The 70473-nt window shown below is 33.6% G+C and overlaps 3 protein-coding genes across 6 annotated transcripts; 1 reads left to right on the top strand and 2 right to left on the bottom strand.

Annotated features, from left to right (window-relative positions):
* Nucleotides 1-34782: 34782 nt before the first annotated feature.
* Nucleotides 34783-43458, top strand: LOC105778412 (uncharacterized). 2 transcript variants are annotated; one of them, XM_052621733.1, is made up of 6 exons: nt 34783-35818; nt 35927-35989; nt 36078-36166; nt 36311-36355; nt 43010-43197; nt 43276-43458. In XM_052621733.1, the coding sequence occupies exons 1-6, from the start codon at nt 35161-35163 to the stop codon at nt 43322-43324; spliced, it is 1092 nt and encodes a 363-aa protein (XP_052477693.1). In that variant the 5' UTR covers nt 34783-35160; the 3' UTR covers nt 43325-43458. The 2 variants fall into 2 exon arrangements, with proteins under 2 accessions (XP_052477693.1, XP_052477692.1); XM_052621732.1 differs by having other exon boundaries at nt 34784-35818; nt 36311-36400.
* A 9362-nt stretch (nt 43459-52820) lies between these two features.
* Nucleotides 52821-63700, bottom strand: LOC105778660 (disease resistance protein At4g27190-like). Of its 3 annotated transcripts, none has more exons than XM_052622863.1 (6): nt 63688-63700; nt 54645-56275; nt 54392-54480; nt 53668-54294; nt 53484-53540; nt 52821-53408 (listed from the first exon to the last, which is right to left on the bottom strand). In XM_052622863.1, the coding sequence occupies exons 2-5, from the start codon at nt 56200-56202 to the stop codon at nt 53523-53525; spliced, it is 2292 nt and encodes a 763-aa protein (XP_052478823.1). In that variant the 5' UTR covers nt 56203-56275; nt 63688-63700; the 3' UTR covers nt 52821-53408; nt 53484-53522. The 3 variants fall into 3 exon arrangements, with proteins under 3 accessions (XP_052478823.1, XP_052478822.1, XP_052478824.1); XM_052622862.1 differs by lacking the exon at nt 63688-63700 and adding an exon at nt 58287-58425; XM_052622864.1 differs by lacking the exon at nt 63688-63700 and adding an exon at nt 58287-58425 and having other exon boundaries at nt 53668-54288.
* Nucleotides 53025-53450, bottom strand: LOC105775594 (nuclear transcription factor Y subunit A-3-like). Its single transcript, XM_012598097.1, has one exon. It carries the CDS (start codon nt 53448-53450, stop codon nt 53025-53027), a length of 426 nt encoding a protein of 141 aa, XP_012453551.1.
* Nucleotides 63701-70473: the final 6773 nt, after the last annotated feature.

The raw sequence follows: 70473 nt of genomic DNA, 5'->3' as shown, positions 1-70473 counted from the left end.
TTTGGTTAATTCATCTAATCATGATTGTAAGTATTGGCATAGGGATCATATTTCTGTTGTGGCCAACTGGGAAATCCTTTAATTTCATTGACATGCTCATAGGAAAATTCTTGGAACATAGGAGATACATCATTGTAGTGACCGTAATCAACATAAGTCCTATTCTCACAGGCTTGCACTTGTTCAGAATTTCTTACAGCTAATTGTTGAACAAAAGAGGTTAGTCTATCAATTCGATTCTCAATGGAATACAAATTTACCTCATTTGATCTGCATGGGTTAATATGCAACCATGATTGAAGATTAAGGATAATAAAAAAGAAATAAAAAAAGAGAAAGAAATGAAATTATTAACACTAGTCCCTGACAACAGCTAGGGGTGAGCAAAACTCGATTCGACTCGAAAAAATAAAAAAAAATTTGAATTTCGAGTTAAACGAATCGAGTTATTCAAGTTAATCGAGTTATTCGAATCAACTCGAATTTTTTTTTCAAATTTCGAGTTCGAATTGAGTTGAGTTTTCGAATTTGAATAACTCGAATAATTCGAATAATTCAAACATCAAACTATAATATTTTACATTTTTACCCCAAACTCCCAAACCTTTTTGCTTTTCCGTCAAAACTTTTACTCCTTCCCACTTTCCCCCCAAAACTTTTACTCCCCTCCCCTCCCAATCCCCCAATCTACCCAAAATCCATTTCCCACCAAAATTTTACTCTCCCGTTTACTTTTTTCTCAAAATTTTACTCCCAAAAACCCTTAAAACCTTTTATTTTCTCCCAAAATTTTTACTCCCTCCCACTTTTCCCTTAAAAATTTTATTCCCTTCCCATCCCACCTCTCATCTACCCCAAACCCTCCCTCCTCCAATTTTTTTTAATATTTTCCCTCCAAAATTTTACTCCCCCTATTTACTTTCCCTCAAACTTTTATTCCCCAAAACTTTTTATTTTCCCCCTAAACTTTTACTTCTCACCCTTTACTCTCAAATAAAAAATCAAAATTATCCAAAAATTTACTAAACATAAATAGTAATAATTTTATTTATATCTACTATTTACATTATTAAATTAAATTTCACATTTTATATTATTTATATTATTGAATTGTTTAGTCATATTGAATATTTATATTAAAATTGAATTATTAATTATGCCATAAAATATTCGTATTAAAATTTTATATTGGTATCAATTTCACATTTTATTTTTAAAATAACTTTTATTAAAAAATCATATTTTTACATTTAATATATTTTTAATTCCAAAACACATAGTGACAAGAATCAAGATAATTGAAACAACTAAGCAAGCAAAGAAGCTAACCAGTATATAAAAAATTAATAAATAAATTATGAGGTGATGAAAGTTAATAAAAAATTTGATTAAGGTGGACAAATTTTATTACGATGGGTGACAGTGGTTACAAGGGCCTAAAATTAATTTTTAAAATTTAACTCGAACAAATATATTCGATTCGATTCGATTCGAATTTCATCTCACTCAACTCGATTCGAGAAAACTTCAAATAAAGTTAGGATGATAAAATGAGATTCGAAAACTCGATTAACTCGAAAATTTTTGATTCGATTCGATTCGATCGAATGCTCACCCCTAATAACAACACTAAATTTGTATGGTTGTTGAAACAGCTAAAAATAAAACCTACTTGAAAATATAAATTAGTAGAAAGCAGCAAGTATAGTCGAATCCATAAAGACTGATGATAATTTTATTTCTTTAATAAACAAGTAAAATAAAAATAACATAAGGTGGTTTAAAATTAAAACAAAGTAAAAAGAAATAGTAAAATAAAATATAAGAAAACCAATGTGATGAAACCAGAGCCGAAGGTAAAATCTCTATTTGATTCAAGGGTTTGACCATTGGTGCAAAGATAAATTTCAATGTTTCTTATTAAATTGGTTATAGTTACTAATGATTGCCAAGTAACCTAATCTCTTCTTACCTTCTCGATAATTAAGACAATCATCATTAATTACTTCCCTTATTGATAAATAACCCATAACGTTTGCATGCATACACCATGCATGGATTTAAAACATATAGATTTAAAAGTGGTTTTAACTACAAGTGTGACATGTTAGTTGTAATATTTGTGTGTTACAAGGGAACACAGAAAATTCCGAAGATCGAACCCAAGAGAGATCGAGTGATAAGGTGAATGGACAATGGTCAAGCATGCAATTAGGAAGTCTAGCTAACTAATGGCTAAGTGCTATATTATGACAATTCATAATTCAAGGTTGATTAAACTAAATTATACCTAAAAGGACTAAGTTGAACAAAGGTCAAAATTAAAAAAGTATTAATTCGATGAAATAGAGTGTTCAATTGATACCAATGTTGCTAATTCATTCTTGGGTTAAGGATCTAAATTGCTTAAACTCCTAATTAGTCCAATTTTACCTCTCACTTATTATTTTACCCAATTAGACGATTTAGTCCGATTTATCTCTCGACCTCACTATACTAAATCGGGAAAATCAAATTTGTTCAAATAGAATATCCTCTTGGTCTCACTTATCTAAATGTTCCCCTAAAGTCGTCAATTTTAGGTTTTGAAGTTTATTTGACTTAATCCAATTTTTATGACTTAGTCCCTAACCTTAAAATTAATCATGCAATATTTCAATCAATTAGCCACTAAAAAGCTCAGTTCCTACTCATCCTCAAAACACAAAGCCCAACCAATTTCATGCTCAAATGAATCATCAAATAACCAAAAAAGAGGTGAGGGTTGAGAAATGCTTAGTGAATCTTGAATAGGTCCTTGATGAAACTGATGGCAAGTAAGAAAATTTACAAATCCACAACCCAAATTAATACTATACACAATTGATAACTAACAACATGCAGGTCTATTGAGTACTTTGAAGGAAAAATCAAAATAACAATATAGGTCATCCTATCTTTTTGGAATAAAGATGAAAGTGTAGTAAAATAAAGAACAAAGCAGCAAAAATAAAGACTAAGCTAGAAAAGGAAAAACATAGGAATCTTAAATGATTGAAAGAATAAAAGATGATGATAAAAGGATGTCTAGCTTTTTGTATCATAAAGATGCCTTAAATACATTAAATTTCTTAAAAAACGCTATTAAAAATTTGATGATTTGAGCTGAGTTTGACACAAAATTGCCCTATAATTTTTCACCTATAAAGCTTCAGTATTGCGACACACAGGCTTGGGTGTCACAACATGCAAAGTATTTTGCACAGAAGGGGGGCGTGAGAGCACTCGGTGTCATGACACACCCTTGTTGGTGTCACGACCTGGTTAACAGACCACCTAATTCCCTTCACTTCAACATTTGGCTTAGAGTTGTAACCTCGAAGACTTGGAGCCGCGATCTTGGGGCTTAGTGTTGTGACACCCAATGCTTGGTGTCTCAACCTCAACAACATGCCACCTTCAAAGTGTATTTTGGTGAAATTCAACTTCCTAAAGGTGATGGGGAGTCAGTGTCATGACACACAAGCATTAATGTCATGACACACACGTTAATTGAATGTCTCATTGACATTTGGCCTTAATCATCTCCCTAAACAAGCTTAAATCAAATATTAGACTCCCAATGTCATAATTTTTCCAATTTCATAATTTTTCCAATTTAGATCTCAATAGTGATAAAAGCTAGCATTGAAACTAACAACTAATAATTGATAAAAAGTATTAAAAGGATATTAAACTAGTTGAGAACAAGCTCCTTAAGCATACGAGAGAGGCTAATTTGACATATCCAATTACGACAGATCGATAGCTTAATAATTTAATTTATCAATAGCCTTAATAACGAAAGAGACCCAATTTTAACCAACAAACACACAATTAAAGTTTATTTAAGTTTGACTGCATCCCCATACTACAAAAATAATCATGCAATCGTCACAAATATTAGAAATCAATTGATCGACTAATTATCTAATCGACAAAGCAATTATTCTAAGCTACCAAATACCAACCAAATATTTAACAAAATTGAACAAATGTAATTAAATGAGGAGACATGCAAATATTAAAGAGAAAATAAAGATTGGAAGCAATTCGATCTCACAAACTTATAGAACCAAACTTCGAATATTATTTCAACTAGAAAAGAGGGTTTAGGAACCCCATAAAGAAAATAAAACACAAAACCAAAATAAAACTAAGAATAGTCATCCCCATCCCCCCTAATAATGTCTATTTATAGGGCAAAAATAATATAATGGAGAAAATACAGAAGTCCCATTAAATAAAGTAGATTTTTTTCTAGATTTTTTGGTAATTTTTGCATCAAAATTTTAGGCCATTTTTGGGCTTGAGTCGTAAAATAACTTTAGTTAGGTCTTTCAATTCACTTTGAATATCAAAATAGAGGTACATAACTTAAGTTATGGACAAAATACTAAAACTACACCGTGTTAAAAGTCCAAACGGCAAAGACTTGCAAAAAAGAAAAAACTTTGAAATATAAATATATATAATTCAGTGGTTAAGGGCTTTGGATGTTTGCTTGAGGTCCTATGTTTGATTTCCTTAGAAATTTCTTTATTAATTTTGATACTATATCTGATTTGGTTTGTAAGGGTTATCTTTAATTTTTGTAAGTTTATTATCAAGAATGAGTTTGTTGGTTTAGTGGTAAGGTCTTAGCTTACTCTTAGGTCTCAAGTTTGAAACCTATTGTTTCCTCACTTTCACATTTTCTCTTATTCTATTTTACGTTGTATCTTTTTGTTTCCTGAAAATTTTCTTTGTCAATTTCCTTATGCTATTATTTTTTTCTTCTCTCAATTTTCATCCTTATTTAAACAATCATATTTTTTCTTTCTTTCTCTGCTGTTGTTGCTATCTGCTGTCCTATTGTCATTTGGACCCCTTCTTACTGTGCTAGTTTTCTTCTGGACTTGTTATTGGTCGATCGTGTGGTAAGTGAATTGTAGTTTTCAATCGTGTTTTCCTTTTATTATTATTGTAAGTAAGGTTCGTTCGTTGAAAAATGAGATGTTGTCGAGTTTCACTGAATGTGTTATTGTTGTGGATGTTGATAGTTCTTCTGTGTGGTTCTTGTAGGTGAGCAGTGTTAGGCGTACATTTTTCAGGCGAGTTAAGTGCATTGGGTATTTCTATTTCTGAGGGTAAGTGTCGGACGCCCAATTTTGGAGGGCTGGTTAGTGTTAATTTGGGGTTGTGTGGTAGAATGCCTCCTTGTAATAGCCGAATATTTTAGGAAGCATGGGTCGAATCTTTGTAAGTGGTTAGTATTATTCAAATTATAGATGTTTTTGCCAGATTTGATTGTTGCTGTGGTGAGCATTTCAAAAAAAAAAACAGTTAGTTGTGTGACCCTAACTCGTAAACTCAAAAAACTATACAAAAATCGAAACTGTCAACGCCACACGAGTGTGTGCTCAGCCGTGCGCCAGACTGTGCGGGCCACATGGGCTATGCCAGGTAAGGCGTGTGGGCCTATTTTGAGTAAGTTTAGTTAGGGTCGTATTTTGATTGCGTGTTCAAGGTCAATGATTTCGTAAGCTCTAATGAATGATATGCATGTAGTCTGAAAAATAAAATCTGATGTTTCTGTTGTGTGTGCATATTTTTTTGAAAGCATGTTAGCCGTATAAATTGTATATCTGGTCTATGAATTTGAAAGTGCCATTAGCATGTTTTTTTATCTGAAATGCTTAAAATGTGCACGTTTAATCTGAATGTGATGATATATGTATTATGACGTTGCATTTGCATTGGGGTGGAATATGATAATGTGATGGAGAAAGTTCTAGCAAACTACGATCTGCATTTTTGGCGGTAAAATCGCAATATCTGTACCTGGCAGTTACATCTGCAATATTTGATTATAGTGGACTTTTGTATAACATTTGGCAGCATGACTACATATATTTGTATAGTGACATATGATCACTATTTGGTGTGTGGGGTTGGATGAGTATCATTTACCCTATTTGGTGTGTTAGGAGGGTTGGAAATGGTGTATAGTGGATGGAGGTAAGATCTGATCTGTTTGTTGATTTTACATCGATATGCATGACAGGCTTCTGTAAATGTTTTGTTCTGCTGAAATCAGTGATTAAATTGTGTAATTTGTTATGTATGTGGGCCAAGTCGCACACTGGGCTTTCTAGCTCACTCAATTTATTAATCTTTTTAGGTAACCCTCAGACTTAGGATCGGGCGACATTTGGGGCTCGGATTGGTCATCCTTGCATTTAACGGTTTAAATTGATTTCATGATTATTTTTTAACTTTTTCGACTATTGGATAATTTTTGGACATTATTTTTGGTTTTGGACTAGCTGTCAAACTTTAATAATTTGTTTTCTCTAAACTACAACTTTTGCATTTTCACATGCTAAAATAACTATTTTAAAAAATTGACAACTCTGGAGTTTTCCGCTGCAAATCCAAATAATCAAAAATGAGTTTTTTGGATAATAAATAAGCTAAGAATGTGGTTTTAAACCTATTCAAGTGAAAGTAAACGAACGATTCTAGAAACACACATGTATTATGGTTTAAATGAATTAATCTTGAATTTTAAAACGTATAGATGATGTAACCCACAAGATTTGGTCATAATGTCTAGGTCGAGTTTGGGTGTTACACTTTCCAATGAATCAAACTTTGACTAGGTAAATTTAGCAAAATCATCAACCTTCCTTCCTCCACTCAAGGGGCCAGCCATGCATGAGAGAAAAATGGAGGGTTGACATGCTACTTTTAGTAAACTCAAGGGGCTCCTCACAAGTATAAATACCCCTAACCATTCACTCATTTCGTTCATCCCTCATCCTTCATTCATCATCTCTTCTCTCTTTTTTCTCTTCTTTCACTCTCCATATTTTCTCATTCTTTAAAGAGTTTTGCAAGGCTTTGAGAGCAGTCTCATTCGACCATATTAGGAGCACTCAAGCTTGATAGTCACAACAAGAAGGAAAGTAAAAAGGAGGAGCGAAGTGAGCTATGGTTCGGAGAACCACCGAAAATGACTTTGCATTCTTTACCCTTTATTCTTTTATTTTTGTTCAATTCAAGAAACATGATTGCAACTGAGTTTTTTTGCTTTTAATATAATCATGGTTGCTTAATTTTGTCAGTGTTAGAATGATTTAAATTCCATAGCTTAGATTATTTAATTTTGTTAATGATGTTATGTGCCTTGCTTGCTTATTCATCCAAATAAAATAATGAACATGTTATTTTGCATTATAAATGTAGGGATGCAATTGAATTAATTATTAAATCGAACCAAATTTTAATTAATTGACACAATATCTGAATGGTGCATGTTTGATCTTTTGTTATGAAATTAGGTCGATTAGTAATAATATCGAAAGAATTTTATTACCTTGCATAACTGTAGGATTAATATGGTTAAACTATTTCAAGATAGAAATATTTTAATGTCACCTCACATAATTTGTTTTTTGCTTATTGAAAATACTAAGTTGTTTGACATGCATATGCTAGAATTAATAATTTAATAAGTATGATTTCTTAGATGATACTTGAAAGGTAACCTTGAAGTAGGAATGAACATAGAAATATGCAGAGTAAAAGGTTGTGCTTAAGGCTTCAAGAGGAGCCAAGCACTCATAAAAACGGGATTAATAAATAAGCGAGTTGTCATGGATTTTTCTGTAACATTATTAGTATTATTTAAATATTTCTAAGTTAGGAAAGAAAATTATTCTAATGCATGCAATTGTGATTACTCTTAAAACTTGCACACTTATTTCTTTCTTTGTTTAATTTAATTTTAAATATAATTAGGTTAGTTTAATATAATTAGAAATTCATCACATTTTAATTTATTTTCATCACCAAACAATTTGTTGAGTAATTAATTTCGCAATACTTGATTTGCATAAACAATTCCAGTGGAGATGACAACTCTCACTTACTACTTTATTACTTATTAACGGTTGTGTATACTTGCACATCAATCGGTTAATTTCGAGACACTTCCTCGTTCACAAGGGAGGGAGAAAAAAAAGGGGGGGGGGGAGAACTCAAATTTACATGCCAAGGCAAGAGGTTAAATAAGAAACAATAACCTTTTAGGCACCATTGCTAGCAGCCTAGCACCTTAGGGCCAAGGCTTTATGCTCCTTTAATGGTGGAACCATGATCGATTAACTTCAGAGATTTTTGAGCATCAAGTCCTTTCCAATTAACAATGTAAAACACTGTGGAGTAGAGGCTGAAGAACCGAGCTAAAGTGAGTTTTGACTAGAATCAAACAAAGAGTATTGTATGCTATGCAGCAGAAATTGCGGTATAGCCTTTCTCCTCAAGAACTTTAGCTAACGAACTATCTCCTGTCTTCCTGAAAACATCAAATTATAACATGTTCTTATAAGAATGAAGACATATTTCTTATGATAGGATAGTTTATAAAATAAATAAAAAAACTAGAAATGGTCAGTGAATAGAAAAAGACCAAACGACATTGCAGAAATCTGGTTAAGACAAAAAGCAAGGAACTCTGTTAAGCTAAGCAGAACAAGGTCTTACTACATCCAATAGTTTTTCCAAACTACCCACAAAGATTAATGGTACATAATGTAAGAATCAAGATAATAATGTAAGAATCAAGATAACATAGTCTCATCCATTAGGGCATCGTTTTACTACTCGGGAAAAAAAACAAATCATGAATGTGGGCCAACGTCCACATGGTTTACAGTTCAGACTAGATCTCTACTGCCTACTTTTATGTTTGTTACTGACTTAAGGCAGATGTTGACATCTTTCTAAAACTTTAAAGGATGAAAAAAAGGACCAACCATGCATGTTACAGGGAAAAAGAGCTTTGTAATCAAGGTGAAAAGGAAATCAACATGCATGGAAGACCAACATGATCATGTTTTATAACAAAGCAGTAAAACAATGTTTTACTGATTTACAATGTTTCCTCACCCTCTACAACCAGCAACTTAAGAGCTCATAGATGTGGCTGTACTCTAAGAATAAAACAATCGATATTTGTGTTTTTTTTTATTAGCAAAATAAAGGAAATGCACATAACTATTGCCGTTTCTGTTAAGGAAGTCAGTCTTCATGTTCACAAGATCGAGTTTAGGATATATGTAAGCATAGAACTGCATGAATAAAATGATGTAAGCACTGTAATCAATAACAAACAAGCATGATTATTGTGTGTTCCTTAACTATGAGCTTCTAAATTACAAGATACAACCACAGAGAAGTAGCCTAGCCATGACAGAGTTTGACCTTTTCAGAAAAATATCGATATTGATTACAACAGGGAGAGCAAGAAGAATATGTTGACAACAGCAAGTTCTTATATTAGATAAAGGTACAAAGGCCAAAGGGTAGTTCATGATCTATACCTCAAGTGGACCGAGCTCCGGCTCACCAAGTTTTTTTCTTCGAGCATTTCGCACCATGTGCAAAAAGTCAATATTGTTCACACCCGGAATCTCAAGAGGGGACTAGAAACTCATAAATCCAGCAAGAGACCTTTCCTCTGGCTCCATGTCAAGCAAATTCTCTCCTTTAAACTCATAATAGTTTTTGTCCTTTAACCTGAGATATGTACTTTGAGTGCAGTGAAACTCCACCATTCAGAAGCAAAAACACACGGAAGAGACATTGGGTATTGGATTCTTGAAAGGAATATTCAGTTTTTTGGTTACAAAAGAGAGCTAAACAAAGAAATTACATCTTAAGGAGGCGGTCCCAGCTAAATCCTGCTGCAAAATGGTCGGAACAGCTAAATCCTCCGCAGCATTTGCTTCACGATACACATGGCACAGTCGCACCTCCCAGCTTCGATTCAGCGGCTCGTTGATTCTTCTAGCAAACGCCACATTTGATCTTTGCAATTCCGACTCCTTGATGACTTACAAGGCCTCTGAGCTGTCGCATTCAATTACAATTCGTCGAAGACCCTTGTTCCATAGGAGAAAGATCATCATAAATGGCCCGTAATTCAGCCTGAACTCCACTGCTTTCTCCTATGCTTCTGCAATATCCCAACAACCATTCACCATGTTCATCCCTGGCTAAACCCCCTACAGATGTGCAACCAGCCGCACCTTTCTTTTCACCATCAATATTTAGTTTAGTCCAACACGCTCCAAAATAACAGAGGCATCCTTAATACCTTTCGCTCAGCACCAACTGATTTTAATGATTTCCTCAGAGCAGGCATTCTCCTTATTGAACACGACTAACTTCCTTGATTTCCAGAGCCTCTGTATTATGATACCAAAAAGTCTATTTTAGCACGTTTTGAATGTTTTCCACCAACCAGTCCATGAACGATAAGGAAAAAAAAAGCTTGTAGTGTACTTTGACAGGATAACTTTCGACCAGGTCCGACAAGCAATAGGGCAACTCCACAACACATGCTCAAGATCTTCATAATGAGAGCACCAGATATAATTTCGAACAACTTTTTTAATTTCCTGTTAATCTCATCACAAATACCAATCGAAATCATCGTAGATTGCATAAAATAGTTGCATATGGACACAAGGACAAAGCAGGCTAAATTCACTTTCTCAGCTATTGCAAGAAGCTTCGCATCCCAATTATTAAGTTTTCACCTCACCTTTTCCACAACAAAAACAAAAATCCCATTAGTGACCCTCTGATGAAATAGGGGGCACTTCCAGACATACACCAAGATTAGAGACTTGTAGATATCCTAATCTAACACAAATAGACCTTGCCATTCTCTCATCTATGTTTTTAAAGAAGTAGACCTTAGTCTTTTGAGCATTGACTCCATGTTAAAAAAAAGGCCAAATCTATCTAGCAAACTTCTAACCCTATTAGCTTGGTCCATGTCAGCCCTACTGAATAAGACCAAATTGTCCGAAAAACAGAAGAAGAGATGAGACAATTGAGGCACATTCCTTGCTAACAAAATCGATTTTCATTTATTTGCTGCTACAACATCATGAATAGTCTGTTCTAGTTATTATATGCACAAAACAAACAGATATAGAAAATGCAAGCAACCATGACAAGTGCCTCTCCAAGGGTCTAAATTCTGCAGTCATGCATTACAACATAAAACATTTTTAAAGGCACTTAAATTTGGACACTTTAGAAGGTATTAATTTCTAATGTGTGATTTTAAGTGTTTCAAATTTTTTAATTGATTTTTTAAATATTCTAATTAGTGTAAAATAATTAAAATATATTAACTTTTTAAAAATTCAAATATTATAATAAAAAATTTCAAATAATAATTAAAATATTTTTAACTTACTTGTAAAGCTAAGGTCGATAATGGCAATAGAATGATCACAAAAATAAGGGAAAATAAGAACTCGCAGATTTTACATGGAAACCCTTTCGGGAAAAAATCATGGGCAAAGGAGAAGAAATTCACTAATGTTGAAAAACGAATGATATAAGAGGAATTTCGATTATCAATGTCAAATAGATGAAGTGTAGTTCTATACAGATTCTACTTATGCGACAAGGAATTTCGGCCCTCAGCCTTAAGCTCTACACAAATCTCCTAGTTTTACCACTGTATTTTCTTTGACAAAGATTTGGGACACACAACTCTAACACTACTTAATATACATTAACTTCATGTAATTAAGGCAAAGCAACATTATTCAAAATGATAATTAATTAACATATATAAATTATTTTGATAATTCAAATACAGTTCTAACAAAAAAAATTCTAACTGTTATTAAAGCATTTGTAAAAACTATAAAAAATTGATATATTATAAATTAAATTCAGTAATTATAAAATAGAAGGATTTGAAGTGCAATTTTTCCATTAAGTTAATGGACTTGATTTAATTAAGGAATAACAATTAAACCAGTAAAGGTACAATGGAGTGAATCAGTGATGTTCTACAATTAAATGATAATGATTTTGATTTAGTGTAAAGCTTGTATGGCACTTAGCAAGTCTAGGTGTCGAAGCATGATCATAGGTGAAGATAAATTTGGCCAGGTGTGAAACTGATAGAGGACAAATTTTTCACTAAGCATGAGCGTATAAGGTGGAGAGTAATAAAAAAGGGACTAAATTGAAATTTTAAGGAAAATGGAAAGAGTAACATTTGGATTTATTTAACCATTGAATGAATGATGCTTATAAGTTATAATGGATGAAAAGTACTTATAAAAGCTTTATAAATTGCATGGTATTGAGACGGCTAAGTGGCATATGTTTAGACACATGCCAAATATTAAGGAAATTGAGTGGAAATTTAAGAATGTTGGCAAAATCAAGTGTTGCCAAACCAGCATGAGGAGGAAATAGGACTCATTTACAGCACATTCGTGAGAAAGAGAAGAAAGGGAAATTAGTAGTTCAAGTACTTGATGCTAAAGGACTAAATTTTAGTTTTCAGTTGCTGAATTCTGTTTCAAATATTAGCTAATGATGCTGTTTATAGATCTGCCTCCTTGGTATCGTTCTCTGCTGCTACATGTTTTAAATTGTAGCTTGGTCATTCCTTGCTTCAATGATTTTACCGATTGCTTGAGGAATTGCTATTATACTGACAATAGCAGCTGGTTGCTGCCTCCTGCACCAATTCCAGTAGCTACTAGCTGCTTTGTTTTGGAGTTAGTTTACTGCCTTAAAAATTGCAGCTTCAATTTGGCGAATTAAGGCTGCCAATCGGGGACTTCTTTGATACAATCGGTCAGGAAGGGAGAAGCAAGAAAGAGACTAAAAATGGTTGATGCCTTCATAGTTGGCCTCAAGCTGTTACAAGACTTGTTGTCCCCACCAATTGTTGCTGTCACATGTTTGCAAATTGCTCCAAAATGGGTTGCAAATTGATTAAATAATTGCATAGATTGTTTCAAATGTTACTTATTATAAACAACATTTAGTCACAGCCATTTGAACTCAATTTATGATACATAATTTGTTAAGTTTCAGATTGGAGCTTCCCAGAGCTGCTTCATAGTATTGAAAAAAAATGATGCCTCAATTTCTTATCTTAATGGAGATCAAAGGAATTTTTTCATTAAAAGCGAAGGACAAGTATTTCATTGAACTCCACATTATATGGAAATCTTACTTGGGTCACTTCTATAATATAATTCTCATTAATTATAATACTCCTTGATTTATCTTTATAATACAATTCCCATTAATTATGGTTTGACAACCTTGCTTTAGTGAAGTAATTAATTAGTTTTTTATACTTGTGCAATGCAATTAGGAATGTTAGAACATTCCAAGCATTTGCAGGGGAAGAATTCACAATGAAATCATACTAAGAAGCATTGATGAATTATGAATTGTTGTAATATAGCACTTAGCCATTAGTTTGTTAGATTTCCTAATTGCACCTTATCACTCGATTTTATTGGGTTCAATCGTTGGAACACTCTGTGTTTCCTTATAACACACAAATATTATAATTGTTTTGTCATACTTGCAGTTAAAACAACTTTTAAATCTGTGTGTTAAATCTATGCATGGTGTATGCATAGTAACGTTATAGGATTATTTGTTAATAAGGGAAGTAATTAATGAGATTGTCTTAATTATTGAGAAGGTAAAAGATATTAGATTACTTGCAATTGTCAATAACTATAACTAATTTATTAAGAAACATTGAAATTTATCTTTGAATCAATGATCAAACCCTTGAATCAAACACAGATTTTGCCTTTGGCTCTAGTTTTATCACATTGGTTTTCTTATATTTTATTTTACTATTTCTTTTTACTTTGTTTTAATTTTAAACCCCCTTAGGTTATTTTTATTTTACTTGTTTATTAAATAAATAAAATTATTGTTGGTCTCTATGGATTCGACCCTATTTGCCGCTTTCTACTAATTTATATTTTCAAGTAGATTTTATTTTTAACAGCTTCGACAACCGTACAAATTTCAGTGTCGTTGTCGGGGACCAGTGTTAATAATTTTATTTCTTTCTCTTTTTGTATTTCTTTTTATCATCCTTAATCTTCAATCATGGTTGCATATTCACCCATGCAGATCAAATGAGATAAATTTGTATTCCATTGAGAATCAAATTGATACACTAACCTCTCTTGTTCAACAATTGGCTGTACGAAATTTTGAACAAGTGCAAGCTTGTGAGAATGAAACTTATGCTTGCAGTCACTACAATGATGTGTTTCCCATGTCCCAACATGTTCCAAGAAGTTCCCTATGAGCATGTCAATGAAATTAGAGGATTTCCCGGTTGGCCACAACAGAGGTATGATCCCTATGCCAATACTTACAATCATGAGTGGATGAATTATCCATATTTTGGTTATGAACCGAGGTTGTAGGCTCCCCTACAATTTTCGTCTTCAAAGCAAGGTAAATCTCTTGAGTATATAGTTGAATCTCTTTCTAGCACCATTTAATTATCTCTACGAAAAACAAAGTCAAGCATTGAGAACCTAGAAAAACGAATGAAGAACCAATTTCAGAACATAGAAAATCAAATTAGTCAACTCATGATCTTAGTGAGTAGATTAGAATTTCAAAAAGAAAAAGTTGAACAAGAGGTGGTTGCTCTCAAGGAGTTAACTAATCAGCCCAGTGATAGAACCTCCTTTCTCAGAAGATTTGCCAAAACCAAAGAGCATAAGGAGGAAATTCCGGCATTTCGTCGCTTACTACGCCCTTCCTCGTCTCTGGGTGCCTAGGTATCCACCGTAAGCCTTTCCTCGTTTGAACCTTGCCCTTAACTTTACTTTACTTTAATTTAAGGCTATGCCTTCCTAAAGTGTTGCTAAATGAAATGGAAGGATCTTATCAACGTCTATGAATGATAAATCGTAGATCGAACTAACTGCCGAATTGGAAAAATTGGGTATTATCATATAGCTTTGTTTCGGCTAAGTTCACGAGTTGGAGATAAAGCGGACTCGAACATCTAACATCCGCCACAGGGTAAACCACCGCCTCTCAGGCGCCCGACTGATTCTACCATAGAGGCCAATGATAGACATAGACTATTGATAAAGTTGAAGAGAAGATATAAGATGAAATCACGAAGGAAAAGGTTAAGGATGAAATAATAGTGCAAGATGATAGTTATTTTGTTGAGCCTATACACATCAATTTTATCTTTGCTCTAAATAGTTTTGACCCTCACGAAAATTTGGGAGTACTAGAATTTCTTCTATGAATTTTTAGTTTTAATACTTGATTTATTTTTAACCATTTTGCACTTTCTATAGGTTACATCAAATTGTTGGAAAAATAAGTTTAGAAAATGCAGCGGAAAATAAGTTTAGGAAAAAATCAGAGTTTTAATTTTTTTTCAACAACAAGAACTTGATTGTGATATTTAAAGTAATAAATAATTAATCAAAATTGTACCTTTTCGATTTGTCTAGGATGAACGCTTTGACCGAGTAGTCTTATCCGCTATCCTTAAGCTCATGTCTGTCGAGTGTGGGCCCATTTCGAATCAAGAAATTTTCCATAAAATTACTAATAGGATAATTTTGTAATTTCTCTAAACTTCTGGGTCAAGTTGTAAATAAGAAAAATATCACTAGAATTTTTTTGAAATAATTTCTTTAGAGAATTTTCTCTCTACAACTTTCTTTTGAATTCAAGTGTGTGAAAATTAATGACCCATGACTCTCTTTATATAGGGAGAGTTTAGAGAGTTCAACGATGATTAAATTTAACCACTTTAATATTAAATTAATAAAATACTTAACAAGATAAATATTTGATTAAATTTAATATTATATCTATTAAATTACTAGAATACTTATATACAAGATAAATATTAAATTAATTTTAATATGAAAATTATTAAAATAATATTATTTTTGGAATAGTTAATCTGAAATCAAATTATTTGGTAGAGTCCCAGTAGGAGTGTGATTCCTCCACTGCTCAACCACCGAAGGACCATCTGTCGGCCACCGGAATGTCTTCGTCGTCGCCCCCAACATCGTTGTGTTCGATGGTGCCATCACAAGTGCGACACCCTCATGGCACCCCGAGTAGGTTTGGCTATTGCAAGTTTGGTCTAGGCCTAGTGATGGCCCGACCGGTCTGATCCAACCACTTGTTGGATCGTCTGCCCGGTTTTACATACCAAGCCCGGTTTGACCAGTTTTTGGGTCTCAGTCTCGATTTTGGATTCTCGGGCCCAATTTTCCATCTCATATTCAATTTTCAAGTTGAAATACCCATTGAGCCAATTGTCTGACTTTAAAGTTAATTTCCAAATTATATTAATTTTAATTTATTTGATTAATTTAATTTTACTTGATCAAAATTAATTTTCCAAAAAATCACTAAGATTTTCCAAATTAATTTTTTAAGAAAGTTCTTTAATCAAATTCTTTAGTTGAACAATTCTCAAGATTGCCTAATTTAATTCCAAATCGAATAAATCAACTCAATTAAATTATTTCCAAAGTTGTAAAATTTTCTTGTGATTCAAATGCAGTCCGATTGAGCTTTTGTTGAGCTAACGGAGGGACCAACTAGACATATACATTAGGCTCTACTAATTGTAATTATGTCCAAAAGTATCGTTCTGATAATTCACAATTTACTTAATCATGGAGTTAGTCCACAAGAAGCAACATGATTGAAAACTCCTTATTGTATACTCTTTACGACAGCAATTCATCCAACTTCTTTATCCAATTACCTCGTCATGTGTGTGTTACCTTTATATGATATCCTTAACTCCCTTAAGTTAAATCCGTTCACTCAATACAATCCTATTTTATCTCATTATCACCATTGTATCTTCTTAATGATTAATATAATCACCGTCAACAAATAACTATGATAAATTACTTGTTCAAGAACAAATAACCCGTGACCACGCTCCGTATTTATCAATCCACACAATACTAGTGAGAGGATATTATCAATTCTTTAATTGAGCTATAAATTTCGTTGTTGCTAGTAAAACCATGCCATACAAACAAGTCATGTACCCCGACTATGGACTCGATTATCTTTAGAGCATAAGCATCTACTGATATTAAAGCACATGAGTTACATAGGTCTGGTTACTGACTAACTCAGGATTTAGGTAAATCACACCATGAACGTCACAAGTGAATTAATTTACAAACGGATTTTGAATTAATTCATCTTAGGTCCAGTCCAATGTATCATTCTTAGAGAAATGACTTAATTTTAGAAAAAAAATGACTTAATTTTTTAAAAAAATGACTTAATTTTATTTTTGATCCCTCTATTATGACTAAATTCGATATTTAATCTCTATGATTTAATTTCTAACATGATTTGGTCCCTATAGTTTTATAATGTTAGTAATTAGTTTAAATAGTTAATATCATTAACTTTTAATTAAAATATTATGTGGTTATATATAAATTGAATGTCTTAATATTCTTAGAGATTGAGCATCTTTTTTACATTACAAGACAATAGTCAATTTTCAATTTTGGCCCTAAACTCTCTGAACCTTGACATTTAATCTCTATTCTTTATTTTTGACATAATTTGGTCACTCTACTTTTATAATGTCATCAATTAATCTAAACAGTTATTACTGTTAACTATTTCAATCAAAATGCTTATGTCAATTTTTCTTAAGAACACTATTCGACAGAAACAAATATTATGAAGAGTTCAAAATCCTAATTAGTATTTTTAATGTTATTTTTGGTTACATGACTACCAAGTGATTTTTTTAAAAAATTTAAAATTGTTGCACCAAAGAATTTAATAGAATAATTTTAGTGGTGTAATAATTGGATCTAAAATTTTAAATCTGAAAAGGAGAGGAATTAATTCTTGAAAATAAAAATAGGAGGAATAAATTATAAACGTACAAAGTGTATAAGGGCCTAGAGCATATTTTAACCTTCAAATTTTTACTCTATAATTTGACATACACAAATATTTAATCTAATGCGAAGTATGAACCGGAAATATACTAGTTATTCTTAATATATTATACTAGTTTTCTTTCTTGTGCGATGCATGGGTTTATTGTTTGTATTGTTTATTTTTTAAAAATTATAATATATATAATATTTTCTACTGATATTGTAATAAAAATTAAAAAATATTTTTTGTATTTATTTATAACAATAATAAATTTATTTTTCTTTGATAAATATTTTCAACAAATTAAAATTTATAATTCCTTAAATAATTTATTTAATTTTTAACTGAAAGATGATTTTAAAACAAATAAAAATTGATAGTGTCTAATTTTGTAATTTTAATTAAGGATTTCTTAATTTTAAAAGGTTGGAAACAATGATGACTTAAACTATAATTTAAGAATGTTGACTTTAACAAAACATTGACTGAAAAGGAACTTACCCATTCTCAAAAGCTATAAATCACTATTTTGTTTCCTTAAGTTCATTTGACATAATATTGAACGAATTTTTTTTTGTTTATTTATTTTTGAAATTATTATTTTAATTTGAAAAAATAAATGTTAGAAGCTACTTTATTCATTTAAATAAGTGAATACAATGCTTATGATTAAAAAATTCATATATAACAACTAATTTAAGAAAATAATCGTGTAATGATGATTATATGTATTAATTGAGATTTGATTATTATTATTATTATTTAAATCTCGGTTTTAATTTTATACTTAAATAATAATTTTTGTTATTGATGTCTTTAACTACATAGTTTTAATTAATAATAAAATTAATTATTTTAAAATTATAAATATTATATTTTTTGAAATAATATTATTTAAAAATTTAATAATTTTATAAAATTAAATTTTGATTTATTAATATAACATTGTTTTAAATTATTAAAATTTTATAAATTTTATAAAATATGTGCTAAAGTGTGTAATTTAATTATTTTAAATATTTAAATTTATAAATAATTGATATTGTTTATTGTAATTTTAAATTTATATTCTATTCTAATACACCAAAAATGGAAGTAAATAACACAATTATCACATTTCATCATAATAGGTATGTCATGTGTCAATAAATTAAACATTCATGTCACTTGAGATCTAAGACCTAATATATATATGATAAGTAAAATTTCCAAAAGAAGATAAAGTTACATGGATTTTAAAATAATTTTTCCCATTTATTTAGGTTTTGGATATATAAAATTAATTATAAACAACTTATTTTCAGAATTTAAAGGTTACCAAATTAATATTTTTTAAAATATTTCAAGAAAACTATTTTTGTTGTTTAATACTTTTACGTAAATGCAAACACTTTTGACGCACGAACAATATTATGTTATGGCTAATGAGGCTTCGGCTCAGTTAACAAATGTAGAGGTCTTAGATTTTGAGTACTCGAGTTTGAGATTTATCGTGTATAATTATATGCGCAAGTCTCTAAATTTTATTGTATATAGAAGTTTTAGTCTAAATGTCAATTGAGTCTTAGCTCAATCAGTATGAGTATTATTGTCAATGTAAGAGAAAGTGAGTTCAAGTACGCTAAAGCATATTATCCTTTTATTTATGGATTAGGAAGGGTTATGGATAGTCCAATTAATCTCAGTTAATTAACTTTTAAGTTAGAATGTATCGATTCTTAAGAGTAACATTATTTTAGGGAGCTTCCCCCCATTTTCCGGATAATGGCAAAGGCAAAAATGTATACAATTTCTCCTCAATAATGGCTTATAAAGTGGTTTGATAAAATTTCAAAAAGGAAAAGTTAGATAAAGTGGATACGATAGGATTTACACATTTTTCTAAAGAATAAAGTAATCCGGCATTTTCTTTAATTAAAGTTAACTTCTCATTTATTTTGTTTTTTTTAGTTTTCGTCATCTTAAATTAATATTAAATAATGAGTTAAAGCATTTTAAAAAAAAAAAGAATAAAATCTTAAGGCCAAGTGAAAGAAATAAATGTCTTTAAAGCGTACATTTTGCTCAGTTAGTGACATCCTTCCTTAGAAGCAAGTTTTCGTTCCTGTATTCCAGGAATTTGACACCTTTGAGGAGTTCTTGCATGTCTTGGAATGCTAGTTTGAGTCTTCAGCTTGCACTGGTTTTACTTGGGATGATGTTGATGAATTTATGATCTTTTGACACAAACCTACAGAAGATAATATTATAAGATTTTAGTAAAATAAGAGAAGAATGCAGAGTGAGGATCTTTGCTTGAAGCTTGGAAGGTATAATGTGACTTTTAATCGCTATTGTCATTGTATATATAGACATTTGTTCAATTCGTGTTTTTTAAACTTTTAACTCAACCAATTCAACCAAGATTTCACTTGGTTTTAATATAAAATTTTTACATAATTTTTTCACCCATTTCGTGAGTGTATCATAATCTAGTAGATTAAGAGTCAATCGAGTACCAACTTACAATTGTCCATGTCATCTCTAATTTATTATGACAATTTATATTTTTTAAGTGATAACATGATTAGAATTGTCCATGGGTTGGATCCTAACAAAATTCTAGGCCTGATTGATAGAGTTGGCTCGGTTTGAAAAATGGGCTTAAATTTTTTACCAAGCCCGATCCGGATAAAAATGCTAAAACTCGAGCATGGCCTGTTGATATTAAAGTTCTTTATTTTATTTTTTATATAAAAAATATAATATATCAAAAATGTCAAAATATTATACAATATCCAAACAATAACAACAAAATAGTGAAACAATAGCAAAACAGTGAGAAAAGAGCAAGGTTTTTTTTTTTTTTGCAAAGTCGAGTTGGGCCCAAAAAATTTTACCCGACACTCAGCCCATTTCCTAAACTGATATTATTTTTTTACTCAAGTTCATTTTTTGAGCCTATATTTTGCCCAAACCCTTCCATTTTTCTAACGGACAAGATGTTCGGCTCACATACAAGTCTAGACATGATACAATATCAAAGTGTCATGTTATCACATGGATCAAAATTGAAAAAAAATCAAATTTTAAGACAAAAACTAAATTAAAAAAATTACCAAATTTATGGGTAATTATTATATATATATAAATTTATTCCCTGAGTATGTATAAAATAATAATACAAAATTAAAGTTTAAATTTTAATATAAATTTTCAAAGCATGTATATAAAAATCTGATCCACTTTGTATAAGATAATACTTTTTATCTTTATCATAATGCTTGGGATTGGGGTGGTTCATTAGCTTTGATTATTGCAGTCCATCAAAGAAAGGAAGTTGAGCCAAATTGGAGTTTCCATCTCTCCTCTTCAACTCTATGAGGTATTGACGTATCCTTCCCACTTCAACAAACCTTTTGAGGTATTTCTCACTTCATCTAATCTCTTGTTTTGGTTTGTTTGGTTTTTAGTCCTAATCTAGTATTATTTCCACCAGGTATTGGTTTTTTCTTCTTTTAATATCCCAAAGTTTTTCAAAATCTGTAATATTATTTATATTTTCTGTTCTCATACTTTTATTTTTTCAATGATTTTTTTAATTAGAAACACCTCAAAACCAAAGATAATAATTTTTTATTTTTCTTATTCTTTTCTCTTGATACTCTTATTTTCCACCATTGGATTGAACTCTAAAAGATTGAATGGTTCAATCTTCGTCGATTCAGTCTTTACCGGTTTCATAAGATTCGTACTTGAATCGTTCAACATCAGTTCGCCTAAGCTGTTTTTGCTATTGTTGTTGTTGTTGTTATTACAATCTCTAATGAACACAGAGAGCCTCACCACTTGTTTAATTAACCCACTAAATTTTAAAATTAATACTAAATTTACACTATATAAATCTTGAGAGTTAAAGTTGCTATTATGCCAATATACCCAAAAAATAATTATCTTATGGCCCGTTGACAACGCCCCCTGCTATGAAGCTACAAAATATGCAGCCCCCCATCTAGAGGTTGCTCAAGGACTACTAACTCATAATGAAAAACCACATTCTGCTCCAGTAACCGTCTGGATAAGCTGCGAGCCCAGGCGACACTCAACACCAAAAGACCCTTGCTACGACCATGATCGTCACCAAACACTAAATCATTTCGGTTCTTCCAAATCATCCAGTTTGCACCACCAACCACACAATCCCCTGCATTTTATGTTCTATAACAGCCACTGCTGCAACAACCGTGTAAAAAATCTCTCATGTAGACCGACCAGCACCACTATTTGCCAAATACTCTTAGCAAATCCACAGTCCCTCAACACATGATTATATGAATTTGGTTCAACAATACAATTTGGACGGTGTCCTATATCATGCATGTGTCTTCGAACCTTCTCTTCGTTAGTCAGTACACGTTCCTTGAAGACAAGCCAGAGAAATTGTCTCACTCTTTGAGGCACCTCACCTTCCAGATTACATCCCACGTTGAGTTTTTGTCTCCTCGATTAGTGTTTGCAATCACATTGTATATTTCTGAAAAAGAAATCCTCCGTGTTGTGACCAACTCCACACAAGGACATCATCCCCTTTCTCCATTGCTAATAGTAGCATACCGACAACTTTTTAGACAATGTTACCAGGATGACATGACTCCAAGCTTTGCCTTGACCACTCCCCATACTGGTTCACCATGTTCACCACATACATATCCTCTTTTATAGGCTCATTACCAACAAACCACTGCTTTAAAGGCCCTACTCCTCTTACGTAGTTAACATTCCAAAAAATTCAACTTACCATTCCCGATTAACCACTGTACGCCTTGGAGTACCTTGGACCACACATCCAACAAGGCACCCCGGATGTGAAAGCAGGAGCTTCGTCGAATTAACCGTGGGAAAATACAATGTACAGGGATTATGTCCACGGAGAATCTTATGCAGATGTCAGACACAAGCGTGCAGAGCAAACATGTCCCATGCCACTGTTGGTGTAATTTTTGTTACAAAGAGAGGAAGTGAAGAAGAAAAACAAATTTTGAAAGTAATGGAGAAGGCTATCTCTTCACCTTTACACACAACTTTTTTTATTAAAAGAATGTTTTTTTTTTAAAAAATAATACAAATTAACCTAAATGATTCAGCTACCTAACACTAGAGTAAAAAAAAAAAAAAAAAAAAACTTAAAACATAAATTAAAAGAAAACTTACATAAAAAAAAACTTAAAATAACTATTAGTTACTACTGAAGGCCTAAAACAATTGGCACACAAAACATATATTTAGTTTCCAATATCAAACTCAAAATACATCAACACTCCACTTTTGCTGTTATTTTAGTAAAAAACATGAAACACAGAAAATGTGAAAGAAAAATATATTGGAAGCACACAATAATCTGTTGCATTATTCAGATTATATAGCTAAAAAATGTAACAGAAAAGATATTTCGCTGATATCCAACCACATCCTAAGTTACTCTTAAAATCGTGCCACAAACTAAAAAATCCCTAAAGACTTGGCCTTTAGACCTATTATTCAGCAAGTCAAAGGCGTATTCTCAACAACTTTGAGGTTGATATTGGACATACCGAGCTCATGCTTGAGAAAAGAAATTCTATTTCTTGAAAGAGACTTTGTCATCAAATCAGCAACCTACACCTCAGAAGAACAATATTTCATCTTGATCAACAATTTTTCTCAGCCTTACGAATAGCATGAAACATCACATTGATGTGCTTTGTTCTACTATGCTGAACCGGATTTTCAGCAATGGCAATAGTTGACTTATTGTCACACAAAAGAACAGTGGCACTTTCATGCTCAAAACTAAGATCAGAAAGCAAATTTCTCAATCAAATTGCTTGGTTTGCAGCAGCAACAATATATTATGCTTCTACAGTTGACTGAGCCACAACTTGTTGCTTTTTGGAACTCCAACAGATTGCACCTGAGCAAAGGTTAAAAACATACCCTGATGTACTCTTCATCTCATCGAAACTCCCTACCCAATCACTGTTAGAAAACTCAATCAACTTCACACTTCCTACCTTTAAATAATTCAACCCTTCACTTGTTGTGCCCTTCACATACCTAAGAACCCTCTTGGCAACTCCCAAATGAACATTAGTAGGTGCACTCATAAACCTTGATAATAATGTTGCAGGGAACATTAAATCAGGTTGTGTTGCAGTCAAGGAAAGTAAGCTTCCAACTATGCTTCTGTAAATAGAAGGATCACAGAGTTTCTCACCATCGTTCTTTGACAATTTCAAGTGTAGAGGCATTGGTGAGTCAACTCCTTTGTAAAATTTCAACTTAAATTTCCTTAGAACATCTAAGGCATACTTTTATTGTGAATGAAAATACCAACCTTCCTTTGATTAATTTTTATCCCAAGAAAGTAGCTCATCAAGTCAAGATCAGACATATCAAATTCTTTTTGTGTACTCAATTTGAATTCTAAGAGAGCTTCATCATTGCTTCCTATCACCAACAAATCATCAACATAAAGAGAAACAACAAGCAAGTCAGCATTTATACTTTTCTTAAGATATAAAGTAGCTTCATTAATGCTCCTCTAAAACCCCAACTTCTGCAAAAAAGAATCAATTCTGCAATACCAGGCCCTTGGTGCCTGTTTTAGGCCATAAAGAGCCTTCTTAAACTTGTACACTTAATGTTCCTTTCCAACAACCACAAAACCTTCAGACTGACAAACATAGATATCTTCTTCAAGCTTTCCATTCAAGAAAGTTGATTTTACATCTAAATGAAACACATTCTAGCCCAATTGACTTGCCATAACATTAAGTAATCTAATGGTATCGTGTTTAGAAACTGGTGCAAAAGTGTCACCATAGTCAACTCCACCTATCTTTGCATACCCTTTTACGACCAATCTAGCCTTATGCTTGAACACAATGCTATCAGGATTAAACTTAGTTTTATACACCCACTTCACACGTTCACACTTACAACATGCTTACTGCTAGGTACATCAGTCAAGAACCATGTATCATTTTTCTCAATTGCAGAAATTTCTACCTTCATTACATCAATCCATTTAGGCACCTTTGCAGTTTCATCAAATCTTGTTGGTTCAATAAAGACAATTTTGCACCTCTCATACACATTTACTAAGGATTTAGTTTTGATAACCTCAACATTAGTTGTATCAACTACACCAAATTCATTACTAGTCATACCATGTTCAGCATCATGATCAGTTATATCAACCTCTTCAGACATTAACCCACAATCGTGTTTCTACACATCATTCTTCTCCCAACTCCATTAAGAATCTTTATCAAAGACGACATCTCTTCTCACCACAAATTTCTTACTTTTAAGATTAAAGACTCTATACCCCTTGGATTGAGAAGGATAACCAACAAAGATTCCTTTCCAAGCCCTTTCATCTAACTTGGTTATCATATTAGCAGGTATATGGCTGAAACAAATAGAACCAAACACTCTAAGATGTTTCATAGAAGACTTAGACCTAGACCAGGCTTCATGAGGAGTTTTCTCATCCATAGCCTTAGTTGTCAACCTGTTCAACAAGTACACAGATGTTGATACAATTTCTGCCCAGAACAAATTCGAAAGATGTTTTTCACACAACATACATCTTGGCATCTCAAAAATAGTTCTATTTCTCCTTTCACAAACTCTATTCTATTGAAAAGTGTAAGGAATAGTGAGCCGATGATTAATCCTAGAGTCTCTGCAAAAATCATTGAACTTCGTAGACACATACTCTCCACCATTATTTGTTTTTAAGACCTTCAACTTACAATCATATTGATTTTCAAAGAGTTTCTTGGATTATTTGAATGTGGACAATACATTCATCTTGGACTTCAAGAAATACACCCAACACATCCTTGTCAAACCATCTATAAATAACACAAAATATTTGCTACCATTCATAAAAGAAGTTTGCATTGGACCACACAAATTAGAGTGAATTAACTCTAATTTCATAGTTTCTCTCTTCACACCATCATGATAAAATGACAGCCTATGTGACTTCCCAAGTTGACAACTATCACATTTATCATTACACACATTCAGTTCAGACAAATCTGTTACAAAACCATTTGACTGCATATACTTCAAGGTTTTAAGATTAAAATGCCACATCCTTTTATTCCAAAGAGGACTGACATCATCCTTAGCAAAGCACACAAGTTTACAATTAACATCAAGCTTCAAATAAAAACCATTATTATTTTTTTATTTTCAAATCAGCAAACTTAGAACCACAAACATCAAATATGTTATAGACATTACCCTTAAACTGAACACTAAAACAATTTTTAATCATTTGAGGAATACTTAAAAAACTTTGATCTAAATCAGGAATAAAAGAACATTATAGATTGTCCTTTTACCTTGTAGAGTTGTAACACCCTAACCTGTATCCATCGTCGGAATAGAGTTTCGAGGCATTACTAGAGATTACAGAACATTTTCAGATAATTCGAGTCATCTACAATTCAATTTGGCTTTCATTAGATAACATCATATACTATCACGTTGAGCCATAATTTATCTTATGAACATTTAGTTCATGCTTTCTATTCACATTTTCATATTCAATTCACTATTTCTTCCTGTCAATCACAATTTTTGAATGATGAGATCACATAATTGAACTCAATTTCACTGTTCAATATGTTTTATCACATAAAATTTGCTTAACACTTACCACAATTTGACAAATTAGAGAACGTTTTACGGAATTGAGTACTTCGTTTCACATTGCCATAGTATAACTATGGTCTTGCACATCGTCTTATATCACACACCGAAGCCATAGCCCAGCTATGGTCTTACACGGGAACACATATCACACCAATGCCATATCCTAGATATGGTCTTACACGAAAATCACATATCACATCACTTGTCATTTGTCACTGATAAGATAAGTGTAACTAAAGTTACCACTTATCACTTGTCACTGATCAGATAAGTGTAACTAAAGCTACCACTTATCACTTGTCACTGATCAGATAGGTGTAGCTAAAGCTACCACTTATCACTTGTTACTGATCAAAAGTACTCAAATCCGACGTTCCGCTCAATTTGATCATTTATTCGATTTTCGCATTGTCATTTTATTCTCAATTCATCAACAAATATATCTCATCATACATTATATAATTCATGAAATTAACATTTAATCATTAAATTTCAGCCATATGAACTTACAATTCTATTTTTATAACATAACGATAATCATAATTTCATACTAACTATTTGAAATAAAACATTATATCATTTCTAATTCAACTTTTCGATTATAATCGGGCATATGACAAATTTATACACAAGCCTTCATATATTTTTCTCCTCCTCTTCTCCATTCCACATCCTTATTGTATATAACACGCTTATAAAAAAACATTATCTATAATTTCACTATTTACTTATATGTATATTCAAAGTCATCCATCCGTATCATAGTCACTAAATTATTTTTATCTTGAGCTATAGAACTCCAAATTAAGATTCGCTAAATTCCTCTGAAACTAGTCTCACATATCTTCTTACTATAAAATTTTTCAGAATTTATGGTGTAGCCAATAAGTACAGTTTATTCTTTAAATTCATTCTTGTTCTGCTGTCTGACAGTTTCGATCCTTCTTCACTAAAAATTAATTATCTCCTCGTACGGGATTCAGATGATGTTCCTGTTTGCTTCTATTAAAAATAGACTCACTAAGAACTTAAATATATAAATTTAATCCCATAATTATTTTTCTCTAATTTTTGATGATTTTCCAAAATCAGAACAGGGGAACCCAAAATCATTCTGACATTGTCTCACAAAATTTATTATATCTCATGATTTACAATTCCATTGCTTACACTGTTTCTTCTATGAGAAACTAGACTCAATAAGCTTTAATTTCATATGTTATTAATCTTCTAATTTAATTCCTACAATTTTTGGTGATTTTTCAAAGTTAGACCACTACTGCTGCCCAAAACTATTTAGTGCAAAATGTTAATTACCGTTTTGACCCTAAACTTTTAATACATGATGATTTTGTCCCTAGGCTCGGAAAATAAAATTCTTGCAATTTAATCCTTGTTCCAAGCCTAATCATTCTCATACATATCAATAACAACCCATGAATTCCATGAAATTTCAGAGTTTCTTTTTTTTCCACAAATTCAATACTTTTCAATTAAATCCCTAAAACATGTCTTCATCCAACATTCTTTAATAAAACACCGTTAGACATCCATTAACATCTCAATTTCATCATCAAATAACAAAAATCATTTGAACTTATCAATGGTATCTTCCAAAACTTTCAACAAAATAAAAAACTAATAGAATACTAAGTAGGACTTAATTGTAAAAGTCCAAAAATATAAGAAAAATTCAAGGGAAAAGCAAGAATTGAACTTACTTGAAGCTAAAATATGAAAGACCAACTCTCAACCCTCTTCCATGGCTGTTTTCCATCGAAAGTTCAAGAAGAAATGGTCTTGAAATCCTTAAAATAAATTTTGGCCACATAAACTTTATTGTAATTCCAATTTTGTCCTTAAATACATAAAAATCTTTGATTTTTTTAACAGTATGCCGCCTCAGCCACTTAAATTGGTCCATTAACTCTTTTAGTCCTTCCTTATTTAATTTTTAAGCTATTTAATCACTTTAGCAAGTTTTGCATCTTTTCAATTTAGTCTTTTTTAATTAATTGACTGCCGAAACGTTAAAATTTTCTGACGAAACTTCAACACTACCATATTGACACTCCGTAAAAAATTATAAAAATATTTACGGCTCAGTTTATAACATCATGGTCTCGATACCTCTTTTCCTCAATTTCTTGACTTAATAAATCTTTATAAAACATAAATTACTAATTTAAAAATCTCTTAAAAATCATATTTGGCTCATAATTATTAAATGATAAAATTTACGAGCTTATTTTCTGAATTTGGTGGTCTCGAACCACTATTTTTGACATTTTTGAAAATCGGGCTATTACAAGAGTATTCATAAAAATTGAACATTTTCCTTGAACCTAAACACCATTTCCCAACTTCACATCAAGTGAGTTAAAGTATGCAACCACATGTGTCATATGACCGATAGACCCACTATTCACAAGCCAAATAGAGTTATGAGATGGTTTAACAACATGAGAAACCATAAACAAATGCTCACCTAGCTCTTGGTTCTGTTCAATTGTATTTGCTTGCTTCTTCTTAGCCTAGCAAAACTTTTCAGTATATCCAGACTTTTTGCAAAAAATACATTGGAATTTGGACTTGTCTTTTTCCTTGAATCTATAATCCTTTTCAGCATGATTTGTCCTCTTACAAATAGGACATGGTGGAAACTTTTTATTCTGATCATTGGTGGAAGAAACAACAACTTTGCCCTTGTTTGAGCTTTCAAATTTCTTCCAAGAGTTGTTGAACTTTACTCTTTTGTGAGCAGCAAGGAATGCACCTTCACTTGCCTCATGAGCTCGCATAGAAACCCTTTGTTCTTACACTTCTAGCTTGCTAACAAGATTAACAATAGTTAGACTCGTCATGTCACAAGATTCCTTAATAGAAATTTTGGCTTCAAATCTTTGAGGAACACTTATCATGAATATTTCAACCACCTTTTCATTAGGTAGCTCTTCACCATAAAGTCTGATTTGGTTTACAATAACCATTAGTCTGATTGAATAATCTTTAATCAACTCATCATCCTTTATTTGCAACATCATAAACTCTCTTTTTAGAGTTAAAAGCTTTATTTTTCTTCTCTCTATCACATCCCTTATAAGTTTCCTTGAGTTTATCCAAACAGCCTTTGGTGTTTCAAGATCCACAATGCTTGTGAAAATGTGATCTACTAACTTAGAGTGAATACATGTTAAAGCTTTATCCTTTTTGAAGATTTTTTCATCATAAGCTTTGAGCTAAGCAATGGTGGGATTTTTTCTTAATGTCTATGGATCTTTATCAATTTCTACAACCTTCTATAAGCCAAGAGATCTCAAATAAACTTTCATTTTAACTGCCAAAACATGATAATGAGTTTCTATGAAAATATGAACAAATGTTGAAAGAGCATTAGAAGAAGACATTAAAATCACTTAAAATAGCAATAGAACCTCACAACCCTCAAGAAAAAGCTCTGATAACCACTGCTGGTGTAATTTTTGTTACAAAAAGAAGAAGAGAAGAAGAAAAACAAATTTTGAAAATAATGGAGAAAGCTATCGCTTCACCTTCACACACACACATAACCTTTTTATTAAGAAAAAAAAGGTTTTTTTAAAAAAAAAAGTAAAACATAAAGTAAAAGAAAACTTACAGTAGAGAAACTAAACTTAAAACAACTAGTAGTTACTACTGCAGGCCTAAAACAACTGGCACACAAAACATATATCTGATTTCCAATATCACACTCAAAATACATCAACAAATATTACAAATAGCTCTTTCCAATATTTCATATAAATTATCAAGACACCAAGTAAACTATGGCCTATAAACCCCATGCCTCTTAACCCCTAGTTAAAGATGAACTCTTGGAATTGACTGCAGCAAAGGTTTCAAACTAATGCCCCACCCTTCTATTCAGTGCTTGAAAGAATAAAATTGAAATCACCACTAAGAACCCACGGTTCATTAATCGCACATTAATTCAGGAGAACATTGGCCTGCACATTTTTTCCCAAAAGATCTAGATTCCTATAAATCTATTACCTTCAATTCTATATGAATAGTCAAAACCCAACTTTTTAATTACACCATCAACTAGACTTCCACTAATCTAAGTCTCAAATAATGCCACTATATCAAAATTACGCTCTTTATGATATTTGTGTAAAAATCTATGGAATTTAGTGGTCATACCTTTGACAGTTCTAGAATAAAATGTTCATCTATATCAAAATAAATTAATAAATTTCGAACACATACCCATCCCAGGTAGCAATTGCCATATCATGTAGCGTTCCATCATCATCATCCATGACAAGGGACTCAATAACAACACCTATATACGTTTCAACCATATCGACTTTAAGACTGGACATCAAGTTTCCATGTTTCATGAATCTCCTCATATAAGAAAACTTTGATCACATTGAAAATTCTTCATTATATTTTTTCTTGACTTATTGTTCTATGTGATTCGACCTCGGTAAAATACTACTAAAAATCTTTAATCTATGTGATTTAAAGAGTTATGTTGTTGTCTTGAGAAGTTGAGAGAACATAAAAAGAGAGAAAATGAAGGAAAATACTTTGCAGATTTTGATGAACTGCTATCAAATTCTCATCATCACTTATTTCACATGAATTAGAATATATATAGGTGTAGTGGTTACAAATAATCAACAAATCCCACTAAGCCACCTTGAAAATGCAAAGTTAAAACTTACACATAAACAGATTAGGTAAATCAGTACCTAAAAACATCAAATCAATACTAACTTTGCTTGTTTCAATAATTTAACCTTAACAAGAAAATTTTAAACAAAACATTAATAACATAATATGTGAACCTTGCTTGCACTTCAATTGGGGGGTTCATCGAAAGCGTAACTACTCACACTTTGATGTGCTCATAACTTGAGTTGAGCTCGTAGCTTTGATAAGCTTGCGTCTTTGAGTAAGCTCGCAACTTCAATTAAGCTCGCACATGTAGAGCTATCGCGTGTGAAATGATATGTGATTTGTTATACACATCTATTCAAGTAATAAACTAATGAGTTAGTATCATTCCTACGAGGATCAGATTGAGGCACAAAAGTGGTCAAGTTATTGTAATATGGTTAATGTTATGTCAAGACTAACGAATAAGATGCTATAGTAAGCTAAGGTAAGTATGTAGTAATAATTCAAAGGAATGATGATGTATGTAATAGATAGAATTGATGAATAATTGGAAATGCTATGGCAAAAGTGAGAGTAGAAATGTAATGGTAATAACGAGAGTGTTTATCCAAATAGAATGTAAATAAAGAAATAAACAACTAAATATGTTGTGGAAAAGATACTACGACAAAGAATAAGGATAGAGTGATGTTGATTTAGAAGGTTAGGATTAGCCAGAATCGACTCTTACTGTCAATAATGCCTTGGTAAAATCGTATCTACTTTACTGCACATAAGAGTTCTAAAATGGCATGCCTCTTGCGAGAGCAAAACCTCAAGTTATCTTGTCAATGTCTATAGGATTTTTAGATATCTTGCATGGGTTCCTTCTGTATGATCATGACTCTATGTCTAGAGTTGACTACTAGTCTCTATCGAATACTTGTTCATTTCATTTAATTTTAATCCAACCAATCCAACCCTTTCAGAATTAGAATCAGTTTATAAGTATGCAAACAGTCTTTTATGTCTAGAGATCATTTTTATTTTAATTAAGAAATAAAAACAATCAAATGACACAGTAAAGTAAATTAGATATATACTACATCCATTAAAACAGTTTAATGTTTCATTGAAAGTAATCCCAACCCTATGAGATTTAGCTCATGGGCTGGGAAATAAAATTCCAAACCAAAATATTATCCGACATTGTGTTCAACTACTTCAATTCAATCTTTTGAAGGACCACTAATGGAAATAACGGAAGAACTTCGGGAAACAACTTTCACTTGCCCAGTCCACACTTCGGCAATACAGTGTCCTGTGATGGCTAAGAAGGACTGCCTTCAACTTTTTCAACTTCTTACCCTAAACCCCAAACCCTTATTCATGCCAAATGATATCTCCCATTTTTTCTTTTTTTTTTCACCATTTATGAGGTCCCCTTCATCGGCTTTTATAGATAAAATTAGGCTAGGGTTGGCTAACAACTCGTGATTATCTTCTCCTCTTTTAGGGGGATTTGTCTGGTACAAGTTTGAATTTGAATTAGTACTGTTGCACGAAAATGTTGACTTAGTCTTCCCGACATTGCCACATCATCAATACTGACAAATTGTCTGTACATTGCCCTAACAAAACTTCACCCCTTTATTTTGCTCATTCTAAAACCTGTTCCTTCCACACCAACACACAAAAAACTCCACCACAAGCGATTAAAAGCACCTAATTCCAACACAGTCCAAGTCTTAATGCAATATTCAAAATGCTAACTAAATGTCCTAAAATGTAACAAAATGTACTTAAGTACAAGCAATTAGCTAGGTCTAAAGGCATGAAATATAACTCTTTTCAAGAGTTATCAAGAGCTCGCATACTTGCTTGAGCTCGCAACTTCAAGTGAACTCGTGGCTTTGCAGGTTGAGTTTACCACTGCATGAATGACCATTTCACAGCACTCCTTCTTGGCCATAATGCTGCGAACTCCAATATCATGTCTTAGTCTTTCGAACCTCATCTTTCTAAGAAGTTTAATGAGAATATTAGCAAGTTGAACATCTGAATTGCAATGAACCAGCTTATTGCAGTTTGACCATGGTGGATACTTTTTCTTCTCACCATATCTTTTTGGCCTCGCTTTTGTTTGATTCCATTTCTTCTTGCCTTTGTTGCTTGAAGAACATAAAAAAAAAAAGAAGAGAAAAACAAAGAAAAATACTTAACAGATTTTGATGAACTGCTATCAAATTCTCATCATCACTCATTTCACATGAATATCAATATATATAGGTGTAGTGGTTACAAGTAATTAACAAATCCCACTAAGTCACCTTGAAAATGTAAAGTTAGAACTTACACACAAACTGATTAGGTAAATCAGTACCTAAAAACATCAAATCAATACTAACTATGCTTGTTTCAATAAGTTAACCTTAATAAGCAAATTTTAAACAAAACATTAATAACAGAATATGTGAACCCTGCTTGCACTTCAATTAGGGGGTTCACCAAAAACGTAACTGCTCACACTTTGATGTGCTTGCAACTTAAGTTGAGCTCCAGCTTTGATGAGTTCATGTCTTTGGGTGGGCTCACAACTTATATGAGCTCAAAACTTCAAATGAGCTCGCACATGTAGAGCTCGCATACTTGTTTGAGCTCGCAACTTCAAGTGAACTCATGGCTTTGCAGGTTGAATTTGCTACTGCATGAATGACCACTTCGTAACAGTTTAATAATTTTGCTCAAAAGATATGAATTAAATATTCCAAGTTATATTGGCCTGTCATATGCAAATTAAATTGCAACTGGAGTTTGAATCTAGTCATGTATTTGATATTAAGAAGTGAAAATAAAAGATGGAATACTATTTAGTATATTGCCAGTGGAGTTTCTAGACTCCGTAATATAAAGATAGGCAATTTGGTTATCTCTTAATTTAGCTTGTACTTCAGTTTTATGCTATACAGAAATGCATTTCAAAGTATTTTAACTTTTAAAGTAATGATGTTTTTTTTTTTTTTTGCTCGTAGGATTATACTGAGCAGCATAATAATTTTGGAAGGAAGATTCTTTTGAGATCACCAAAAGAAGTAAAACAAGCATCAAAGAAAATGCTGAACTTAGTAGCTAATGTTGGTGGATTAGGATTGTCTAAACAACCTAAGAAAGAGATTCAATGGGCTAGCAAGGAGACTAGTTTAATGGACAATAAACAATCTGAGCTACAAGAGTCTCCAAATTCTCCTTCATGGATTGCTATGTATTTGCAAAGTCATTGTGGTTTGGCAGCTATTCCCCCTTTATTCTTTCACAAACTTCAAGTGTTGGATTTGTCCCATACCAACATCAAAGCATTGCCACATTCTCTTCCCAACAACTTGTTTGCACTAAAGAAACTCTTGTTAAGAAGGTGTAAGCTCTTCATGAAACTGTCACCACATGTTGGGAAACTCGACAATCTCGAGGAGCTTGATCTTGATGAACTGAGATAATCAGTATTCCCATTGGTATTGGAAAACTAATGAAGTTAAGAGTCTTGAAGGTATGCATTTATGGACGACAAACTTCAAGAAAAGAAAGCGATTGCCATCAAACATTGTGCTTCATCCCGAAATGATATCAAGCTCTCCGCTTGATCGAATTAAGCATTGATGTTGATCCATCGGACAAGTGGTGGCATGATTCTGTGGAAGAAGTTGTAAAAGGAGTATGCAATTTAGAGGGGTTGAGAAGCCTTTGCTTGTATCTACCAAATTACCAACTTTTAGATTATACTTCATTCATATATCCTTCATTATCATGTTTCAGATTTACTGTTGGTCATCATAAAAGGAGAACAATCTCTCGTGTACCCCATGAAGTAGAAGCCCAATTCACAAAATGGGACAAATGTTTGAAGTTTGTGAATGGTGAAAACATCCCATTTCAAGTAAGAAAAGTACTTAAGTTTACTTCATCGTTTTTCTTGGACGCCATGAAAATGCTTCGAGTCTATCTGAATTTGGGAATGAGAACATGGTAATGCCGAAGTATTGCTTGTTGGTCGATTGTAATAAGATGGAAACAATTATTGATGGAGCTGAAGTTGAAACCGTTCTTGAATCACTGCAATATTTGAGCATTCATTACATGAAGAATTTGAGAAGCATATGGAAAGGACCAACTCGTTCTGGTTGTATGTCTAAGTTAAAGTTCTTGGCATTGCATACATGCCCCAAGCTGAGCTACATTTTCTCACATGTTTTGCTCAGAAATTTTGTCAACTTGGAGGAAATTATTGTGGAGGATTGTCCCCAAGTGAGCAGCCTTGTAAGTCATGTACCTGCCCTACCATATTTAAAACCTTTTCTCCCGAGTTTGAAAAGGTTGTTTCTTCTTTACCTCCCTGAACTGGTCAGCATTTCAAATGGCCTATCCATTGCACCAAAATTAGAGAGAATAGGCTTCTATGATTGCCCAAAGCTAAAAGTCCTATCAAAAACGGAGTTGTCAAGCAAAGCTCTTAAAACAATCAAAGGAGAAAAGCAGTGGTGGGAAGATATAAAGTGGAATAAAATAGATTGGGAAAATGGGCCACGTAATCTAATGCGTATTTTCTCTCCAATCAATAATGAAAAAGATGTGACGGTACAGTTGTTAGAAGACAGAAATGTATTCGAAGCCCAACAATCAGGTAATTTATCTTACTTAGAGTTGTATATTCATTTCAATTAATAATTATGTTCTACACCTCTGTAGCCCAACAATCAGGTAATTATGTTTTTTACTTTTAACATTGCAGATACTACCTTGTGCACTCGGAAATCGGTTGACATTTATGCACAACAGAAAAGCCAATGGGCAGGTAAAATTTTTTCTTACGAGTATTGTTGATGAGTTTATCGTTATTCGTTAACTCTGTTTATGCAGCAAGTATTGGTGATTATTTTCAGATTGTATGGTGAAGTCCGTGCCATCACCATGCTCGCCTACTCTTTCATCCTGGACTCAACCTTACTTACGCATCACTCCACCGTTGAATGTAAGTATATATGAACCACACTCAACATTAGCTTTCTCCTACTAATTGCGTACTCGACTTTAGCAGTAAAGATTTTCATTTTTTGTTTGTTTGTCTGTTTGATTGATTGATATTTGATGATCTAAATCTCATTGTAACAAATAGGTCAAACATACAAGATGGTTTTCGAAAAGGCAGCTTTCGAATTTGGTAAGCTATCCAAGTTACAACGAGCAAAATAAAAGTTCAGAAAAGGTGAGCCTTGGTCTCGGTTTGTCCTCACCACTAGTGAATTGGGTAATGACAGTTTGGTTCCTATTGGGTTTGAAATATAACATAAGTTATGTTTATTCCAAAGGTTTCAGAACCAAATCGATCGTCAAACTGTTAGGTTATCAATGGGTCTAATTTAATTGATTAAATTATTAAAAATTTATAAAAAAATAAAAAATATATATATTAAAAATTCTGGTCCAATTACTAGTTCAATTAAACCGCAACTATCTTAACTAAATCAGATTTTAATCCTATATCAAGTACTAAACCATTAGCTTACGGATCTCCATCGGTATAAACAATTTAGCTAATTGTATATAAAAAAGTAATATAAAATATATTAACATGAAGAATGGCAATCTAAAATTAAAGAAACTAAAAAACTTAATAATATAAAATCTCTGAATCCACAAACAAACTTAGAGTTGAATACTACTATAAGTATGACTCTGGAAAGAAAAGAAACCTTAAATTTATTTCTAATCTAAATCGGTCTCTCCCTTCAAGAAAAATTAGAGTACTGTATTATAGAAGGTTTTTTTTTTTTGGACAACTTCATGTGAAACTTAATTTAGGATTTTTAAAAGTGGTTTTTGGGAAAAGAAAACCTAAACACTTTCGGAGAGAAGCTAAAATTTTTAGCTTCTGAAAAAAAATGCTTTTGGGCCAATTTTTAGCTTGGGAGAAGCACTTTTTTCTCTCAAAAAATAATTTTTTTTAGGAATATTTTTATCTCAAAAGTATTTCTTAAAAGCAATACCAAACACATCCTTAGGGTGAAAAGATTGAAGTATCGTTGCTAAAAAAATAAAAAAAGAATTTAAGTGGTAAAATCTCAAGCCAAGCTACGGCCTTCTCAAACAATTTACGTTTCTCTATTTTTCTACTCTTTTCTCTACTCTGCTTTTCTTCCTTCGAACTCAATCTAATAACCTACAAAAACACTTTGAAAGTGCTTATTATATATATAAAAAAAGTGTATAAAAGTACTAAAAAACATAAATACAATAAAAATAAATTAGAACTCATTTTACTACTAGTTTTAAAATAGTTTTAAAATCAACTAAAAGACTTAAAATTAATTAACAATCACTTAAAAAAACAATGCAAATGCCCGTGAATAAAAACTTAAAATATGTAATTTATATTCGCTCGTCATCAACCCACAAAAAATTAATTCCTAAAAATAAAAATAAATTTAAATATTCTATTAATTTGGTCTTGATTTAAAAAATTAAAATATATACATAAAATTTTATCAAAAATCAGAAAAATATATAAATATATATTGGAATTCGATGCTAAAAAAGAAGGAATGGCGGAGAAGAAAACAAAGAATTTTAGCAGCTAAATTGTCTACAACTTTTGTTATTTTATAGGTATATATCTTTAATGGAACAAGAGTATTTACAACAACAACAAAAAAAACTTCTAACTATGGAAAGAAACAACAGAAATTTTATATTAATAAACATAAAAAATATATTATGCTAATAAATTCTAAATCTCCTAAAAACCTGGAAAACATGACTTGCACGTAAGAATCCAAACACTACACAACTTTCTCTAGCTCACATCTTTTCTACGATCCCAGTTCGCATCCTAGTTTGCCAGAACTAGTTCGCCACTTGTTGAAGGGTTTGCCATGTTCAGTCTTCCATAAATGTTCACCTTGTGTTGTGAGTTCTCCACTCTCAAAGAGTTCACCATTCTTGGAGAGCTTGCCAAGTGTGCACGCTTCATGAATGGTCATATCGCAACACTCCTCCTTGGCCTTCATGCTGCGAACACCAATTTCATTTCTCAACTTCTCAAACCTTGACTTTTCAAGTGGTTTGGTCAGAATATCTGCAAGTTGATTTTCAGTACAATAGAAAACCAGAGTCACTTCTTTGCTTTGGTCGACTTCTTTCACAAAATAGTACTTGATCTTGAAATGCTTCGTCTTTCCATGAAAGACTAGGTTATTTGCAGTTCCTACGACAGATTGGTTGTTGCAAAAAAATTGGGTTGCTTCATCCTGGACAAGATTCAAGTCAGACAAAGGTTTTCTCAACCAAATTACTTGGTTGACGGCTGCTGCAACTACATACTCTACTTCGGTTGTGGATTGAGCAACTGTTGATTGCTTCTTTGAACTCCAAGAGAGTACCCCAGATCCAAGTGAAAAGAAATATCTAGAGGTGCTTTCCATATCATCCATCCACTGATCTAGCCTAGTCACTGTCAGTGTACCTAACAAGCTACAAGGGGTACGCCTTTGCGAACCATACACCATAATCGGTTGTTCCTTTGACATATCGCATCACCCTTTTTGCAGTTTAGAAATAAGAGGTATCGCAACAGTGCATAAATCTTGACAACAAGCTAATTGTGAACATAATATTAGGTTGTCACTGTTACATACAACAAACAACCCATAAGACTTCAATAGGTCTTCTCATCAATATTCTGAAAGTTTTCACTACTGCTGAGTTTTTTCTCCGAGTGCAACAAGCGTATTGATTGGTTTACATTTCTCCATGCAAAACCTCTTTAAAATATTTAGTGCGAAAATCTATTAACTTATGAAAATTCCTTCCTAAATTTGTGGCATTTCCATCCTAAGGAAATATCTCTTTTCTCCAGGATCAGACATTCCAAACATTTTCTCCATTTGTAACATAAACTCCTTTACTAAATCATCACTGCTCTCAATCACTAGTAGATCATCAACATATAATGAAACAATCAGCGAAATGACTTCACCATTCTTCTTTACATACAATGTAGGTTCGCTGGGACTCTTTTCAAATCCCAAGCTTGCAAAGTGCTCATCTATCCTCGCATACCAAGCTCGCGAACCTGTTTCAGTCCATATAAGGCCTTCTTAAGCTTATATACATTCTCTTCTTTTCCTCTAACTGTGAACTCATGAAGTTTCTCCACATAGATTTCTTCCTGTAAGTAGTCATTCATGAAGGTTGATTTGACATTTAGCTGATGAATTTTTCAACCCATCTATGTTGCCAAGACCAATAATAGTTTGATCGTGTCTAGCCTTGCTACTAGTGCAAAGGTCTCCCAGTAATTAATGCCATATTGTTGACTAAAACCTTTCACAACCAACCTCGCCTTCAGCTTATTAAGTGAACCATCAGCATTCAGTTTGGTTTTGAACACCCACTTGACACCAATGACCTTTTTGTGCGATGGTTTATCAACAAGCTCCCAATTTTGGTTCTTGTGAATCATACTTATCTCTTCTTGCATGGCTTCTTTCCAGCCTTCTATAGTTACAACTTCTTCAAAGCTCATAGGTTCAAGTAGAGCTACATCTACTCGCTGATAGGTCTCATCTATGGATCGCGTGCTCCTTACTGGAGTGTTGTCAAAGTTTGCTTCACTTAGCTCATCGCCAGATTGTGACCCCAACTTGCCACCATTATCATGATTTTTCGAACCCAGTTTGCACAACCTTTGCTTAGCTTCAATAGCATCCTAGTTCCAAGTTCTACTTTCGTTGAACACAACATTACTATTCACCAAAACTTTCTTGGAGGAAAGATCATAAATTCTATAACTCTTCCTATTGCTACTATACCCAAGAAAGATACCTAGTTGTGACCTCCTCTCTAACTTGTTCCGTTTCATCTATGGCATATGAGTAAAAAAAACACAACCAAAAACTTTTAAGTGAGAAATATAGAGTTTATTTCCAAACCATGTTTTGAATGGAGTCTTTTCTTTTATAGCTTTGGTTGGTAGTCTGTTCAACAAATAAACTGATGTGTTCATTGTTTTAACCCAAAACTCCTTTGGTAACTTAGTTTCAAATAGTAGACAAGTTTTCATGTTCATTATTATTCTATTCTTTCTCTCGCACACTCTATTCTACTGTGGAGTGTAAATATTGGTGAGTTGGTGATGGAACCCAACTGTTTCACAATAGTTTTGGAAGGTGTACTCAATTTTTCATTATCAGACTTGACCTTCTTTAGTTTGCAATCGATCTGATTCTCAACCTGTACTTTAAACTTACAAAACACTTCGGCTACACCAAATTTCTGTTTCAGAAAATAAACCCTGCAATACCTGGTACAATCATCAATAAATAAGAAAAAGATTCTAAACCCATTCAATGAGGGTGTTTTTATGGGTCTGCACACGTCAGATTGAACCAAATGTAACCTTTCATGAGAATGTCAGGCCTTGTTCCCTGGAAATGGTAATCTTGCATGTTTCTCAAGTTGGTATACCTCGTAGATGCCTCTATGCTCCTCAATGCTGATTGTTTCTTTGACCAAACTTGGTTCGCACATTCAACTAAGAGACTTATAGTTTGTATGTCTTAGTCTTTTATGCTAAAGGTTCACAACATCTAAAGAATTGGAATAGGCTTTAGGGTTCGCCAAATTCCAATCTAATACAAAACTTCTATTTTTTTATCGAGACTGTATAACTTCCTACCCCAATAAGTCAAAAATAATGCAACCATAATTCCTAAAGACAATATTGTAATTTTTTTCAAGTAGTTGACCAATGCTAAGGAGATTCTAATCTATCGCAGGTACTAAGAGGACATTTGAAATTACTTTAGTATTTGATGGCGAATTGATCACCATTTCACCCTTATCCTTAGCTTCTAGGAGTTCGCCGTTACCAATCATCATCTTAATATCACAGCTTCTATCAATCTTTCTAAAGATGTTTTCATCTAAGGTCATATGGTTGGTGTATCCACTAACGACCAACTAACCTTTCGTGACTTTTTTTTTCGATGCAGAACACGTAGTTGCGAACATCTGCTCCTCTTGAATGTGATCTCCCTTAACTACTTGAGCCTGCATATGTTGTTGAGGGGTTTGCCCTTTGTTTTTGCATACTTTCTCCATGTGACCCAACTGCTTGCATTATCTGCATTTTATATCAGGTCTAAACCAGCAATATTTTTCAGGGTGAGTGTTTTTTTTGCAATGCGAACATGGTGAATATTTCTTCTTTCCACCATCTTGCTTCGCCCTCTTATTCTTCTCTATCCAACCTTTCTTACCATTATATTTCTGGGGGTTCACACCATCAATACTCAGGGCTTGCAATGCCTCTTCTGCGTGCTCCTCCGCCTTAATGCTCTTTTTTGCTCTTGAGCGTATAGGACATTTATCAATTCTAGAAGAGAGATCGCTAATAGGTCCCTTGAGTCTTCAAGTGAGGAAATTTTAGATTCATGCCTTTTAGGAAGTATTGTTATGACCTTCTTAATGACCTTGCAATCTACGACTTGTTCCCCAAGCAACCTAATGTTATTAACTATCATCATGATTTTGTCTACGTACTATTTCACTGTTTCAGCTTCCTTCATTTTCAAATTCTCAAAATCTCTTCTGAGATTAATGAGTTGTTGATATCTGGTCTTAACCTAACCTTAAAACTCATCATTTAGCTTATCTTAAGCTTTTTCTGGGGTCTCGCAGGCCATAATATGTGTGAATACAACATCTGAGACATCATTCTGTATACCGGACATCGCCTAATATATTTTAGCTCACTCGTTATTATGGTGCTTGATTTTAACGACAGTAGGATTGTCCCTCAATGATGCGAGCTCGACATCTGTATTCACAACCTCCCACAAGTAATAACCTTACAAGTAGGTATTCGTCTTAACAACCCAAATATGATAGTTTTCACCATTGAAAACAACCAGTGAAGGTGGAGAAAAGCTCGAGGAAGCCATGTATAACACAGAAAGAACAACAACGACCCTTAAGAAGGTCGCTCTGATACCAATTGTTGGCATTCGACGCTAAGAAAGAAGGAATGAAAGGAAAAAAAAAAACAAAGAATTTTAACAACTAAATTGTCTGCTAAAGCTTTCTTTTTTATATGTATATATATATATTTAAACAATGCAACAAGAGTATTTATAACAAAAAAAAAACTTTTAACTATGGAAAGAAATAACAAAGATTTTATACTAATAAACATTAAAAATATATTATGCTAATAAATTATGAATCTTCTAAAAATATGGAAAACGTGACTTGCACGCAAGAATCCATACACTACGCAACTTTATCTAGCTTGCATATTTTTTGCAATCCCGGTTTGCATCCTAGTTTGCCACTTGCTGAGGGTTCGCCAATTTCTAATAGTTCGCCTAATATGGAGGGTTCGCCATGTTTAGTCTTCCATATGTGTTCGCCTTGTGCTGTGAGTTTGCCACTCTCGAAAGAGTTCACCATTATTGGAGAGTTCACTACTACGTGTGCACACTACATGAATGATCATCTCGCAACAAAAAAAATAATATTTAAAATTTTACTTTTAAAATTCAGGAAAACAAAAATCAATTCTTTTTCCCGTAAATTCCTAAGAATTGTTGTTCACTTTAGCCCTGCATTCACTATTTTCAAGGAAGACATGCAAATTTTAACTGAAATCAACTGAATTTCTTCCTCGGAGAAACAAAAACTAACAAAGCTCAAAAAGTGATTAAAAAAAAATTAAAAATGAGTCAAACACAGCTCATCGGAAACAATAGTGCGCTACTACTACTACATTGAACCAAACACACCGTAACACGTTTTAGATTTAAATTCTTGGCAGTGTTGCCTCGCTGTTGTGTCGGGGAGTAGAGGCCGGCAACAAAAATTATTGGCAAGTGGCAAGAGAGAAAATAGAATGATGATGATAAGAAAAAGTCTATGCATAGGGTCATTGAGAGGCAAAGAAGGCAAGAAATGGCCAACCTGTATGCTTCTCTTCGGAATCTTCTCCCTCCTAATTACATCAGGGTAAACAGTTTGTACACGAATCAGTTGATACCCTTTTTTTTTCAGGCTTTGGCATATTTCATGGGTTTTTTTTTTCAGGGAAAGCGTTCAATATCAGATCAAGTGGATGGAGCAGTTAGCTACATAATGTACCTGAAGAACAGGATCGATGGACTGAGTGGCAAGAGAGATGAGTTAAAGAAGGTATGGGGTAATTCGAGTGGTTTTCACCAGGGGATGAGCATGAGCTGTATCGAGGCCTTCCCTAGCAGTGTTGTAGTTCGCCAATCTTTGGATGGTGTAGAAATTGTGATCAGCGACAGTGTTGGAGCTCAAGCTTTGACCCTCTCAAAGGTGCTACAACAACTGCTTGAGGAAGGACTTGATGTTGTTAACTGTGTCTCTTCCAGAACTGATGCATCACTAATTCACACAATAAAATATGAGGTATAATTTATTCTTTGATTACTAGATTAATTAATTAGGGGTTCTTGCATCGTTGTCAGGCTACTAATTTACCAAATGCAATTGTTTATTTGGCTGCTACAGGTTAGTGATATGAGAGGAGTCGACCCATCTTTCTGCTGGAGAAATTAGTGTCTCCTGTTTCGCCCAAAATGAATTTTGAATAATAGATTGATTTTATGAAAAAATTAATTTTTTTTATTTACTTTCTTTCATCTGAGTGTAGCATCACGATTCTTAATCTTTGTTTTTTGATACAATGTATAAAAACTACTTTTAACCCTTTTTCAACCCTTAAATAAGTGATAATGCACTCAAACACACGTCCTCTTACACCGGCAACAATGTCAACACCAACTGAACTAAGACTCAATCGGTAAAATCTAATTTTTTTTTGTGTTTAGACAATTGTGTGTAAAACATTTTAATCCTTTAATAAATTTTCTTGAATTTAACTTTCGAAATAATTTTTTAATGATAAATTTAAAAAACTAAATTTGAATGTTAATAAGCTTATTTTGTACACCCAATCCTAAGTCCAAAAATCTGGATCAATCCATTTGAATTCGCATATTCCTCCCACTCAAAGTATCGCCCTATATAAATTTAGCAAATACATAATGAAATAATGAACTGAATCATCAGGAATTGAGACTCCAATTAAACTCCACACTTCACCAGTTTTGCAACCCCTCAACAACACATGTTCTAAATCTTCACTTTCCCCACAACGTTGACATCCGAAATTCAGATTGATGCCTTTCTCCAAAAGCCTCACTTTGCAAGGTATATATTTGGGCAATCCTCTCCAAATAAAATCTTTGTCATGTACCTGCCCTACCATATTTAAAACCTTTTCTCCCGAGCTTTGTCAACTTGGAGGAGATTATTGTCCCCAAGTGAGCAGCCTTGTAAGTCATGCACCTGCCCTACCATATTTAAAGCCTTTTCTCCCGAGTTTGAAAAGGTTGTTTCTTCTTTACCTCCCTGAACTGGTCAGTATTTCAAATGGCCTATCCATTGCACCAAAATTAGAGAGAATAGGGTTCTATGATTGCCCAAAGCTAAAAATCCTACCAAAAAGGGAGTTTTCAAGCAAAGGTCTTAAAACAATCAAAGGAGAAAAGCAGTGGTGGGAAGGTATAAAGTAGAATGAAACAGATTGGGAAACTCGGCCACGTTATCTAATGCATATTTTCTCTCCAATCAATAATGAAAAAGATGTGATGACACAGTTGTTAGAAGACAGAGATGTATTTGAAGCCCAACAATCAGGTAATTTATCTTACTTGGAGTTGTATATTCATTTCAATTAACAATTATGTTCTACACCACTGTAGCTTTAGAAATGCAATGGATAGATGTAAAATGCATCAGTTTTAGGACGTAAAAAAGTTGGATATATATCTTATTTGTTGTCTTAACTATTGGTTTTTATTTTCAGGTTGTATGGTGAAGTTAATGCCATTGAAGGGCTTACGCATTCCTTCATCCCTGACTCAACGTTGCTTACCCGTGTTGGGTTTTTGAGACAGCAAGCCAACTGGTTTTTAGACTTGCTTGTACAGCAAGCCTCGAGACTTGGAGAAGAAACAAAGTTAAATTTGTATAAGAACAGAACAAAAACGAATGCAAGAATCAAGAATATGGAAGAAAACCAACTGAATATTCATTAACAACAAAGCAAGGCATTAAGCCATTACATAAATGAGTCAACTTTGACAAAACAAACAAGCTTTCACCTAAACAACTACCTAACACCACTAAGTTACATTGAAACTTGCTAATTTAACTTGTACATGTTGCTTTGCTGAGTTATCAGTCAATCAACACCTAATTACATCAAAATGCAGCTAACAACTAAGTTTAAATCCAACTAGATTACAAATTGTTCATTGGAGTAACCAAATGAAACAAGCAGAACAGTTGCACTGTGCGTCCTGCATCTTGCTGCATGTCTCCTGCATGGCCACCTTGGCTGCTGTATAGAGGTTAACTTCATCACTCCTCCTTAGTTTCCATGTTGCTGACTCCCATTTGATCTCTTAAATTTATGAACCTTGATACACCGAGGGCCTTTGTGAAGATATCAGCTATCTGTTCTTCAGAATTGCAATGAATCAGCTCCACTTCTCGAGCTTGTTCCATTTCTCTAATCACATGTAGCTTGATGTTGAAATGCTTCGTTCTACCATGGAAAACAGGATTCTTTGCAATTGCAACAGTAGACTTGTTGTCACAATATATCTCTGTTGCTCCTTTTTGATGTAGGTTCAAATTTGATAGATTTTTTCTTAGCCATATGGCTTGATTAACAGCACTAGCAGCTGCAATATACTCTGCTTCTGCTGTTGACTGAGCCACCATCGATTGCTTTCTTAAGCTCCAACAAAACATAGCTGAGCCAAGTGTAAATGCATAGCCAGAAGGGCTCTTCATATCATCACTCAAGCCTGCCTAATCACTATCAATGTAGCCTCTTAACTTCAAACTTTCAGCTTTGTTGAATAACACACCATAGCTAAGAGTGCCTTTGATATATCTTAGCACTCTCTTTGCTGCTTGAAAGTGATGCTCATTGCAACAATGCATAAACCTCGATAGCATACTAACAGCAAACATGATATCAGACCTAGTTGCTGTCAAATACAACAAACAGCCAACTAGACTTCTGTAGGTAGACTCACTGTCCTATTTGTGAATCCCTTGGCTTGACAACTTCACCCCACCAGCCATAGGAGTACCTGTTGGCTTGCATTTTTCCATTGAAAACTTGGATAGAACCTTCAAGGCAAATGTTTTTTGTCCCAAAAAGATTCTCCCTTCTGCTTGGCACACCTTCATTCCTAGGAAATATGTTATCAATCCCAAGTCAAACATCTCAAACATGTCCTTCATTTTTGTTTTGAAATCAGCTAACCTGATCTTGTCTCTTCCTATCACCAAGAGATCATCTATATAAAGGGATACAATGAGTTGTGTCTCAGCCTCATTCTTCTTGACATATAGTGTTGGCTCACTTACACTTCTCTCAAATCCCAAACTGACCAAATAATTGTCAATTCGAGCATACCAGGCTCTAGGAGCTTGCTTCAGGCCATACAAGGCCTTTTTAAGCCTGTACACCATGTGTTCTCTACTAGGCATGATAAAACCTTGAAGCTGATCAATGTAGATCTCCTCTTCAAGAATACCATTGAGAAATGCAAATTTCACATCCATTTGGTGAATTGTCCACTGGTTTTGAGCAACCAAAGCTACCAGCAATCTGATTGTATCAAGTCTGGCTACTGGTGCAAATGTTTCCATGTAGTCCAGGCCATATCTCTGACTAAAACCCTTGACAACTAGCTTGGCTTTTAGCTTGTTCAAATTGCCATCTGCATTGTGTTTGACTCGATGGACCCATTTTACACCAATAGTCTTTCTGTTCGCAGGCTTTTCAACCAGCTCCCATGTCTGGTTCTTCTGAATCATGTTGATTTCATCAACCATCGCTTGCTCCCATCTTTCATTAGCCTCAGCTTCTTTAAAACTACTTGGTTCCAATATGGCAGCATTTGCTCTCTCATAAATTTCAGCCAAGAGCCTTGTGCTCCTAACATGTACATCATCAATGTCCATTTCAGGACCAAACTGATCAGGTTCAATTTGATCAGCCATCAACTCTTCAGAAATAGCCTTTGGCTCATTTCTTTCCCAGTTCCAGCATCCCTTTTCATTAAAGACCACATCTCTGCTCACTTGAATTTTATTTGTTGAAGGATCCAAGATCCTATAACCTTTCTTGACCGAGCTGTAACCTACCAGGATACCAGGTTGTGCCGTTTTGACAGTTTGTCTCTCTTTACAGCTGGTATTTGTGTATAGCACAGGCAACCAAAGACTTTCAGGTGAGCCAATGATGGAATGAATCTGAACCAAGCCTCAAAAGGTGTCTTGTGAGCAAGTGCCTTAGTTGGAAGCCTGTTCTAAAGGTAGACAACAGCGTTTACTGCCTCAGCCCACATGGTTTTGGGAAATTTCTTCTCAAACAACAGACATCTAGCCATGTCCATCAAACTTCTATTTTTTCTTTCACTAACTCCATTTTGCTGAGGAGTATAGACATTGGTTAACTGATGTTTGATACCAACATCATTGCAAATAGCTTGAAACTGAGCTGAGGTGTACTCAATCCCATTGTCTAATCTTACAGACTTTAACTTGCATCATGTTTCTGCTTCAACTGCTACTTTGAACTTCATAAATACTTGAGCTACTTTAGACTTATGTTTTAAGAAGAAGATCCAGTAATATCTTGTACAATCATCAATGAAAAGAAGAAATTACATGTTCCTATTAAGTGATTCAGACTTCATTGGGCCACACACATCTGTGTGCATAAGCTGCAATCTTTATGTGGCCTCCAGGCTTTGTTGGTAGGAAATGGTAGTCTTGCTTGTTTTCCTAGCTGACACACCTCACAAACTTCATCATTTTTCACTGTGTTAATGAAGTTTTCAGCTAAATCTTCACTAACCATCTGAGCCATCGACCTGAAGTTTGTATGTCCAAGCCTTTGGTGCCAAAGCTTGGAATCATAAGTAGAGGTAGTACAGGCTGAGTGTGTGTAATTTGGCCAGTCGACTTCAAAGCATTTATCAATCATAGTGACTGTCATAAGGTTTGACACATTTGGATCAGTAATCTGACACTCATTGTCCTTGAACACAACTGAATAGCCTTTCTCAAGCAGTTGAACAATGCTAAGAAGGTTTCTGTCAATCTCAGGCACCAATAGCACATTCGAGATGACTTTGGCACCTGTGGGAATGTATATCAACCACTGTCTTTATGCCTTTATGAACTGACCATTGCCAACCTTTACTTTGGTTTTGCAGCTTCTGTCCAAAGTTTTGAAAATGGATGCATCTGGTGACATGTGGTTTGTGCAACCACTGTCCAACAGCCAATCTTTTGATCCTTTCTTCTGATTAGTAGAGCAAGACACAATAAAGACCTGTTCTTCATGGTCACTACTGTCTTCAGCCACTCGAACTTCTTCATTTTTTTTGTTGTGAGTGAATCTGTCTAGGCCTGCATTTGTTTTTGTAGACCCTTTCAACATGCCCTCTCTTCTTGCAATGTTGACATAGTGCATCTGGTCTAAACCAACATTTTTCTTCTGGATGACTAGGCCTTTTGCAGTGCTTGTAGAGTTGGTCAGCTCTCCTTGCAGCATCAGGCTTAGGCCTGTTTTTCCACACCTTTTTGCCTTTGTAGGCATTAGTGCTCGAGGCTTCTCTGGCTTTGGCTTGAAAAGCACCTTCTTGATGGTCTTCAATTCTGCTAGCTCTTCTTTGCTCCTAAGCATAGAATGTGTTGATTAGCTCATTCAAAGAGATGCTAGCTAGGTCTCTTGAATCCTCTAAAGAGGATATCTTTGCCTCATGCCTCTCAAGTAAGGTAGAGAAGACTTTCTCCACTATTCTTACTTCATCAAACTGCTCACCAAGGAGCCTTATGCTGTTGACCACAGCCATGATCCTATCTGCATACTGCTTCACAGTTTCTTCTTCTCTCATTTTTAAGTTTTCAAAGTCTCTTCTTAAGTTCAACAGCTGCTGCTTCCTTGTCCTCTCTGTGCCTTGAAACTCCTCCTTGAGCTTGTCCCAGGCTTGCTTTGGTGTCTCACAAGCCATGATTCTGGTGAAAATAAAATCTGAGACACAGTTCTGAATGCAGGACATGACTTTATGCCTCTTGGTCCTTTCATCAGCATGTTGTCTGATTTGAGCCACTATGGAATTGGCCCTATGTGGTGCTGGCTCAGCATCAGTGTTCACCACTTCCCACAGATCAAAGGCCTGTAGGTAAGTCCTCATTTTAATCACCCAAATGTGAAAATTTTCCCCATTAAAGACTGGTAGGGCTGTTCAAGAAAATCCTAAAGAAGCCATTCAGGTTTTGGTTTTGCTGCAACAGGTCCTCTAAGACAAACGCTTTAGATACCAATTGTTGGGTTTTTGAGACAACAAGCCAACTGGTTTTTAGATTTGCTTGTACAGCAAGTCTTGAGACTTGGAGAAGAAACAAAGTTAAATTTGTATAAGAACAGAACAAAAACGAATGCAAGAGTGGAGAATATGGAGGAAAACCAACTGAATAGTCATTAAGAACAAAACAAGGCATTAAGCCATTACATAAATGGGTCAACTTTGACAAAACAAATAAGCTTTCACCTAAACAACTACCTAACACCACTAAGTTACATTGAAACTTGCTAATTTAACTTGTACATGTTGCTTTACTGAGTTATCAATCAATCAACACCTAATTACATCAAAATACAGCTAACAACTAAGTTTAAATCCAACTAGATTACAAAATTTTCATTGGAGTAACCAAATGAAACAAGCAGAACAGTTGCACTGTGCATTCTGCTTCTTACTATATGTCTCCTGCATGGCCACCTTGGCTACTGCATGGAGGCTAACTTAATCAAACCATCACTCGACGGTTGAATGTAAGTATATATATGAACCGCACTTACTTTAGCAGTAAAGGTTTTCATTTTGTTTGTTTGTTTGTTTGTTTGCAATTTGATCATCTCAAGCTCATGCCCAGATACAGGTTGAACATACAAGAGGGTTCTTGAAAACATCAGGCCAGCTTTCAGATTTGATAAATAATCCAGGTTACAACGAACAAAAGATTAGTTCAGTGGGCGGCCCAAACAGCAAAGCAATCATCAGCGGTGCAATGCCCTCCATTCCAACTCGTTACCAGAGTTAAAAGCGTAGAGATTGGCTCATATTTTGCCAGTATTTGAACAACCACAGGCCTCTGATCTCTATTTCAATGTGCAATGTTGCACATGTCCTTGAATTCCTTTAGTATCTTGATCAATTTGGCAAAACCAAAGTCCACATCTCAGCTTGATCTTTCTTTGGCCAATTTGACTCGCCTAGTCCTTACGGGTGTTCCCTCAGACAGGCCTGGGGAAGCGTTGATGCACTTGTTGGTCGACTCTCTAGCGCTTATGAGGACCATGGAGGGAACCCAAAGGTGAATCCTTTTTTAGCTGTAGTTGTGAGGATTTACTTGAGGGAGGACAAGGATGCTCAGAATAAAGCTAGAGGCATTAGCGATAAAAAGAGGAAAAAGCTTGAGATAAAGGTAGCATATGCCACCACCCACCACCAACACTAACATTTTCGGATGCCAGCACAAGCGAGTAAAACTTTGTTTGACCTAAACAACTATATTTTCTTTTCTCTATTGTTTAACTTTGCTGTCGGTATACATTAAGGATTTGTTCTTTTGGTAGGGAATTAAGAAAAGCTATCAGCAAAGAGGCCTAAAGGAAGAAAAGAAAACACGAACAATCTAAACAAGTTGGAATGAAGAGATAATTGATGCAAAAGAAGTCCATATCAAGGAATGTTAGTAGCAAATAAGATCTAATTCCCACAAGCTCCACTACAACATCAAATAGTTTACCATTCTAATGTTTTTTTTTATATAGTTTGAGATACCCTTTATATTTTTGCTTTATGTTGATTATAAGTTTGTGTGCTTAGAGTACATTGAGTTTTAGCTCGATTGATATTGGCATTACTGTTAGTGTAAGAGGACGTGGGTTCAAGTGTACTAAATAGTTTTATGCATTGTATCAAAAAGTTTGAATTAAAATTTTAGCTAAAGGGTCAAAAATTGAAAAATTTTAGTAAAAAAAAAAAATCAATCGGTCCCTTTCATTAACGGAAACTGTTAGTTAACCGTGTTAACATGGCTAACAAAAGCTACTAGAAGTTGCCACGTCAATAAAAGAAAATATCTTTTACAAAAATAAAATCTTTTTTTAAATTAATTAAAATGTACATATAAAATGAATTTGGAAAATTATCCACGTTCATTTTGGATGAATGCAAAGCTAAAAAACAAATTTAAAAATTATAAAAAATAATTAAAAATGACTTAAAATTATAAAAAAACTATAAAAATGGCTACTAAATTATTGCCTTTGTCCTATTTTGGTCATTAAACTATTAATTTTTCTGTTTTAGTCACTAAACTTTTTAAATCAAATATTGTGGTCACTCAAAGTTGATGTGGGCTTTTTATTGGTCTAATAACAAATCTAGAACTTCCAATGTTTACACATTATATCAATTTGATCCTAAATATAAAATATTCAACAAATTTAGCCATCAATGTTTACAAAATTTGTCATTTTAGTTTGAATTCTAAAAATCAATAAATTTAACCTTCAACATTTACAAAGTTTGTCAATTTAGTTCTAATTCTAAAAATTCAATAAATTAATTTTTGGTCATTTACAAAATTAATAATTTAAACTTCTTAACCTAGAAATCTTAGCTTTAGGTTTCAAAATTTTATAATTTTATCCTACTCCAATATAAATTTTCTAACAGTGTCTTTGACATAAACTGTTTTTATACACCCTATTTACCAATCCAACATATTGAAGAGGGAAAAAAGGGATGGAAAAGAACACTATATAGTAACAATATTTAAAACCTTACAATTGATGAAGCAAAGTTGATTATAAATCTCTGGCAGATGCTGCAACAACCAACCAACTTATAATAAAAAAATAACCAAAAACAAAATTCAATACTCGAAATAGAAAAAAAAAGGTGAGCTTAAGTTGCCATCTCTAACTTCAAAACAGAAGATAAAATTTTGGGAAATAGATTGTTTAGTTATAGATAAAGTTATATGAATTTTTAGAATTGAACTAAAATGACAAATTTTGTAAACATTGAGTGCTAAATTTGTGGAATATTCTATATTTAGGATCAAGTTAATATAATGTGTAAATTTTGAGGGCTAAATTTATTATTACACAATAAAAAACCCAAATCAGCTTTGAATGACCACAATAGAATGAAGCCAATAATTTAGTGACCGTTTTGTAGTTTACCCAAATTCTAATATATATATATATATAGAACGCATCCAGAATGAACTAAATCATAAGTTCATAATTATTAACAAAGACTCTTTTTTGCTTTCATTTTCAGCATCATAATAGGAAACTAAACTGATAGTCCATGTTTTCGTATTAAGCACAAGGTGTTGTTATTGACTAGAAATTTCAGTCCCATATTAGATCCATTCAACTTATGCAAATTTAAGCTATAATGTATAAGGTTTATTGAGAGTTGACATATGGAATTCAAGCTCAAATGTACCGCAAGGCATGCAGTTATCTTAATAATTTCCACCAGTATGTTCGTGTTTTCTAAGAGTTTGTAATTACAGCCTAAATAATAGTAAACACAGCCAAGGATGACTTCCGATGGTAACAGAGCAGCCATATTTTCATCGGAGCACCAAATATGGACTGCGCAGATGAGAATCTGTTCGCTCGTCTATTGGAAGAGAGAGGAATGGTGATGGAGGTTCCCATCACCATGGATATTTCCAGCTTGACAAGGCATGGCTTCACCAGTATGATCGGGAGGATAGCTAGAGAACCTGAAATCTGGCTGCTGAAACATTTCATCACTGTTGGAGGGACTTCTGACATCGGAGCAAGAGGTAGCCGAACCTGAATCTTTGAAATTTTTCGGCTGATGTACATCTGGTTTGGAGATGTTTGCAGGCAAATGCAGCTGAGGAGACCTGGACATGTCTGGTCCGTGGCTTGTCGGAGTGCTCTTGGACTGTTGGAGTTTCTTTGTGTTGAGAAATTGCCCACCATTTCCTTTAGCTCGTTTTAACGGATGAACACGTTGAGACTCATGCTTATACGGCTGCAAAACATATTTATAGAATAGCTTCTTAGAGAATACCATTGTAAGGCCACGTTACAGTTCTCGTGCACATACCTTTCGAACTTTTATGAGTTTGTTCTATGCTCGAGCTTTTCACGATATTGTCTTTGCCTGAGAATAGCATGAGGAATTACATGAGGAGAACAAATCCTTAATGCATATCGACAGCAAAGTTGAACAATGGAGAAGTTTCTGAGGAGAAAATATAGTTGTTTAGGTCAAACAAAGTTTTACTCACTTGTGCTGGCATCCAAAAATGAGTGGTGGTGGTGGTGGTGGTGGTGGTGGTGGTGGTGGTGGTGGTGCTTGCTACCTTTATCTCAGGTTTCTTTCTCTTTTTATAGCTAATACCTCTAGCTTTATTCTGAGCATCCCTGACCTCCCTCAAGTAAATCCTCACAACTCCAGCTCGAAAAGGATTCACCTCCGGGTTCCCTCCCTGGTCCTCATAAGAGCTGGCGAGTCGACCAACAAGTGCATCAACGCTTCCCCAGGCCTGTCTGAGGGGACACCCGCAAGGACCAGGCGGCTCAGATTGGCCGAAGAAAGAGCAAGCCGAGATGTGGACTTTGGTTTTGCCAAATTGATCAAGATACCGAAGGAATTGAAGGACATGTGCAGCATTGCACATAGAAACAGAGATCGGAGGCCTGTGGTTGTTCAAATACTGGCAAAATGTGAGCCAATCTCTACGCATTAGACTTTGGTAACGAGTTGGAATGGAGGGCATTGCACCGCTGATGATTGCTTTGCTGTTTGAGCCGCCCACTGAACTAATCTTTTGCTCGTTGTAACCTGGATTGTTTACCAAATCTGAAAGCTGCCCTGATGTTTTCAAGAACCCTCTTGTATTTTCAACCTGTATCTGAGCATGAGCTTGAGATGATCAAATTGCAATCAAACAAACAACAAAATGAAAACCTTTACTGCTACAGTGGAGTGCGGTTCATATATATACTTACATTCAACCGTCGAGTGACGGTTAATCGAGGTAGAGTGAGGGATGAAGGAATGCGTAAGCCATTCAATGGCATTGACTTCACCATACAATCTGAAAATAAAAACCAATAGTTGAGACTACAGCTAAGATATCCAACTTTTTTATGTCCTAAAACTAGTGCATTTTACATCTATCCTTGCATTTCTAAAGCTACAGAGGTGTAGAACATAATTATTAATTGAAATGAATATACAACTCTAAGTAAGATAAAATACCTGATTGTTGGGCTTCGAATATATTTCTGTCTTCTAACAACTGTGCCATCACATCTTTTTCATTATTGATTGGAGAGAAAATACGCATTAGATTACGTGGCCCATTTTCCCAATCTATTTTATTCCACTTTATATCTTCCCACCACTGCTTTTCTCCTTTGATTGTTTTAAGAGCTTTGCTTGACAACTCCGTTTTTGATAGGACTTTTAGCTTTGGGCAATCATAGAAGCCTATTCTCTCTAATTTTGGTGCAATGGATAGGCCATTTGAAATGCTGACCAGTTCAGGGAGGTAAAGAAGAAACAACCTTTTCAAACTCGGGAGAAAAGGTTTTAAATATGGTAGGGCAGGTACATGACTTACAAGGCTGCTCACTTGGGGACAATCCTCCACAATAATCTCCTCCAAGTTGACAAAATTTCTGAGCAAAACATGTGAGAAAATGTAGCTCAGCTTGGGGCATGTATTCAATGCCAAGAACTTTAACTTAGACATACAACCAGAACGAGGTGGTCCTTTCCATATGCTTCTCAAATTCTTCATGTAATGAATTCTCAAATATTGTAGTGATTCGAGAACGTTTTCAAATTCAGCTCCATCAATGATTGTTTCCATCTTATTACAATCGACCAACAAGCAAAACTTCAGCTTTGCCATGTTCTCATTCCCAAATTGAGATAAACTCGAAGCATTTTCATGGCGGTCCAAGAAAAACGACGAAGTAAACTTAAGTACTTTTCTTACTTGCAATGGGATGTTTTCACCATTCACAAACTTCAAACATTTGTCCCATTTTGTGAATTGGGCTTCTACTTCATGGGGTACACGAGAGATTGTTCTCCTTTTATGATGACCAACAGTAAATCTGAAACATGATAATGAAGGATATATGAATGAAGTATAATCTAAAAGTTGGTAATTTGGTAGATACAAGCAAAGGCTCCTCAACCCCTCTAAGTTGCATACTCCTTTTACAACTTCTTCCACAGAATCATGCCACCACTTGTCCGATGGATCAACATCAATGCTTAATTCGATCAAGCGGGAGAGCTTCGATATCATCCCAGGATGAAGCACCATGTTTGATGGCAACTGCTTTCTTTTGCTGAAGTTTGTCTGTCCATAAATGCATACCTTCAAGACTCTTAACTTCATTAGTTTTCCAATACCAATGGGAATACTGATTATCTCAGTTTCATCAAGATCAAGCTCCTCGAGATTGTCGAGTTTCCCAACATGTGGTGACAGTTTCATGAAGAGCTTACACCTTCTTAACAAGAGTTTCTTTAGTGCAAACAAGCTGTTGGGAAGAGAATGTGGTAATGCTTTGATGTTGGTATGGGACAAATCCAACACTTGAAGTCTGTGAAAGAACAAACGGGGAATAGCTGCCAAATCACAAGTACTTTGCAAATACATAGCAATCCATGAAGGAGAATTTGAAGACTCTTGTAGCTCAGATTGTTTATTGTCCATTTCCTTGGCATCCCATTGAAGCTCTTTCTTAGATTGCTTAGAAAATCCTAATCCACTAACATTAGCAACTAAATTGTTCATTTTCTTTGAAGTTCTTTACTTCTGTTGGTGATAATCTTCTTTCCAAAATTACTATGCTGCTGAGTATGTACTCCTATGAGCAAGAAATCAAAATTAATTTACCAGTTAAAATACTTTGAACTGCATTTCTATATATATATATATATATATATATATATATATATATATATATATATATAGCATAAAACTAAAGCATAAGCTGAATTAAGAAGATTAAAATTCTGATTTGGTCTCTCAAATATTTAAACCCAAATTGAGCATAAATCAATTGAAGATGAAATCAAACTTGTCTGTCTTTATAGTGTTCGTGTACTATGTCACATAGACTAGTCTCCTTACTACAGATTTTGCATTTTAATATTTTTTAAAGGTTTTATTTACACATTTTATACTACAAAAGTTATAAAATACGAAAATAAATACGAGCTCATTATCATCAATCATATATATGATTTCTAAAACTGATTTTATCCAAAATACAAGGCACTACTATTATAATAATACAAACATTTCGAAATATATACAGTTACATATGAAAAGTTATAAGTAATTAAAAGTTATGTTAGTTATTAACAAGTAGTCATAATTATTCAAGTAGATATCTTGAATAATTATATTTATTGCTAAAGATGTGACTATTCAATTGGGTAATTATGTCCTATGAAGAGACATAAGGCCTCCTATAAATTGTATGACACACGAGAAAAACACATCAAAAGTTTCTTTTTATTTTCCTACCATCTTTTATATTCCTAGATTGTTGTATAAAAAATTACTACAGAAATTAGTTATAGAAATTGATATCCTTGCTATGTTCCGCTCAGTGTTCAGTGGACTGTTTTCATCAATGCAAAATGTAAACATCATTGGGCTTCAATGTATCCTTGAGGTTTATTTGCCAGTAACTTTTTTGCACAGCATACATAGGTGAGGCGAATAGAACATTAAAAAAAGTAGCTTTTGATGCACACCTTAAAACCTTCTTTAATTTCTCATAAATTTATTTTATCACCACACACCAACAATTATAAATATTTATAATTAGAACACATAATAGAAATTAAATAGCTTAATGTTTTATATATTAGTATATATATATATATATGGGGCTTAGAGCTAGAGGTGATCATTGGTCGAGTCAGGCCGGGTTTGGGTCGTGCCTCAATAGAATTTTAGGCTCATTTTTTAGGTCTGAGCTTGCCCCGAAAAATAGGCCTAAAATTTTATCCAAACCCGGCCCGAATAAAAAATGCTAAAACTCAAGCTTGGCCCTTCTGTATTAAAATTTTTTTATATTATCATTTTTATATAAAAAAATTTTAAAAAATATAATACATCAAATACGCTAAAAAATAAATGTTTCCCAGCAAATTAAAAATAAATTAAACAAACTCTTTATACTGAAATAACACTAAGATAGGTGCAACTTAACAAAATAAATATCTCTAAAATAGTAGCAAAAATAATAATAAAACAATTTATACAATATCCAAACAATAATAATAAAATAACAACAATATAAGAACAAAACGATACCGCCAAAACAGTGACAAAATAGCAACAAAAAGCAGCATGTTCTTTTTTTCTTTTTCTTTCTTTTTTTTTGCAAAGTCAAAATAAGCTTACATATCCGAGACTAAACAGGCCTCTTTTTTTACCCAAGCTCATTTTTCGAGTTAATACTTTAACTCAAACCCTCTTACTTTTCGGACAGATCTCATGATCAAATCTACGTAGAGTAAACCAGTTTAAACTTTAGATAAGTGATATATAAGAACAATTTTTCTTTGTATTAGTACAATTACAAACAGTAACTTGACCGCTAACTGGATAAAGCCTACTGAACATAATTGGAGCATTACATATAAATGCCTTTTTTTTTTTAATTAAATCAAAATATGAAATGAATTGGAATATCACACAAATATATTATATATTCTAAATTAAATCACCTAATAAGCTATGCAAAATATAGAATGAATTGAGATAGAACAGAGATGAACAATTAAAGTAAAATACGAAATAAAAACCAAACAATTCAAAACAAGAGACTAGGGGAAGTGAGAGAAGTAGGAGACAATTACCTCAAAAGGTTTGTTGAAGTGGGAACAATTCCTCACAGCTCTTCTAAGCGACTTAAAAGGGGGCATGTAATGTCCATTTTGACTCAAGTCAATGGTTTTAGACAAAAAAAAAATGTAAGTGGGGGGAATTTCTAAATAGTCCTAAATATGTCCCTGTCATATGATCTATTTATCAGATTTTTTAAAACCTATTTTTGTCTACTTCTTGAGGGAAATTTCGAGGAAGCTTTCTGAAATACTGTATAAGTTTCAAGATTCTAACATAATAATCGTTGAAAACCAAAGGGTAAACTAAAAAGATAATCAATTTTGTTTGCTTTAAATTATATTTTAGCCACTTATATAGAACTACACTTCTTTTATTTTATTTTAGAACTACACTTCTTTTATTTTATTTTAGAGTAAGATTTTTTAAACATTATTTAACTCCATCTATTTGATATTGATTAGAATAAGGTGTTTCAATCTTACTAAACTCCTATTAGAATATGGTTTTACAAGCCTATAAATAGACATAATCTACTCCTCTTGTAATTATTCGAATTTGGCATAGTGAATTTTCCTCTTCTCCGCCCGTGGTTTTTTCCCAAAAGGGTTTCCACGTAAAAATCTGTGTGTTCTTTATTTTTATTTCTTTTTTTCTTTACAATATATTGTCATTACCGACGTTCTTTTTTTAACAAATTAGTATCAGAACTTTTAGGTTGTTTATCTTAATCACGGTAATGGCGTTTTTGAAGTATGAAATTTCACTGTTGGATCCCAACACCAGATTTGCGTTGTGGCAGATAAAGATACAGGCAGTTCTTGCACAGATAGACTTAGAGGAAGCCTTGCTAAGGGTAAATAAGATGCCTTTGACATTGATGGAGGAAGAGAAGAAGCGCAAAGATCGAAAGGCGTTAACAGAGTTGCATCTGCATTTGTCTAACAAAATTTTACAGGACGTGATGAAGGAGAAGACCACTGCTAGATTATGGAAGAGGTTGGAACAAATATGTATGTCGAAAACTCTAACTAGCAAGCTGCATATGAAGCAGCGTCTTTATGCTCATTGTTTGGAGGAAGGTGCTTCTATGCACGAACACTTAACAGTGTTTAAAAAAATTCTCCTAAACTTGGAGGCCATGGAGGTTCAGTATGATAAGGAAGATCTAGGGTTGATTTTACTTTGTTCGTTACCCCCGTCTTATTCAACCTTTAGAGATACGATTTTATATAGCCACGAGTCTCTCATAGTTGATGAGGTTTATGATTCTTTAACCTCGTATGATAAGATGAAGCATCTTGTGGTTAAAACTGACTCTTAAGAAGAGGGTCTCATTGTTTGTGGGAGACAAGATTGAAATGCTGATGATGATCGTGGAAGGACACAGGAACAGAATCTTCACGGTAAATCTAAGGGTAGATCAAAGTCTTCAAACAGAGGTAAAATTTGTAACTTTTGCAAGAAGAAAGGGTATATTAAATCTGAATGCTATAAGCTACAGAACAAGATCAAAAGGGAGGCTACGAATCAAAATGAAAAACAATCAGAAAATTTTGGTGAAGCTGATGTTGTAGAAGACTACAGCAATGGTGAACTTCTAGTTGCTTTTGTCAACAATTCTAAAGTGACCGAGGAATGGATCCTTGATTCGAGCTGCACCTTCCACATAAGTCCCAATCAGGATTAGTTTACAACTTACGAAATAGTGTCTGAAGGTGTTGTTTTGATGGGAAATAATGCTTCATGTAGAATCGCAAGTGTTGGAACAATTAAAGTTAAGATGTTTGATGGAGTTGTCAAAAAACTTAGTGACGTACGACATGTTCCAGAATTGAAGAGAAATTTAATTTCGTTGAGTACTATTAATTCAAAAGGGTACAAATACGCAGCTGAAAGTGGGGTTTTGAATATTTCTAAAGGTTCCCTCATTGTGATGAAAGGGTAGAGAAAGACTGACAAGTTATATGTTTTGCAGGGTTCTACTGTTACTGGTGATGCAGCTGTCGCATCTTTTTCCTTGTCAAATGATGATATTACTAAACTTTGGCATATACGCCTAGGGCATATGAGTGAGAATGGCATGGAAGAATTGAGCAAAAGGGACTTCTTGATGGGTAAGGAATTTGCAAACTGAAGTCTTATGAGCACTACGTTTTTGGGAACCAAAAGAGAGTTCGATTCATCAGAGGAATCCATAACACGAAGGGAATGTTGGAGTATATTCATTCTGATTTGTGGGGGCCATCCAGAGTGCCTTCGAAAGGTGGAGCTAATTATATGCTAACTTTTATTGATGATTTTTCTTGAAAAATTTGGGTGTTCTTCCTGAAGCAGAAAAACGATGTGTTTTCTGTATTTAAGTCTTGGAAAACTATGATTGAAAAATAGATGGGAAAACAAATAAAATATCTCCGCACAGACAATATCTTAGAGTTTTGTTCTGATAAGTTTAATAAAATGTACAAGTCAGAAGAGATCGTGAGACACTTGACAGTTCGTCATACTCCACAGTAAAATGGTGTTGCAGAACGAATGAACAGAACAATCATGGAGAAAGTTTGATGTATGTTGTCAAATGTCAACTTACCAAAGTCATTTTGGGCCAAAGCAGCCTCTACCGCATATTTTTTGATCAACCGATCTCCATCCGTTGCCATTGAGAAAAAAACTTCACAAGGGGTATGGTCTGGTAATCTTGTTGACTATTCTAATTTAAGGATCTTTGGGTGTCCTGCGTATGCTCATGTAGATAATAGAAAATTGGAACCGAGATCCATTAAATGTGTTTTTCTTGGTTATAAAGCTAGTGTAAAAGGGTATAAGTTATGGTGTCCTGAAAATAAAAATGTTGTGATTAGCAAAGATGTTGTTTTTTTTATGAAACTGACATGCTACCTAACTTATCTCTTAAAGGCTCTTCCAGTAAAGAAAATCAAAAGTAGGTGGAACATCATATTAATCATGAATCTACAACAGAGTCGACTTCTCAAGCCAGTACAAAAATTTAGAATAGAGTTGCTTCTTCACCACAATACTCTATCACCAAAAATAGAACTAGAAGAGAAATTAAACCTCCAAAGAGGTATGCCAAGACTGATCTAGTTGCTTATACTTTAAATGTGGCTGAAGATATAGATGCAAACCAAGAGTCATCAATTATTCTGAAGTGGTTAGTTGTGAAGACTCAGAAAAGTGGATGTTTGCTATACAAAGGGAGATGGAATCACTCCACAAAAACAAAACATGGGATCTTGTGAAACTTCCTAAAGGTAAAAAGGTTGTTCGTTATAAATGGGTGAAACTTCCTAAAGATAAAAAGGTTGTTCGTTGAAGAACCCATATATAAAGTAAGGCTTGTTGCAAAGGGTTACAGTCAAATTCCAAGAGTGGACTTCACAGATGTGCTCTCCCCAGTTGTGAAGCTTAGTTCGATTCGAGCTTTGCTTGGTATTGTGGCCATGCATGATTTGGAGCTTAAGTAGTTAGATGTAAAAACTGTATTTTTGTATGGAGAACTTGAGGAGGATATTTACATGCAACAACCAGAGGGTTTTTCAGTCTCAGAAAAAAGAGGACTATGTTTGCTTGTTGAAAAAGTCCCTTTACGGTTTGAAACAGTCACCAAGACAGTGGTACAAGAGGTTTGATTCATTTATGACTTCTCATGATTTTAAAAAAAGTAGCTTTGACAGTTGTGCTTACTTTAAGAAAAACAGTAATGGTTCTTTTATGTATCTACTCCTTTATGTTGATGACATGTTGATAGCAGTGAAAGATAAAGGAGAGATAAGAAATGTCAAACCCCAACTAAATGAAGAATTTGAGATGAAAGATTTGGGACCAGCAAAGAAGATACTTGGTATGGAGATTCTCAGAGATAGAAAAATAAGTAAATTGTACCTAAGTCAGAAAGGGTTCATTGAGAAAGTTCTTTGCAGATTCAATATGCAGAATGCTAAGCCTGTTAGCACTCCTTTAGCAGCCATTTCAGACTTTCATCGGCTTTGTCTCCATAATCAGATGATGAGATTGAGTACAAGTCACATGTTCCATACTCTAGTGTAGTGGGATCTCTCATGTATGCTATGGTTTGTTCACGTCTAGATTTATTATATGCAGTTAGTGCAATTAGTAGATACATGGTGAATCCCGGTAAAGAACATTGAAAAGTAGTTCAGTGGATTTCAAGATACTTACGAGGTACTACTGATGTTTGCTTACAGTTTGGAAGAACTAGAGATGGAGTCATTGGGTTTGCTGATGCTGATTTTACTGGAGACCTTGATAGAAGAAGATCTCTCACAGGTTGTCTTTACAATCGAAGGTTGTTCAATCAGTTGGAAAGCCACTTTGCAAACTACAGTTGATTTGTCTACCACTGAAGCTGAGTACATGGTGATTACTGAGGCTTGTAAAGAAGCTATTTGGTTGAAGAGACTTTTTAATGAACTCAATGAAGACCTTCAAATCAATACAGTATTTTGTGACAGTCAGATTGTCATCTTCCTTACAAAAGATCAAATATTTCATGAGAGAACAAAACACATTGATATTCGGTATCATTTTGTTCGTGATATTATTGCTCGTGGTGATATTGTTGTGAGCAAAATTAGTACTCATGAAAATACTGCAGATATGACGACTAAGTCACTTCCTATAATCAAGTTTGAGCATTGCTTAGACTTGATTGGTGTTCATTGTTGAAGTTAAACCCTTAAAGGTTTTTATGGAAGAGGTCGAGAACTTGTTCGTTGAGAGTTCGCGATGAAGAACTTGTTCATTGAGAATTCGTGTCAAGGTGGAGATTGTTAGAATTAAGTGACCCGAATCCTTATTTAAATAAAATATAGTGGTAAAATAAAATAAAAGTAAAATCCTTATAGAACTACACTTATTTTATTTTATTTTAGAATAAGGTTTTTTAAACCTTATTAAATTTCATCTATTTGATATTGATTAGAATAAGGTGTTTCAATCTTACTACACTCCCATTAGAATATGATTTTACAAGCCTATAAATAGGCATAATCTACTCCTTTTGTAATTATTTGAATTCAACATAGTGAATTTTCTTCTCCTCTGCCCATGGTTTTTTCCCGAAAGGGTTTCCACATAAAAATCTGTGTTCTTTATTTTTATTTCTTTTATTCTTTACGATATATTGTCATTACCGACGTTCTTTTTTTTAACAATAAATATAGCATAAAACTAAAGCATAAGTTGAATTAAGAAGATTAAAATTTTGATTTGGTCTCTCAAATATTTAAAGCCAAATTGAGCATAAATCAATTGAAGATGAAATCAAACTTATCTGTTTTATAAAAGAAGAATAGTTGGTTTTGTGTAATTAAAACCAGCTCCTAACAGCTATTGTAAGAGATTAAGGAAGCAAGAGAAGTAGGAGACAATTACCTCAAAAGGTTTGTTAAAGTGGGAACAATTCCTCACAGCTATTGTAAGAGACTAAAAAGAGGGTATGAAATGTCCAAATTGACTCAAGTCAATGATTTTAAACCAAAACATAAATTTTAAACTTGATATTTATGTTTTGTGTGTTTTATCTCAAAGAGGTCTATATAAAATTCTAGAAAACGTTAACGACTACTATCTTATTTATCAAAGACAAATAAAATATGTTATAAAAATTTATTTGGTGAGTTGAATATTCAGAATCAAAAAATTTGTAAATTTTAAATTAGTCGATTTATTAGATTTTAATTTTAATGTACTTGTTTTCATTTTCAACAATTTATGTAAGAATGAATCGAGAAAAAACTTGCGAATCTATCAGCTACATAAAAAGACCTTAAGATAGTCAATATGGGGTCTCACCACCTATCAATGGTGTTCTTCATCACGTTAAAGTTTATTATAAGTCACAGTATCGTGTCATTAAATTTAGCTCAATCCTTCTATTATTAAAAGAAATATTTTAATCATTGCACATTAACTTTAATATTAACGGAATGATGATATTTAATTGTGATTGATGTGACATTAAATCAAATTAAAAAATTAACCAACAATTTTGAAGAATGACTAGAGGTAAAAAATTGCTTTTGATTTTACCCCAAATTGTTTTCAATTATTTTTTTCTTGTTAATAATGTAATAGGCCAATTTTGGCTTGAGCCCAAAACCCAAAATAAATAGAAGTAAATAGTCCAAAATTACAATCCTGTAGGCCCAATCAGACCAGCCCACTATTCAAACCAAACTAACACCTAACAGCCCAACAAAAACCCTAGCCCAACAAGCCCACAAAGCTTAACAAGTTTTCAGCCAAAGAGAAACCCTAGGTGCGTCGCACATAAGTGCAACCCTTGGCTGCCGCACGTTACCTCCACGCGTTGCATGCCTCTGCCACCACCTGCAACACGCAAGCAAAAGAAGACAATGAGAAAAAAATAAAGAAGCACAAGCAAACAACAAAAAATCAAACAAAAAATGAATCTTGTATTTCGGCTATAAAGGCCTTAATCTGATGCTTGTAATTTTCTTCTTTTTTTTACGAACAGATCAGAAAGAAATAAAAAAAAACAGAAAAATGAAGGTGATTTATTTTTTATTTTAATTTAGGGTTTTCTTTGATTTATATTTATATTTATATTTTGTTTTGTTTTATTTCTTTTTAACACTAAATAATAAAAAAGAAGAAGAAAAACTCACCTGAAACATACGTCGTCGGGGGTCTTCTCTTCGTCATCGAAATCGGCCCTAAAAGGTGGGGTGAGGGGTCCTTTCTTTTGGCTTTTTTTGGGTTAAGAAGGCTTGGCCTTCAAATTGCTGAAAATGGGGGCTAAAAATGCCCTTTTGCGCGACGCCAACCACCGACCACGGCGGCGCTACGGCGGTGACCACGGCCGACCAAAGAGGGGCCGAGGGAGAGACTGAGAGCTCTCTGTTCTTTTTAGAAAAATGAAGCTAAACTTTTTTTCTCTCTTTTTTGCTATTTATATAAGGGATAATACGGCGTCGTTTTGGACCTTAGCATCAGTGGCCAAAACGACACCGTTTTGCAGAAGACTCGAAAACCGACCCGAATGCGGTTAGGATCCGCGTGTTTTGGCTTTGAGGGACTATTTACATACTTAGCCCCTCCGTTTTTGCAGTATAACGCAATCTGCTCCTTATTGCTTTTATATTTTGGCCGCATATTTTTGCTGCGTGTTCCATTTTGGTCCATGATGGAACGCTTTGCACGAGGGAAGGGAACATTTTCTCAATCAGTCCCTCATTCTTCGGGCACGCCCTATTTTGGTCCCTGGCAACCTTTTTATTTATTTATTTGCAATCTAAACCCTAAATTTTGGATCCAATTTCAATCTCGTCCTTAGTTCATTTTTTATTTTTTTTTTTTTAATTATTTTTTTAAAAGGAGCTCTCCTATTATTATTATTATTATTATTATTATTATTATTATTATTAATTTTAGGTTTTAAACATATTATTTATTTTAAAATGTTTTACTTAATATTTACTTAAAAATTTTATTACATTATTTGTTCTAAAATATCTTGTATATAATATCTTTTAAATTTTTCATATATTATTTTTAATAAGAAAAAAGAATATTGTTTTATGTTTTTCTTATTTATTTTAAACTATTTTTATTTCTCATCATTTATTTACTACTTTTTATGCACTTTCAAAATTTAGTTTTATTATTTTTGTCATTGTTATCATTGCTATTATATTATCAATTGCATTATCATGAGTGTTATCGTTATGCGTATTAACTTTACGATTCATTAATATTAATGCCATGTCCATTATATTTTATCATGTAAATTATTTCATTGTTACTTCAAATGTATATTGCAATATCGTTATTAGTCGCGTATGATCCTTTCAAAGTTTTCAAACGATTTCTTTTAAATCATAATCTAATAAACTACACGTGTATTATTTTTAGATACTCCATCGACTTTCACCCATTATTCAAAAGAAAGAAGAGTTTTAAAATAAGGCAATATTTCGCGTTTTGAAAATTCGAGAAATTATACCCTAACTTACAGGGTTTCAATTTTCTCGTTAAACTTAAATAGTAAGATATCCTTTTAAATTTCAAAATTTACGAAATTCCAATAAAAATAAAGGCAAGCTTATTCTCGAAGGTTCAATGTGTCGTGTCCCAACGTACGGGGTGTGACATTTTACGGTCTCGAGACAAGAGGATCTTTAACGTTTATTTCGATTTATTCAAGCAAATTTTAAGTAAAATTAACATTAATACAAAAGGGGATCGTATTTTAAATTTTCATTCAAAATTTCAACGTTCGACGTTAAGACACTAAGTAATCAACTAGGTACCAATTTTGAGCGTATCGAGGGTGCTAATCCTTCCTCGTGTGTAACTGACTCCCAAACCCGTTTTTTGAATTTTGTAGACCAAAAAATTATCATTTTAGTAAATTTAAATTTTTATTAAAAATGATCAAATTATGATGTGATCCGATCACACCTAAATAAAAAAATATTGGTGGCAACTCTATTTTCGTTTTTAAATAAAAAATCGACCCTTTTTTAAAAAAATGGTTTCTACAGATGTGTTTAAATTATTTGTAGTTTAATCTACATCAATCATCATTAAGACACGGTATTCCATTTGTTTTTAAGATTAGTAAATTTTAATTTGATTTTATATTTAAATTTAATGTCGCATCAGTCACCGTTAAACAATGCATTCCATTAAAAATAAAATTAACATATAGATAATAAAATATCAGCTTTTCAAATGTTTAGGAATTAAAATGTTTCTTTTAATAGTAGAGCAATTAAAATGAACTTTTTAATATAATACAAAGACTTAAAATATAGTAGATATAATTTGTTTATTAAGCGAATAAATTTTGATATAAAATAAAAATGGATTGAGTGACAATATAAACACATAAAAAATTTAAAATATAGCACAAATGAAAAATGATATATAAACACATAAACAACTCAAAATATAAAGATATGAATTATTAATGTGAAGTAGTTGAAATTTTGAGTTGTACCTAAAATTTTTTATATAAATTTTGGTTATAATATTAAATGACAATTAATTATATTAAAAAAATAGTTACACCTCAACAAGTTTGCTCAAATGGAAACAATACATGTACATAGCGTTGATGCAATTATTGTGGGACACTTGAATGGGATGAAAAGTCCAAATTGGCAGAACATTTTTCTTCAATAGTCCAAAATATTATGAAAAGGACAATTATCTAATTATATAAGTGCGAGAACTTAGCTTTATTAGCCGTCCATCAGTCTTGATTCAATACTAATGTTGACTTTAGAGGGTCTATTTTCGAGATGAGCCAAGTCATATGGTACAACATATATTGTCTCAACCTTCGGGTTGTCTAGATTAATGCGCAAAACAACTTCTCAATTGGCAAGTATCTTGTCTCACATTCAGTGAACTTCTTGCTGAGGTAATATATCGCTCTTTCTTTCCTCTTTGACTCATCATATTGACCAATCACATATCCTATAGAATTCTCAAATGCTACCAAGTACAGTATCAATGGCTTATCTGGGATAGGCGGCATCAACACTTAGGCATTGAACAAGTAATGTTTAACATTGTCGAATGTCTTCTGGCATTCCTCATCCCATGCACCTGGATTATGTTTCTTAAGGAGATGGAATATGATGTCACATTTCTCGGTTAGTTGTGAAATGAACCGGTCAATATAATTTAATCTCCCTAGGAAACCCTGGACCCCCTTTTGGGTACGTGGCGGAGGCAACTCCTGTATAGCCTTGATTTTATCTAGGTCGATCTCAATCCCTTTCTCGCTGACTACAAATCCTAACAATTTACCCGACGTGACCCCAAAAGTACATTTTGCTGGATTCAGCTTTAGCTAGAATTTTCTCAACCTCAAAAATGATTTCCTTAAGACTTTTACATGCTCCTTTTCTATTCGGGATTTTGCGATCATATCATCGACATAAACCTCGATTTATTTGTGCATTATATCATGAAACAAAGTTACCATGGCTATATGATATGTTGCTCTCGTATTTTTCAGTCCGAATGGCATCATTTTATAACAAAATGTTCCCCACATGGTTACGAATATTGTCTTTTCCATATCTTCAAGATGCATCTTTATCTGGTCGTATCTGAAAAAATTGTCCATGAAGGAGAATAGTGAATAACCTACTATGTTGTCCACTAAGGTATCAATGTGAGGCAATAGAAAATTATCTTTCGAGCTGGCTTTGTTTAAATCCTTGTAGTCTACACAAATTCGTACTTTCCATCTTTCTTAGGGACGGAGACTATATTGGCTACCCACTCTGAGTATTTAACCACTTGTAGGAAACCATCATCGAATTATTTCTTGACCTCTTCTTTTATTTTCAACAAGACGTCAGGCCTCATCCTTTGAAATTTCTATTGAACCGGCTTGCATTCTTCTTTTATGAGAAGTCGGTGTACTACGATATCAGTACTTAAACTAGGCATGTCTTGATACGACCATGCAAAGACATCTTTGAATTCTTGAAGTAATTCAACGAGGTCCCGCCTTGTCTCTGCAGTGATGCAAGCTCCGATTTTCACTTCTTTCTTTTCTTGTTCATCTCTCAAGCTCACAATTTCCACTGACTCTTTGTGACGTAGGATCTATTTCTCATCTTGTTCTACCATCTTTAACAAATCAGAAGATAAGTTACAATCTCGATCATCTTCAAAGTCTTGAGGTTCCTCTGGACACATATCCTGCTCAAAAGGAGACTCTGAGTCAGCAGTAGCGTCGCTTGTATCATTGAATCTAGAGGTCTGTTATAGGAATAAAAGAATACCCAGAGAATAAATAAATCTAAGAAAAATTATCTGTGTGGTATGAGTATGAATGAAATGAAAAAAATAGAAGAATATTTTCCAAATGGGACACAAGGATGCATTATTTTATTGAAATAAAAATAGTGGACATGTGTCTTTTTACAAAAGGATTTTTATTGCTTCAGGCTTAGAGCAATAAGTGTGTTTTGAACATTACTCTGAAATAGTTCTAAAAGTTACAAGGATCTCTTACGCAGCCCAATTGTTCAGAACACTTCTAGGGATATGAGGAAAAATTTCTGATTGATTTTCTTCTTCAATTCTTTCTTCGGATATGGCATTGATGCTCAAGTTTCCCAACATTCCTTCTGTAGTTTTGGTTAACGGGCTCTCTTTTTCTACCATTTTTCGTTAAGGATAAATGATTTCTCCTTAACCATTTGACCTCTCCCCCACTTAGTTGTGCTCTTCTTCTTCATTTCTTCTTTTTCAATTCCTTCTTCTTCTGTCTCGCATCCGGCTTGTACCCTAAGCCAAAATGGTCATGTTTGTCTATCAGTATTGGTGCATTGACCCTTCCTTGAAGATATTTTTTGAGCCCTCTTCCAAGCAAGGCTCATTTTCCTACCATCAACTGCAAACTCATCCTCGTGGTCTTAGATATTTTTGGCATTAGGATCTTATTTCCTTCAACAATGAAGGTTGCATTAACAAATTCCAGTGGTCGAAAGGAACATTCTATTGCCTCTTCATCCGCTCCTATGTATGGTGCGTCACTGGTTACGGATGCAATGATATCTTCTTCAGCTTTTATCATTATCGGTCGACCCTCTGTTACCAACTTTAATTTTTGGTGCAGTGATTACGGCACTGCCCTAGCCGAATGAATCCAATGCTTACCCAACAAGCAATTATAGGAGGGTTTCATATCCATTACCAAAAAGTCTACCTCATATGTGTTTAAACTAATTAAGAGTAGAATTTCAATCCTACCCATCACCTTCCTTTTTGTAACATCGAATGCTCTCACTATATTATGACACGTCTTCATGTGAGAGTTATCCACTGGTAACTTATTCAGCGTGGATAGAGGCAAGATGTTCAGCACAGAACCATTGTTAACTAACACTCCTGACAATGTATATCCTTTGTAGCATGTAGTGATGTGTAGAGCCTTTATAGATCTCATACCCCTTGAAGGTATTTCATCATCATTGAAGAAAATGAAATTGTCGGCACTCAAATTGTTAACTAAATGATCTAGCTTTTTTATAGAGATATTATCAGCAACATAAGTCTCATTTAACACCTTCATCAATGCATTACGATGTGTTCTGAGCTCAGGAGCAAGGTTAATATTGATATGCGAGCTGGTTGTTTGTGTAGCTACTCTACTGCACTGTACTC

This window comes from Gossypium raimondii, chromosome 10, assembly GCF_025698545.1.
Source record: "Gossypium raimondii isolate GPD5lz chromosome 10, ASM2569854v1, whole genome shotgun sequence".
NCBI lineage: Eukaryota > Viridiplantae > Streptophyta > Magnoliopsida > Malvales > Malvaceae > Gossypium > Gossypium raimondii.
The sequence above is the reverse complement of the archived record's forward strand: the minus strand, read 5'-3'. Positions and strand labels throughout refer to the sequence as shown.

Bases quoted from the DNA above. Each gene is read 5' to 3' on its own strand.
- LOC105778412 (XM_052621732.1), top strand. From the start codon at position 35,161: ATGGTAATGCCGAAGTATTGCTTGTTGGTCGATTGTAATAAGATGGAA. The intron at 36,167-36,310 runs GTAAGTATATAT...TGTAACAAATAG, and splicing joins GCATCACTCCACCGTTGAAT to GTCAAACATACAAGATGGTT. The intron at 43,198-43,275 runs GTAAACAGTTTG...TTTTTTTTTCAG, and splicing joins TCCCTCCTAATTACATCAGG to GGAAAGCGTTCAATATCAGA.
- LOC105775594 (XM_012598097.1), bottom strand. From the start codon at position 53,450: ATGGTATTCTCTAAGAAGCTATTCTATAAATATGTTTTGCAGCCGTAT.
- LOC105778660 (XM_052622863.1), bottom strand. From the start codon at position 56,202: ATGAACAATTTAGTTGCTAATGTTAGTGGATTAGGATTTTCTAAGCAA. The intron at 54,481-54,644 runs GTATTTTATCTT...TTTTATTTTCAG, and splicing joins ATTCGAAGCCCAACAATCAG to ATTGTATGGTGAAGTCAATG. The intron at 54,295-54,391 runs GTAAGTATATAT...GCTCATGCTCAG, and splicing joins CCGTCACTCGACGGTTGAAT to ATACAGGTTGAAAATACAAG.